General features: G+C 46.6%; 3 protein-coding genes across 7 annotated transcripts; 1 reads left to right on the forward strand and 2 right to left on the reverse strand.

Annotated features, from left to right (window-relative positions):
• Window positions 1-900: 900 nt before the first annotated feature.
• On the reverse strand, window positions 901-10,374 carry CDK3 (cyclin dependent kinase 3). The gene is made up of 7 exons (XM_044983425.1): window positions 10,246-10,374; window positions 9,183-9,260; window positions 6,712-6,832; window positions 5,594-5,764; window positions 4,901-5,002; window positions 3,428-3,631; window positions 901-2,059 (listed from the first exon to the last, which is right to left on the reverse strand). Exons 1-7 carry the CDS (start codon window positions 10,371-10,373, stop codon window positions 1,934-1,936), a joined length of 930 nt encoding a protein of 309 aa, XP_044839360.1. The 5' UTR covers window position 10,374; the 3' UTR covers window positions 901-1,933.
• Window positions 10,375-13,581: 3,207 nt separating this feature from the next.
• On the reverse strand, window positions 13,582-20,834 carry TEN1 (TEN1 subunit of CST complex). Of its 3 annotated transcripts, XM_044983430.1 has the most exons (5): window positions 18,910-19,118; window positions 16,853-17,017; window positions 16,561-16,718; window positions 14,456-14,628; window positions 13,582-13,751 (listed from the first exon to the last, which is right to left on the reverse strand). In XM_044983430.1, the coding sequence occupies exons 2-4, from the start codon at window positions 16,939-16,941 to the stop codon at window positions 14,492-14,494; spliced, it is 384 nt and encodes a 127-aa protein (XP_044839365.1). In that variant the 5' UTR covers window positions 16,942-17,017; window positions 18,910-19,118; the 3' UTR covers window positions 13,582-13,751; window positions 14,456-14,491. The 3 variants fall into 3 exon arrangements, with proteins under 3 accessions (XP_044839365.1, XP_044839364.1, XP_044839363.1); XM_044983429.1 differs by lacking the exon at window positions 18,910-19,118 and adding an exon at window positions 20,739-20,834 and having other exon boundaries at window positions 13,582-14,628; XM_044983428.1 differs by having other exon boundaries at window positions 13,582-14,628; window positions 18,910-19,116.
• On the forward strand, window positions 20,743-60,268 carry ACOX1 (acyl-CoA oxidase 1). Of its 3 annotated transcripts, none has more exons than XM_044983422.1 (14): window positions 20,743-20,977; window positions 22,039-22,198; window positions 34,425-34,585; window positions 40,682-40,789; window positions 41,370-41,489; window positions 42,681-42,796; window positions 44,882-45,051; window positions 52,609-52,771; window positions 53,580-53,770; window positions 54,065-54,244; window positions 55,002-55,107; window positions 55,218-55,361; window positions 56,251-56,457; window positions 57,213-60,268. In XM_044983422.1, exons 1-14 carry the CDS (start codon window positions 20,869-20,871, stop codon window positions 57,261-57,263), a joined length of 1,986 nt encoding a protein of 661 aa, XP_044839357.1. In that variant the 5' UTR covers window positions 20,743-20,868; the 3' UTR covers window positions 57,264-60,268. The 3 variants fall into 3 exon arrangements, with proteins under 3 accessions (XP_044839357.1, XP_044839359.1, XP_044839358.1); XM_044983424.1 differs by lacking the exon at window positions 34,425-34,585 and adding an exon at window positions 38,606-38,766; XM_044983423.1 differs by lacking the exons at window positions 20,743-20,977; window positions 34,425-34,585 and adding exons at window positions 31,399-31,490; window positions 38,606-38,766 and having other exon boundaries at window positions 22,062-22,198.
• Window positions 60,269-60,948: the final 680 nt, after the last annotated feature.

Below are 60,948 nucleotides of genomic sequence, written 5' to 3' on the forward strand. Positions count from 1 at the left end.
CTGTATATGATGGAAACTACTTCAAGCCAAGGGGTGCTAGTTCCAACCCCTATGAATGAGGATTCAGCAGTGTGCTCATTCCTAAGGAATGAGCAAATCTGAAAGTAACCCTTGAGTGTGGCCAGCCTCTCTAAGGCAGCTGTTCCATGAGGTCTTTTGACAATGCGTCATTTTATCTGCAGTGTTGTAGCGATGTTGGTCCCAGGACATTACAGAGAGACAGTGGGTGAGGCAGTATTTTTTATTGCACCAACTTCTGTTAGGCTAATAAAATATATTACCTTACTACCTGGTCTCTCTGGGATTTTTTAAATCCAGTGATAGGAATGAGAGGGTTTAGATATCCCTGCTAGCCTCCAAATCTGCACTGTAGGTACAAGATGGATTGGAACGGGGAAAGAAAGGGCCAATGGCTTAGTGTTACATGGCTATGTGACTGCAGTTACCTTCAACAGCTGGAGAAAGACAACATGGTCCCCCTCCTAGAGTAATGCTGAAAGAGGCGTAGGGATATCCGTTATGAATCAAATACTGCAAGAGAGAGCACAACATTGTACCCAGCTGGAATGCTGAGCCGCTGGTTCAGTGTTACATGGCTGTGTGACCGCAGTTCCCTTCAACAGCTGGAGACAGATGAGAGAGATCCCCACAGAGTAATGCCGTTTAATTCATTTATCAGAGTCTCTGCAGCCCCCTTTTTAAGGCAGGTGGGAAAACAAAATATGGAACAAAGTAACTCCTCTGTCTTCAGAGTATTTCAGAAAATAAAACTTAAAGTCAAACAAAGCTTTTGTTTGAAAGAAACTTTCTCCCTGCAGCAGCGATATCTTTATGTTCTCTGCCCATTCTTCTACCTCAGCATCTGACAGTTCTGACCTGAAGAAGGTGACAAAGGGAAAAGAGAAGGCCTGTAATAAAGAAATGGACCAGCTGGATAGGCCGGTGCTGTGGACACAGGTCGAGGTTCTGGCGTACATGAGAGATTGTCAGATTCCATCACTACCCCGGTCCAGGGGGTGGCTAAACAATTGAGCAGCCTATAACATAAACAACCGAGACTAAGGAACAAATTCTATGTATTTTCTTTACTGGAGGAGAGAGTTCCCACAACTGCATCAAAACCTGGTGCTAAATCACTCAAAAGATAAACAGTAAAATATTGTCAAAGCCAACCTAAGTGACTGAACTTTTTCCATTTGGACAACACAAGGGCGTGTTCTCCAGAACTGTGACTTCACACGTTGCCATAGCGGGAGCCTTCGGCTTCTCTTTCTTGCACGATGAAGATCATTCTTAAGATATTTTCACTTGCTGTTTAACTAGGAATTAAAACTCTAAAATGCTTAAACAGTTGAAGACAAAGTCTTATCTAATACTAACAGCCCCTCTTCTTTTTAATAGCAATAAACAGCGTCGCTCCTGGCTGGAGGCAGCAGACTCTCCCCGCTGCTTTAGGTCAAGCACTGCCTGATGCTGGGAGGGAAGCTGACAAATCTCTTTGCAATGGGCTATCTGAACCACAGCCAGGACTGGGTGTTGAAAGGACAAACAAGCTACACTGCTCCAACCCTCACTTTCGCTACACTCCCAGGCAAGGGGACGAGGATTCGGAAGTTGCTCTCCCGTGTGCGAATTCAGTGTCCCCCAGTCAGTATTATAGGCTGATGGATGGTGCCATCAGGCCTGTCCCTATCACATATAACAACTACCTCAAGAAGTCTCTAACGGCCCTAACAGATACCCCCAGCAATGGGCTGAGAGCATCCAAACACCTCTGTCTAAATGAGAACTAACACTTCCCTCCAAGTTCCTTTGTAATATGGAGGCATTTCAACCCCAGCCAGCCTCCCTGCTCAGCCACCAGCGAGGGTAAATGCACTGATGCACAGAGCTCAGCATCAGGAATACAGGCGGCCAGAGGCGCTGCGTCCTTTCATCTGCAGTGTTTCTGCAGCATGTGCTGGTCTTCAGGGTCCCGGGGGCTTTGCCAGAAGAAGTACTGGTGGTTGAGGGCTGCCTTGGCTGAAATGCGCCTGTCGGGGTCATACAGTAACAATTGCTGCAAAAGAAAACCAAGAGGATTTGGGTTTTTGTTTTTAAAACCGGATGTTTAATTGAACCAAATGCAAAAGCTTTCAAATAGCTCAAGCCAGTGCCGCTTCCCCTCTGCTAGACTCTGGCCTCCAAAGAGAACCAATTATTACATGGGGCCTTTATTTGATAGCCCAAGAGGGCTTTACTGATTTTAATCAGGTGTGGCAATATCCAAGTTGAGTAGCTAGAGACTGATATCCCCATTTTCCAGATGTGGAAACTGAGGTCCACAGATATTGTGATTCACCTAATGACACAGAGTAGCAGGCTTGGTACAGAACCCAGATCTGCCAGGCCCCAGGCTGGTGGCCAACCACCAAGCCACATGGTTTCCCAATTATTTAGAAAAAGGAGGGCCCCCCAAAAAGTCCTCTGTGGGCTGCAGTCATAGACCTTGCCTGAGTTGGATCAGAGCCAGCACATTGTGCCCTGAGCATGTGCAGGGTAGGAGTCTGTTCCAGACAAGCACGCTGGCCACGCTGCTGCAGTTGTACTTCACAGTACAACAATTCCTCCGCCCCCTTTCTCCACCCCCACCCCCGGTAAATCACTGCCCAATAACCCCTCTTGGATCAAAAAATCACAGGCAAAGGAACACTGTAAAAGGTGAAATCCCTTCCACCAGCCTGTGTTTCCTAGAGGATTCCACTAAATGTAGTTTTAACAGCTGTTCCACGACTTTAGGATTTTCTTACTCTATTTACTAAGGGGGAAAAAAAACTCTACAGCATGAATGTGTATTGAGATTTATCAATATACACCCATCCTGCACCACAGCTACTATGTAGCACTTAGCAACCTACATTACTAGCTCTGAGGCTCAATGGGGCTGGGAATCTGTTGTTAAGAACAAGATTCCAGGTGCAGTCGTCCCACATGCAGCTAAAGTTTGTATGTTTTTCAGTGTGGAAGACACTGGAGGGACGTTAAGAGAAAAACAGCAATCACCCCAATACTCCGGCCCCCTGAATCTTTTTAGGTGCTCAGATACCACAGAGCTGCATGTGCTACAGGAACTTGAACAGAAAAGATTCATAGCGTTTATGGCCGAAAGAGACAGTTACGATCATAGTGTAACTGCCTACATAGCACAGTATTTTAGCCAGAGAATTTCATCCAGCCATTTGTACATGGAGCCCAGTAGAACTAATCCCTACTCCCACGCAGGAACCTGTGTGTGTCCAACACATCCAACATACAAGAGCACGGGTCAGGGGTGAGGCAAAACACAACCACCACCTGATCTGCGCTTTGTCGTTTCAGCTGAACACGTGCTTCCCCCGTTGCCCTACTGGAAAGGGCTGAGCGCCCCCAACACCTGCTCAGAACTCACCGCCAGCAAGTCTCGCCCATCCCGATCCAAGTTCGGAACGAGCTCCTTCATCTCTTTTCTCGCCCACCTGGGAAAGTTTCCTTTATAGTCAGGAAGCTGGGTCACCCCCGGCCACGCTGCCTCGGTGGGTGTGCCCAGGGTGCGGAAAATCCGGAAGAGCTGGTCAATTTCAGAATCCCCCGGAAACAGGGCTTTTCTCGTCACCTGGGAGCAACAAAAGCACCAGATCCAGGCCATTAAGTTTCCTTCACATTATTCCCTAATAAGAATAACGTTCATCTCCGATGTAGGGCAACCCCTTCCATGGCAACATAACGCTAGGGAAGTGTTTAGTGACTGTCTAGAATACAGTAAGTGTTTGGGCAAATTAAATAACATTGCATCTGCTGGTCCTCTTCATTCCACTACCCCCACCCTGGGCTCTGTACATATATCAGCGAGAGGAACAAACACCTGGGAGTTCCTCTCAGCGTATTTCTCTCCCACCTGCTCCCCTTGCAGATTTTGCCCAGCTGCACAAGCTCCCTCCCCACTGATGGCTCTGATCCCTGAGGGCATCCTCTGCTTCTGCCCCTCTAATGTGGCAGCAGGCCCTAGTGGTGGCAGCTAGGTCCGTCTTCTCCTTGTTTCGAGCTGCTTTTAAAGGAATCCAGACTTTCTGGCACTTGAGGTGAAATGCCAGTTCTCTGCAGACCACAGCGTGAGAGCCTCAGGTGCAGGGGGACACGAGTTCTGTAATGGATCTTCTTGCTACACCCAGCTCTTAGCAGCAGTTATCCAAGCACTGAGGTTAAAATAGAGTGACCATATTTCGCCAAAGGGAAAACGGGACACTGCACAGGGCCGGCCTGAGGCCCTCCTCTCCCCCGCACCATGCATGGGGCTGGCCTGAGCACATCCTGCCACCAGTCCAGGACCAGCCTGAGCCCATCTGCGTGGGGCCGGCCCAAAGCCCCCCTCTACCCTCGTGCAGGGCCAGCCCAAGATCCCCTGCTGCCCACCCACAGGGGGCTGACTCAGTCCAAGCTGATCTCCCAAGCCCACCGTCCCAAGCAGGGCTGGCGTTGCGCTCTCCCCCCTCATGTTCCTCTGCACCCCGCTGGGGTCGCACCCCACTTTTTTGGCAAAACTGGGCATTTGTCCCCTTTGCTCTTGCCGTCCCGTTTTGGCCAGCCCAGGTTAAATTTCACCCTGATGCAGAGGGCAGTTTTTGGACGATTTAAGTGCGCATATAGAGAGAAATAGGCTGTAAGTGGTGGCTAGTTCTTGTGCTGGGCCCTGCCTGTGGGGAGTGAATTTTACCCTGAATGCACAATTAAGAAGCTGCTAACTTCCTAGCTGCTTTTTCCGTGGTGCATTCCCAGTGCCATCCAGGACCATGGTAAAAAATGGATAAGCGTGAGCCTGAATAGCATGAAGGTGATGTTAAAAAGAAGGGACCATTCGCTTAGAAAAAGGTTAAACCTATTCTACCATTTCTGCAAAGATACAGCCAATGCTCCAGACATCCACTGCAGTCGAGTAGTATTTACATCCCAGCAAGATTTCGGGGGCCCGGTACCATAAGGTTACCACCTACATGAAACCAAAACAAAAGCATTAGTCCAGGGGTAGACAATTTTTTTGTCACGGTCCAGACTCCAGAGAAGAAAATTAAATAAAATTTCAGGGTCTGTTCAAAAGCAACTGGGGGTCCAGATCTGGGCCCCAGTCCACCTATTGGCTACCCCTTCTTCAGTCTAGTTTCACATGGCAGGTACACACAGGTCTCTGCTCTTAGCAAGGGACAGTTCCTGCTGTGTTCAGCTTGGAAAGATTATTTATGTACAACATCCATCTATGCCCCCTCCAACCACACAGGAAGTGGCATCTAATCAACAGTGCAGGCCACTGTAGTGCCCGATACACAGATTTTACAGTGACGGGCATATTAGAAATTCATAGATTACATTATTTTCCATAAAAACAAGGAGTCCTTGTAGCACTTTAGAGACTAACCCACAAGGAGTCCTTGTTGTTTTTGCTGACACAGACTAACATGGCTACCCCTCTGAAATCATTATTTTCACAGGAGTCAAATAATTCAGACGAGAGAAACCAGAGAGCGAGACTGGCACTAAGATACCCAGGTGAAGGCCCTTAGATCAGATGGGACACAGCCATTACCTCGTGAGTGTAAGTGCGCAGTGGAACCCCGAAGGCTCTAGCCAGACCAAAATCTGCCAGTTTGATGGCTCCCACTTCGTTGATAAGCAAATTCTGAGGCTTTAAGTCTCTATGAATGACTCTGTGCGAGTGACAGAAGTTCACACCCTGCAGCAGCTGGAACAGATAGCTCTAAAAGGAGAGATTCAGACATCCATGCAATGAGACAATGTGGAAAACAGGGCTGGTTTAAATGACAACCTTTGAAATATGGTAGATCTTCATTAAGGAAGTGTCCAACATCTGTATGGAAAATATTTCACGGTTGCAATATAACTTCAAAAAAGAACTAGATACATTCATGGAGGGTAGGTCCATCAATGGCTATTAGCCAGGATGGGCAGGGATGGTGGCCCTCGCCTCTGTTTGCCAGAAGCTGGGAATGAGCGACAGGGGATGGATCACTGGATGATTCCCTGTTCTGTTCATTCCCTCTGGGGCACCTGGCACTGGCCACTGTCAGAAGCCAGGATACTGGGCTGGATGGACTGATGGTCTGACCCAGTAGGGCCGTTCTTATGTTCTTAACTTCTCCCCCACAGCCCAGATGCCCAAGCTCCATCCAAACCCAAGGCAGAGCTTCTGATCACAACCCAGCAATACACTGACACGTTCCTGCTGCCTTGGGGAGGGAAGGAGTCAAATCCACGCTGTGCTGTCACTGACACTGCCAGTGCCAGTGCCAGCAGCGTGTTGCTCAATATCAAAAGAATTAGCGGTAGCTCCCTGGACTGTCTCCCCCAACTTCACTTGTTTTGTTGCTGGTCAAACAAGCTGAGAAATCTGGAAATGGCTGGGAAATTAACGAACCAGACAATACGGTCTAGAATCTTTCAGCTCAAACAGCACCTTGGGCCTGACTTGCAGAGGTGCTCATCACTCACTGCTCCCACTGCCTTCTGTGGGAGTCAGGTATTTACCGTGGGAGCTTACCAACAATTTCTGCTAGCAGTATAAAGTCTAACACACAGCTGAGCAGTTCTGGGTCCATCCAGCAGAGGGCAGTAGGTATAAACACAGCCTTAACCGCCTGTAGGTATTCTGCCAAGGCGGCACGCTTACTTCTCTAAACTTCGTACCTTTACCAAACTTAAAGGGAGCTCCCCTGTCCGGGACGAGTCCATGTACTTTTTCAAGTCCTGATTCAGATACTCAAACACCAGATACAGCTTCTTCTGACTGTGCACAACATCTAGAAGCCTAAGAACAAAACATGACCATACCCAGTCTTATTAAAAACAGTCCTGACCAGCTTTATACAGCAGTGCTCCAAACCAATACTGATTTCGGTAATGAAACAGCGGTAGAACAGGCGAGTGGGTAACACAGATAGGTTCTCCTCTAGCAGGCCCACAATCCCTCTGCTAGCGTCTTTTCTTCAGCAGCTGAATGGAACAGGATTTATTTGAAATGCCTCGTGCTTACTAGCTATTATCTAACTTCTCTACATTATATTAGCAGCAGCTAGTTTGTAAATGGGATAATAGGGCCAGGTGACCAATGTGTGTAACTTGGCAGAGCTCCACTGGAAGGCAGAGCTATGCCAGTTGAGGAGCTGGCCTGTTGTATCTGGTCAGACTGGAGGGAAGAGTTTAGTGCAGGTGGCAAACCATCCTGCACATGAATGGGCATTTCTGAAAAGAACCAGGACAGCCTGATGAAAGCAAAAATGTAGCCAATATGCATTAGTTGGGTGGATTCTCCATCACTGACCATTTTTAAATCCAGATGGGAGCTCTGCTCTTGGAATTACTGTGGGGAAGTTCTCCAGCCTGTGCTATATAGGAGGACAGACTAGATGATCACAGTGGTCTCTTCTGGTCTTGGAATCTATCAGTATGTCTACACGACAGCACTGAGTCATAGGCGCTGACTCCATGGGTGCTCTGGGGCTGGAGCACCCACGGGGAAAAAGTAGTAGATGCTCTGCACCCACTGGCACCCAAGCACCCCGCCCTGCCTCACCTCCACCTCCTCCACCGAGCGCACCGCGTCCCCGCTCCTCTGCCTACCTCCCAGCGCTTGCCACCACCAAACAGCTGTAGCAAGCTCCGGGAGGGAAGGAGGAGCGGGAACCTGGTGCACTCAGGGGAGGAGGCGGGGGCTGGGATTTGGGGAAGGAGTTGAACAGGGGCAGGAGGGGGCAGAGTTGGGGCAGGCACTTTGGGGAAGGGGTTGGAATGGGGGCAGGGCAGGGGTGGAGTTGGGGCGGGGCTGGGGGCCAATGGAGGGGTCAAGCACCCACTGGTGCCAGAATAAGTCAGTGCCTATGCACCGAGTCTTGGAACCTGGGTCAGCTGACCTGGGCTTCCAGGGCTCAGGCTGCAGCTCTGTAAAACTGCAGTGTAGATGTGCAGCCTCGGCCTGGAGCCTGGGGTCTGAGACCCCCGCACACGTTCTCAGAGCCTGGGCTCCAGCTTGAGCCCGAACATCTACACTGCAATTTTATAGCCCCGTGAGCCCGAGTCTGCTGAGCCGGGCCGGACGTGGCTCTTACAGCTACACTTCAGCGAATTACAAATCTAGTTGGAAGGGTAACTGTAATCGGCAGCATTCTGCTGCTGCTCTCCAAAATAGCCACTCCAGAGCTGCAGCTCTGGCCTGGATTTTAAGGAGGGGAGAGGAAATCTTGCTTGGGAAGGTCTTTCAGAAAGGAGTGAGCCTTGACTAGGAAAGCTTGCTTGTAGCCCAGCAGCTCTGGCTAATGCTAAGAAAAGGGGTGAAGATAACCGACCCCACAAGAGTTGGAGCCCTGCTGTAAGACACCCTGTTGTTTTTCACAGCCAAAGCATGGCATTCGGTGTCCTTGGCCACCTATCTCCATTTCTGTTTATTTGGTGTCTGACTGTCAACACCCAGACACATTTTTACATCATGTTTCCTGCATTTGAATTTCTCCACAAAAGTCTCGCAGCCACGGTCATCTTCTCCATTAGCTCAGCAAGGTGACCAAGTTTAAAAACCAAAAACACACTAAGGACATTGCCAGGGGAAAAACAAAGTTTAAGATGCCCAATGGAGAAAAAGGCCATTATGTTCTCTATACCACTAATGCAACCGCAGAAGGAAAAAGAAACATGTGAAGACTGTGAAATTGTAAATCTGCTCCACTTTGAATGCTAATTCACTCTGTTAAAAGAGATGGTTCATCTGATTTTTAAGTTCCAGACACTTCTTAATGTGTGTCTGTCTAAAAACATAATCCATCAACTGGAACTGTGGCCTTTTCCATTGCTCTGTGTCAGGGTAATGACTCTGAATAACACTCAGGGACTTCGATAGGCACTTACTGTTTGAAAAATAGCTAAGTGAGTGGTTATGGCAGAGAGCGAGCAGAAAACGATTTTTTTTATACTTGACTGACTGAGAAATGCCTTGTCCGTTTCCTTTTTATCAACAACCCTCTTCCTTGGCACACACAACGCTGGGAGACGTTTAACATCCTTGTGCTCCTCAGCTTGACACAACTGCACTTGATCAGGAGTGAGTGAGTCGTATTGCAACGACCCGACCGCCCCCATTCCATGGCCAGACTGAGTGCGTCTCTTACCTCACTATATTTGGGTGCTTAAGTTCTTTGAGCAGAGAGATTTCTCGGATTGCTGTACTCGGAACCCCTTCTGTCTCCCTATGGGGGAAAACAGACTCATTATTTCCTGGGGTGATACTAGCAGGTAAATGCCAGTTCAGCTGGTCATGTGGCTCACGGACGACCTCCTTTCTTTTTGGTGGATACTCACAGGGGCTTAGGACAGAAAATATAAGGTGTCTCGATCTAGGACCCTCCCCATATGTATTCAGACAACTTAGGCCTAGATTTTCAGGAGAGCTCAGGATCCGATTTTCAAGTGCTCAGCACACATAACTGGGGCCAGAGCTCAGTCATACATGGCATTGTGGGTGAGGTGTCCTCCTGAAAATCTGGCCCTTCTTTATACGGCCCAGCAAAAGCCCTAAGCCAGCCTGGTTGTCCCACTGGCATGCGCAGAGGCAGCCTAGCCAACTTCCAACAAGTGTTGGCCCTGGTTTGAGGCTGTCCATGCTAGGGAGAGAAGTGCTTTAAGACCGGCTTGAGGAGGAGCATGCAGAGGGGGATGTTATGACAAGGAGTGTACAGGCCAGTTTCTGGGGCACAGGTGATCTTAGAATACTTGTTCTCAGACTGATCGTGCTTCCCATTCCTGTCGGGGAGCTCTTAGCTTGTCATGCTGATCAGAAAGTTTGAATGAGGGGTGAGGATTGTGTGCCATTAGGAAGGTTAGGCCTTGTCTACAGTGCAACACAAAGTGGCCTGGCTAGATGATGGTTCTCGAGTATGGTTTGGGCACAGCTGTGCTTGATAACCATTTCAAGCTTGACTGGAGATGGCATGGTTTGCTGCTCCCTTCCGGGCTGGGTTTTGATCCTAAGAGGTCTAGACTATGCTACAGACAGGCCCAGCAGGGCACTATCATGGCTTCTTAATGCTGTGATGTGGGTTGCCTAACCACAGTAGCTGTGTTGGGAAAACGTTTCAGACACGGTTTCAAACCCTAGCGTTGGCATGACCCTAGAGTTCTGGCTTCAGGGTGGAATGTGTGACCTGGACCGTGGTTGGGAGCATGGACACTCACGAATCCAGACGGATCTTCTTCAGAGCCACCAGCTGGCCTGTCCGCTTGTTCCTCGCCTTGTACACCACTCCATAGGTGCCTTCCCCAATCTTCTCCACCTTCTGGAACACATCCTGGAACGTGTCCATGGTCCGTCAGCAGGCTTGTCACTGAAACATTCCTCCACTCATTAGTCAGATTCCCACTTTGCCATTTCAGTCCCGCACATTTTAACATTGCCCTCTGCTGCGGAGTACCCGCCTTTCAATGAACATCCCAGGAACTGAAGGTATTGTTGGATGGAAAAAGGTAGAGCAATTGCATTAAACCCTTTCCATAGCAATATCCCATCCGTTCCCTAACCCCTGCAAAGAAAACTCCCCTTAATACCCCACAGCACAGCCTAGAGGCGGTGCTTATGTTTATTCACATCCAAACAAGAGCCTCGAGGCATGTCGCATGGCAGTGCTACTATAAACAACCGTGCACATCCCAAGTTGTCCTACGTACTATACATAGGCAGGGAAGATCCTTGCCCTTCAGTGCAAAACCTCCAAGCTGTTTCAGTCCAGTGCCTCAAGCAATTCACAAATACCCTGGGTTCAATTTCTAGTGCACACATCAGTAACTAAACACCCCTCCTGAATTAAATAATACTTATTAGGCGAATACATTGGAGAAAATGACTAGTAGTTGAGGACTGGACACTGATCCTGACCACATAAGATCACTCTCTCTCTCTCAAAGATGCCTGTCTCCTCCTGTGACTTTGAACAAGCCACTTACTCACCCTGCCTCACCTTCCCCTTCTGTTAAATGGGCTTGGGGGCTGTGAGAATGAGTTACTAATTAGAAGCCCTATTAGCGCTAAGTATTACTGCTATTTACATCTTATCAGTTCAATACCATCTGCTCTATTTTCAACCAACAGTCTCCTAATTAGGTGTAAAACCATTTGTCCTTTCTCAGCCTGAGTAGCCCCAGGCCTCCGTGTATTAAACTTCCTAACGCCGACTCTGATGGCCTCTAGAAAATGATCCAGCGGCAACGGTGTCCCTTGTGCTGGGCCATAATTACTGTATTGCTCTCCCCCCCTGTATTTCTATGGCTCGCATTTCTGCATGAAACCTGGCCCCTGCAGCCTGTGGGAAACGAGATCTAATACTTTAAAGATGGATTTGCCATAATATACCAGCTTTCCTTCACTATTTAACTTAAATACTGTGAGGCTGGAAGGTCGGTTTTAAGGCAGGCATGCAGCCCCTCCTATGCAGGCTGGGCACTTTCTGCACTCTGTTTCCTGCGTCCAGTGTGAAATGGCTGTCTCCTCTCCATGCCCACTGCATGCTCCTGCCCACATGCTCACCTCACCTTCTCAATGGATTCTTCCTGCTGAGCTACTGGGTTGCCAAAGGGTCAAAATTCATTCCACTCTGGTGCCCAGGTCATTTGACCACTAGGGGGAGACATACTTTAAAATGTTATAGTGTCTAAGTTACAATCAAATGCACTCGCTGGTGCTGGCCAATGCTGGGGTAAGAGGAGGAAAGACTTTTGTTCTGCTAAGTGGCATTCACACCCTTCCAGCTGTTAGCTGGCTGAGGAGGATGACGACCCAGACAAGGGACACAAGCAGAATTGCAGTGGAAGAAATGTAACATGATGGGGGATCAATTTAGTTACCCTGTTTTCCACCATCTTAAGTATAATTGCTTACAAAATCAGTAAGATAATAAAAGTGGGAGATCGACAGCGACTGTCCAGGAAACAAGTCACTTAGGGGCTCATCCTCCATGCTGACGGACAGCTGAGAACTGAACAGAGCTACGCTCCTTGGGGCAGGGAGTGTCTTTTTGTTCTGTGTTTATACTGCACTTAGCACAACGGAGTCCTAGTCCATGACCGGAGCGCCTTGGCGCAACCGTAATACAAATAACTTTAATAAATGCCTTTATGCCTTGCAAAATGGTCAACAAACATCTACCAGCCCAAGCAGATTCTGTCTGCCCTTAGTAAGATGATGGGTGGGGGGGGGGATTTTTTACTAATCGGTCCAAAAAAAAATTTTGGTTTTGGCTTGCAGTATTGTGTAAGGCTCCCTCAAGAGGCTCTCAATTCCAATGTACAGCAAAGGGAGGAGCCCTCTTTATGCCACATTTACTGTATGTGTTACGGTTCTCTTCCTTGGCGACTCTCTCCTATGCCCTCCGATGTGGAATGGCAAGGCATACAGGGGTGGTACACTCCACTGACTCCACAGATCTTTGGCATGGAGGGCAAGGCTGTAAGAATAATGACCTAAAATGTCCTCAGTTGTTCCACAGCTGAGCTAGTAGCTTAAAAACTAATAGTCCAAGTTTAAGATGGTTCAGGCCACCCGCAAAATAATTGTATCTGAACGTTACTAGTCAATTGTAATGTCTGCATGCTCTAGTCCAGGCCTCTGGGAGAACCAAACCACTTCTCGAGACTCCATCGCAGGTTTTACAGTGAGCCCAGAGCACATGAAGACGAGGCTTAATAACTGTGTGAATAAACATACAGTGCAACATAATCAAACAAGATAGTGAGCTGCATAAATTATAGGTAAGTCTCGGGTCTTGGTTTCGGGCACCAGGTAATGTGGAACCTAATATACACCTAGCTCCCTCTGGCTTCCGTATTGGGAATTCTCTAGCTAGAGTCTCTTTTATTGTATGGGCTGGTCTACTGGGGGGTGGGGGGGAAAACGATCTAAGATACACAACTTCAGCTACGCGTCAAAGTATCTTAGTTCGACTTACCTGGCTGTCCTCACGGCAGCAAGTCGACCGCCGCGGCTCCCCCATCGACTCTGCTTACTCCTCTTGCTGAGGTGGAGTACGGGCGTGATTCGGGGATCGATTTATCACATCTAGATGAGATGCAATAAATCGATCCCCGATAGATCGATTACTACCCGCCAATCCGGCGGGTAGTGTAGACATGGCCTATGTCACCACAGAATCTACAAGCCAAACAAGTAACTGAAGTGCAAAGTGTTGTCCAGTTGGATGTCTGTGAATGCTGCTCCCCACCTCTCCTTGGGAGGTTTTCTAGAGCAGCTGAGTGAGTTTTTTTTTTTTTATTCCCCTCCCACAGACATTCTCTTTCCCCGCCCCATGTTAATGTTTGTCTGTCTTCATTTACAGCAGTATGGCTTTGGTAAACAGATGGGTCTTGTACTGTGTTCTGAAGGTGTAGACAGGCCTTGATGTCCTCCTCCTGTAGCTCTTCCAAAGCCAGGGACCCTTGAAGAAACCCATTATTAAAGAACAACACCCGGACTCAGTTCCCAGTGTCTTCAGCAGAGTTGCAGCAGAGATGAATTCAGGCCCCTTAACATGAATGCAGTTTTTAATCACTAACAGAAGCAGGCTGCATGCTCTTTTCATCTCCTTGATTTATGAACATTTCACTCAAAGAACACATTCAATACAATAAAACAGACAATTTAGATTTTCTTAAGGGAAAGCACCTCCAGGATCAGACTCTCTCCTACTCTTGTCCTGTAAAGGAGGGAAACAAATGACTAACCTCCGTCTGCAGGGCACCACAATTTTATATTTCAGAATTCATTGGGCCAAATTCCTTCCTCAAACACAACTCCCACTGACGTCAACAGACACTGTCCACGCTCGTCTGTCTGAGATATTGACTTTAACTGCAAAGATGCACCAACTAGTGCAATTAATTGGTGCATCATTTTCTTGTTTCTAGATACCTGGGTTCAAATCCTGACTCAGCTCTTGCGTGATGAGGATTTGGTCTTGTCCTCTATTCAATTCAGCATGCTTCCCAGTCTCTTTTCCAGACAGGCTTGAGCACTGGAAGCGTGGGAGTTTGTAAGGGTCAGGACTGAGGTAAACTGGCAGAGCTGCATGGGGCCCATGACTGGAATAGTGGAGGGTATTTCAGATTAGGTCTGAGGCTTATTGACAGAAGTGTGAGGGTGAACCAGCTTAAACCCCGGTATCCGCAACTTTCACAGGCACTCAGTTCATCCCATCGATGTGACAGGACAGAAAAGAGTGATTTAAAAATGAGCCCCTGAAAACACCTAAGGCAAATGCACATTCAGAGGATATCCAAAACCTGAAACACGGTAGAAAGGGACAGCAACCTCAGAACCAGACTGGGGCTCATGGTGCCAAAACAGCAGAATATCAGCAGGGTGCAGAGAAGGACGGAAGGCAAGTGATGCATTTGAGACCTGGACTCAGTCCAACACCACCTTCCTCCAGCAAGGCTAGGAGGCACTGCTCTCCACCTGCCCCTGTCTCTCTTGGAAATATCGCCGCTGCTCCTGTATTGCCTGCTCCAGCAAGGGCAGATTCATCCCTTCCACGCACATCAGCACCCGAGCCTTCAGCACAGGCCTCTCGCCTGCAAATATAAAATAATGAATGCAGCTTCTTGAGAGGAGAACTGTTACGTAGCATCTTTTGCACAGACTGAACCCCCACTGTTACATGCTAGGACTTGAAAGAGAAATTGAGAGAGAGGCAGGAGAAAATAAGGGGTAGAGCTGAACTTTAGAAGTAGGTGGAGAACGACTGAAGCAGAGAGTTATGGGGAGATTGTTCCATAGAGCAGGAGCTGTGGCAGGCCAGGAGTCCTGGGTTCTGAAGCTAGCCCTGTCACTGACTATCTGTGGGACTTTCTGGTCTTAGTCCTGTTTCACTGCCTCGCCTGCAAAATGGGAACAATTCCCTTTGAGACTGAAATCATTCATGTTTAGACTGTGCTTGGAGACAGTCAGCTGGAAGGCAATCCAGAAAGGCACGCTGTTACAAATCAGGTATGTAATAAGTCTCAAACTAATTAAGAAGAATTCCAGTCACGGATAATTATTATTACAAGGTGTTGCCTGGGACAAAGCCACTCAGCTTCACTTGGCAGTCATACAGCCAAGCCAAGATTTGCTTTATACATCTTATAATGTAAATAAAATGATCCGCAGGCCACCATAGCAAATTGGATCTGGCGCCCTTCGTCACCGAGCTTGTCGGATTGCTTTAACGCCTCCCATTCCATGCCATGTATTTGTGATGCTCTGAGGGAAGGAGAAGAGACGCAAAGATTTCTAAGTTGTGGCTCAAGGTAAACAGCATGTTACAATGCAGTGAGTTAAATGTGTTTGCAAATTACAAAATACAGACACAAAGGCAATTACAGGCTGGAGAGTTATTGAAAATTCAGGGTTGGGATAGAAAGGTTTGGGGAGGGGTGTGTGTGGGGGAATTCTCCTTAATTTCCCAGGGTACATGTGCAGACACACATCCCTGCTGCTTTAGCTGTGTAGAAATTGCACCTCGCTCACTGTGTCGGCGCTCAATGCACAAGCATCGGGTCCTGTTTGTGGAGCTATGTGAATCCCAAATGATAAGGATAGAAAATATTTGTCTCTGTGGCACCTTCCCTCCGAGGATCTCCAAGCACTTTATAGGCTAATCAGTCCTCACAGCAACACTGTTAGCCTAATAATTATCCTCCTCATTTTACAGGTGGGGAAACTGAGGCACGGGAGAGAGGCGTGACTTTCCCAAGGTCCCACAGTGACTCAATGGCAGAGTTAGAAATAGAACCCAGATCTCCTGACCCTCAGTCCTGTACTTTAAAACCACCTGATCAATTGCACACAGTGATATCAAATATCAGAGGGGTAGCCGTGTTAGTCTGGTTCTGTAGAAGCAGCAAAGAATCCTGTGGCACCTTATAGACTAACAGACGTTTTGCAGCATGAGCTTTCGTGGGTGAATACCCACTTCTTCAGATGCAAGACTGCATCTGAAGAAGTGGGTATTCACCCACGAAAGCTCATGCTGCAAAACGTCTGTTAGTCTATAAGGTGCCACAGGATTCTTTGCTGCTTCTACAGTGATATCAAAGAGCAGCGATCACAGGGTTCCGAGATAAGGCATCTTTTAGAGAGGAAAGGTCCTTTATCATAGCCACAAAAGTAGTAATATTTGGCATTTCTATAGCACCTTTCATGTGCCAATCTCAAAGTACTTTATGAAGGTGGATAAGGCTATTATACTTGGGGAAACAGAGGCACAGAGCGGAGGAGTGATTTGCCCAAGGTCACACAGGAAATCAGTGGCAGAGTTGGGAATAGCACCTGCTCTAACCATAAGACATGCTGTGTCTCAGAGCGAGTTTGAATGATTTTCTTCACCTAATAGAACAGTTGCTTGGGGTGGAGAGGTAGAGCATAGGAGGCCAGAGGCCTAACTGGTGCATGGTTTTTTCCTTTTCCCCAGACAGACAGACAGCTCCTTCTTTCACATAAGGAGAAAACAAAGAAGCACTTACCATCCCTCTGCTCAATCTCTCCCAGAGCCACATACAGGGATCCAAGCTGGGCTTGGAACGGTTCCACAAATTTGGTGCAAACACAGACCTGGTGCTGGACTGAACTGTGCAGGGCTGTCAGGATGGCTTCAGACTGGACCATGTCATAACAGTGTAACCTGAAACACAATCGATTCAGTGAACTCAGCAGCAGGGACCCTAAAAAGTGAGGACGCAAGGAAGAAAAAAGGAAATACAGACATGACAGAGACACTACTGAAAGTAGCACTGGTCTGAAAAAAGCTGCTCTCACCTGCCAAATGTTCGCAGTGTCTCCCCATCGGCGACTGATCCAGAGTTAATCTCCCAAGGAAAATAATAAACACCAGGACTGGGCAGCATCTTGCACAGCACAGACAAAATTCTGGGCAGGTATTTAACGGGATGTTACTCAACCTTCATAGGCCCCAAAATGTACCTACAAAAAAACCCAATGGATGCATTAAGCCTGTGTGGTATCTTATAACTGTAGCCATTACACCTGTTAAATGTCTTTGAAGAGAACCCAAGCAGGCCTGTTTAAGCAGACTGGCTTTGCTGAGAATACCACTGTGAAGGCAGGGAACTGTTCAGCTTGGACGTACCCTGTTCAGAAGGCAGTGAGACATGGGTCTCCACCCATCGGAGGTGATGGCCAGGGGAACCGAAAGCCTGAGTGAGTGAGTGAAAACAGGTGCATCTGCCCTGCACTCTGACAAGTAACACACAGACTTTCTGTTGGGTGATGACCCAAATCAGTCAGTTGACCGCATCCTGAAGCTAAGTACCTATTAGTAAGAAAGCGTGTGTGCTTGTGCATGTGTTTTAAAGACTATCACAGATGTGTGGGTGTTGTAACAGGTTCCATTCACAATTGTTGCAGAATAGTTTTAAAACTGAACAAGTTACTTTTGTTAACTGGGATTATAGAACACGGTGCATATATCTACCATAGCTAATGGTTTCACCCGGCCTTTCAAGTTCTAGGTGTATGCAGACATAAGACAAAGTGTGCAAGCTTTTTGAACTGTCACAAACATAGGCGATTAGCTTAGGTTGTTAGGATGTGACTAACCCTCCTACAACTAAAATAATTCATTGGGAAATAGGCTAAGAAGGTTGACTAATGTAGATCTACTGGGAAGAAGACCTTGGTGATTTGGCATGTAAATAACTTACCAAATTTGTTTTGTGATCTAGCAACGGATGGTTTTTCCTCTGAGTTAGCAGCACTAGAGTTGATAACCAATTGGCATGAGTGAGGCCCTATCCTTAGGGGACTCCGTCAAAAATCTAAACAAAGTCACCTTTCCAAATTAGTAATGATCAATGTTTTCTACTGCAGCTGTGTAACTTGAGTCCGAAATCTGAAGGGCTATACTGACTTTCTAATTTAGTAATAACAGAAAGTAAATGGAGTTAGACCTATCTACATGCAGTCTGCATTTGACATATAGGTTCTACAAATGAAGGAGTCCTGGTCAAGACAAGATTGTTCCCTGTCATACATTTATTACTGTATTGAACCACCTACTTTCAAATAGGGTTTCATGCACTTCCCACTGTCATGTTAAAGAAAACTTGCTTCAGAAGTAGCAGACAGGGTAGTCTCACTTTACTACTCTCATCTCTGGCATGTTGGGATCAGGCTATTTAGGGTTTACTATTGGTATTAAAGTTTCAGGAACCATTGGGGAGGGGGGCTGGAGTGGCGGGGAGGCAGGGCCTCAGAGGGGGCAGGGGGTGGGGCCAGGGTGTTCAGTTTTGTGCAATTAGACAGTTGGCAACCCACAGCAGCAGCAATTGACTGGGGGAGGAGGGAAGCAAAAGAGTGAGCGACGAGGAGACTGCGAAGGGGGGAAGAAGGGAGAACAAGGAGGGGGAACTGGAGGGTTTGGGGGCAGTCTGTGAGGAAAGGAGAGCTGGCAAGAGTTCAGGGGACCCGAAGGTGTATAATGGGGTCAAGGGGTTTGTGCTCCAACATTCTGCAGGAACTGTGTCTCTTCTCCCAAAATCTGGGGGTCACCTCATGCTCAGTGCTATAGCACATTAGCCATTTACCTCCTGCGGCTTAGTTGGGAACCTCAGTCATTCATGCTAAGGGGAGCCTAACTCACCACACAACCTGGCAGGGCTGCTCCCCCCACATTTTGTGTCACGTGTCTGTTTCCTTAGCTCACCCCATTCCCCACCCTTTTGCCTCTGATTTCTCTTTCAGGATCTTTAGGGCCTGCTCTGTGGTTTTCTCACCCTCCGTTAGGGTCTCTGTGACCCTCCCTCATTCTCTTGGGACCCTTGGGGGAAGAGGTCATACAATGCGCTGCCCCTTACCTCTCTCCCTGGGACGTTTGCTTACACACACACACCAGGAACTTGGAAGCTAGAAAGAGCTCTGCAATAAATCTCCTCCCTCTGCCTTCCCACGTGGCCAGGCGGCTGGCCACATGATTAGAAGAAATTGCTCAGCCCAGTCTTCCCTTGCAGGTGGCAGCTGCAAAGCCCTGCAGAGGAGCTTATGCCACTGAATGTGCATAGTCGGGTTCTCCCAGCTATTTAAAGAATGTCTGCCTCCCTTAATCACTCCCTCTGCTTTGTGCCAATGATGTGTTGCAACCCGTGGCTTTAATAGTTATTGGCTGCTTCCCACATATTTCTGAAAAATGTATTACACAGGTGCATTGGACAGGGGGCAGTCACAGTTTCCAAAGGTAGGAGGCTAGATATGCATCTAAAATAGAGAAATCCAGGCCAGTAACTTATGTTTAGTACCTATACAATGTTATGAAGCTAATGGGCTACACTTTATCCGTTTCACCAGTTATATTTATTTGTGTTGATTTTAAAATTAAATTGTGAAATAATCTTCCTGGAGAGGTACCACGTTGGTGGATAGCGGAGGGGACTGGGAATGCTACCTGGATTCTATTTCCAGCTCTGATGCTACTGGCAGTGGACTAGTTTATGCTCAGTTTGAATGCCCATTTATCTAATTTAGTTTGAAAACTGATTTAGTTAAATCAATGCCGTTTTTGTTATGAACACTTAACTCAGCTTAAGAAGGCTTTATATCAAATTAGTTTATTTTGTTTTGTAACTGCATTGCAGTGCTTAGCATAATAGCACCCAGACTTGTTTGTAATATGTTAAATAACAAATGTGCACTTAATAATAGAATGATGTAGCTGTAACCCATAAAGCCCTGCACATTTATGTTTCTGTTTTGATTTACTGCTGTGTCTCTCAAGGTGTGTGTGGGATCTCCAGTACTATAGCTGTGCTGTGGTTGCAGGAATGCACTGCTAGAGCCCTAAAATGTCACTGTTCTTTGCAATTAATTCATTGGACTGCATTAATTGCATCACAGAGCCCTGAAATAGTTACTTGTTGCAATGCATTTAGTTCCACCCATTGTATATGCAGGGTGGGACTGACTGTGATTTCAACAACAACAAAAACTTGCCTGGCATATTATGCAACTGATACCAAAGTTCAAAAACACAAGAACCTCAGGGGCCTTTTGGAGGTATATGCAGCATCTGCTCAGGATGTAGCACGTCACTTGTGTCTGTTTGTCAGTGCTATCCATTCCTGCTATGGCAGCTAGTTCCTTCAAAGTGTAGATGATCAGATCTAGGGGCTGTTTTTTCCCCCTTGTTGTGTTTTAAGACACAGCCTTTTAACGTCTTAACCCATTGATCGTCCCCCTCCTGAGCACAATAACTCCTGCCTCAACCTTTCCTGGATATGCGGTGTTCCCCTCAAGGGTTGTCACCTACTAGGCTGTGGGCCATGGCTCCAGTGTTTAATTTGTAATGAAAGAGGTGCTGGAGCTCAAGCAATTTTTTTTCTTTCATAACCGATACAGCAAACCCAGAGCCAGGGCTCAGCCCTGGCACAAATTCAGCGCTGCCTGACCTGCTACTTGGCCCGAGCCCCACTCCCCCTTTGCACCTTGGGCTGGGGTGAAGGAACCGCTGGGGCAGAGGTTCGCTCGCCCTGAGCACACCGGTGAATGAACCCTGGCCCCGCCCCCTGCAAAGAGCTAGTTTAGCACTAGGCTACAACGCAGTCACCCAGCAGGCCCTTGCGCATGCGCGCGTGGTGAGTGACGGAGCCGCGCGCCAATCGCTTTCTCTTCGGGTCACTGCCCTCCCACGTACCACGCAAGGGGCGGGGCTGGGAGTGCGGCTTGCTGCTCCCCGGTTTCTGCTGCTGCTGCCGCCGTTGCCGCTCAGTCAGGCTGTGCGAGCCGGGAGGGGGTCACGGAGTCGGGGAGTTGCCGCCATCGCAATGAACAAGGACCTGCGCAGGGAGCGTGACTCGGCCTCCTTCAACCCCGAGCTCCTCACCCACCTCCTGGATGGGGGCGCCGAGCGGACCCGGCGCCGCAGGGAGATCGGTGAGCGCCTGAGCCCCCACGGGCTGTGAGGGGACCCCCCTCCTCAGGGGGCGGAGCCGCTCCCGGCGCCCCTCCCCCACGGGCTCTGAGGGGACCCCCCTCCTCAGGGGGCGGAGCCGCTCCCGGCGCCCCTCCCCCACGGGCTCTGAGGGGACCCCCCTCCTCAGGGGGCGGAGCCGCTCCCGGCGCCCCTCCCCCACGGGCTCTGAGGGGACCCCCCTCCTCAGGGGGCGGAGCCTCCCCCGGCGCCCCTCCCCCACGGGCTCTGAGGGGACCCCCCCTCCTCAGGGGGCGGAGCCGCCCCCGGCGCCCCTCCCCCACGGGCTCTGAGGGGACCCCCCTCCCACGGTGGGGTACTCCCCTACCCCTCTCTGTGCCCAGTTTAAGACCCCCCCACTGGATCCTGGGGCGCTCCCATTCCTGTGTGTGTACCACCCCCGGGAGCTCCATTGGGGGGGTTGTAGTATTGCCCTTCTCCCCGCCAGGTAAGTTGGACACCACATTTGGGGAAATCTTCCATCTTCTGTCCCTAGATAAGGCAAGGTGCTCATAGGTAGGTGCTTGATACTGCGTCCTGCCCCCTGCCTTATACCCAGGGGCCCCATATGGGAAAGGATGGTCCAGAGGTTAGGGCACTAGCCTAGGACCGGGTTCGTTTCCTTGTTCTGCCACAGACTTCCTGTGTGACCTTGAGCAAGACATTTAGTGTCTCTGTGCCTCAGTTCCCCACTTGTAAAATGTGGCTAATGTAGCACTTCTCTACCTAACAGGGGTGCTACAAGGCTAGATACACTACAATAACGGGAACCATATGAGTACCTTAGTGCCCTGTGGTGCCATACCAGTGAATTACTGACTAAAAGGTGTTTGAACATGCACTTAATGTGAAAATGATCCACCGCAAGAAGTAATTCGACTAGCAAATGCACCTGAACTTGCTTCAGATTTTAGGATCTTAGGGCTGGGCATAACAATCCTTATAGTTTTACCCTTCCTCATGGGATGACTGTTTTCATCTCTTGACCATTAATTCCTTTTCTGTGCTTCCCTTGTGCCCTCAGAAGCCTTAGTTCTGAATGATCCAGACTTCCAGCATGAGGATTTGAATTTCCTCTCCCGCAGCCAGCGCTATGAAGAGGCCATCAGGAAGAGCGCCCGGATGGTGGTGAAGCTAAGAGAGTATGGGATTGCAGATCCTGATGAAATCTACTGGTTTAAAAGGTACCTGACTCTGATGCAAAGCAGATGCTGGAATAAAATTCTTCTGCATCATCGATGAAATCAGAGCTTTTTTTTTTTCTTTTTTCAATTTTTGAAAGCAAACTAGGAACCTGAGCCATAGCCTCCATGTCTTGACTTCAGTGGTCTTTGACACAAGCCCTAATTCCCTAGGGATCAAATCTATTGACTACAGTGTCGATCCATTTCCTCAGACTCCTTTATTATAAACCTAGCAATGATCAAATCTTCTGTAATGCCAAAGATAGTAAAAATTTCCCTTAAGATGAAAATCTGGTTCTTAGTCATTCTAAATTAACCATAATGAATTAAATATTTTGACTGTTTTAATTAATGGGGTAAATGAGTTCACTGTCTTTAACGTACGTCTATGAAGCTGATTACTTCACTTTGTAAATAGAGCTATTGTATTATTGTTGAAGAGGTCCTAAGACAGTTTTCAGACAAAACAATGCTTTTGGGTTTGAAATGTTTCTTTTAGCCCAAAGAATTAAAGTCTGACCTTTCATTTAGCTGATCTCTTATATTTTTTTGTATTATCCAAAGTTGGGGGAAAAAAGTCTTTGACAGCTGAATTAGAGTCTAACTTGCCATGAATTTAGCTCTGAATATGGTTAAGCACCTTTGACACAGTTTAAGAAACTTAGTTGAGAAATCAATGTCTGACGTAGCTTTCAGTTAACACCTTCAAAGAGTGACTGCAAAGTTAAATACCTAGGCGCAAAGGCATGAGTGTACTTGGAGATGTATTCATTTAAATAAATATGCATCTGATTGTACCTACTAAGGGCTCAGTCCAACTCCTATTGAAATCCATGGAAACACTGGATTGGACAGATAGACCAAATTCATTAAGATTCACTGTCCCATCAAAAATGGTTGTAGTTCCCAAGATAAATCAGGGGTTCTAAATCTCTTGGCATAGTTGTTCTGGAAAGTGATTCTTTTGGAAGTGCTCTTTCAACACGGAATATATCTTTTTTTAAAATGTATATTCAAATTCATTGTTGATTAGAAAACTTAGATACTTATGGTAAACTCTAATTCACTTGTCCTGGGTGAGGCTTTTTTATTTTTTTTAATGGAGTAAAATATCACTTCTCAATTATTCTTATGGAAAAAGAGTAGGCAAGTAGATCTTGTGGCCTTGGGAGCAAATTTTCATGATTTTTTTGCAATGTACCGTAAATACTGTACATTGGGAACAGCTGATAAAACTATTTTTACAGAAATTGGAGTGTTCTCAGCTACATGTGTAACAGGATACATTTGGTCTTTGATGTACAGACTTGGATTTATAGATGTATTTCGGGTCCAGTGAATTATTCTAACTTAAATGAATAAGACTATTTAGTATTTTATATATGGAATATAATTCAGTTATATTTATATATACATAGCAGTTCCCATTTTCTCTCTTGTAAGGTAGCCCTTTTTGTATATTTTTCTGAATTGTACAAAACATTATAATTCTTCCAATGAGGAAATTCAAAGTGGAGGTGGTGTTTGCACTAACAATCCTATGTTGTTGCAGTGTTATGGATGACAATATAGGACTTGATCTAAATTCCACTGCAGTCAGTAGACCATAAATTCAAATGGGTGTGGCTCAGGCTCTAACTGCAAAATTCAGGAAGTCCAAAGTTATCGTTCTGGCAACAGCCTTAGCTCCTTCATATGTCACACATAATTAATGCAGAAAACTTAGCATATGCAGTAATAAAGTACAGTACTATATGTATGTGTATTGAAGTAGGGATTTATGTGGAAACTGTAACTGAGTTTCCTTCTACTCTGTGTTTAAATTGTTTAACATAATATACTAATATACAGGAGGATTTTGGTATTGAGTTAATATGCAGAAGAAATTTAAGGGGACGATTTCACTTGCTTTACAACTGACAAAATGGGAGCAGATGTTGAAATTTGTGCTGAGCAAAAGTTTTTTTTCTTAATCAAAGATAATATGTAACTATACTTGAGGCAAAATGTAACAAAGTCCAGTAATTGCTCAGTTGATTTCTGGCTAGAGGTCAGTGTTTGTATTTGAGTATCCTCCATTTGTCATGTACCTAAGTTATGTACAAGGGCTAGTAGCATAAGACTCCATTACTGAATTGCTACATAATTTTGGGCAACTTTTCACTTTTTGCTTCATTTTCCTTATCTGTCAGATGGGAATAATACTTCACCAGGGGTATGGTGAGGCTTCACTAACATTCTGGAAATAATTTGTGGTCCTTTATTTAAGGGCTTATCTATACAGGGAGTTAGAGTGAAATAGCTGTTGTGCTTTCAGTTCACACCTTAACTTATTTTGTAATAGCTTTTGTCTATGTGAGAAAGCTAAGTGCAAAGTGTTTTTATGGTTGCCAGTCAGACTCTCAGTTATGGAAGTTGAAATATTTTTGTAACAAACCTTGTTTTCACACACTAAATGTTCAAAAAAAATTCAGCTTCTGGGTTGAAATGTTCTGTCCACATGGGAATTGTTTTTGAAAATTTGAGCAAATTCCTTCAGTAGCTTATGTAGCCTACAGGAACTTTTTAAAAAACAAAAAAAATGACAGAACTTTGAACTTGGGACTTTGGTATGTGACTACCTTTTGTTGAACGACCTTCAACATCACGCTGGGAAGGTGGGAAGAACTGATTGGCTAACAAGCAATTGGAAAATACTTTTAAATATGCTTAATGAACATCTGTTAAGTCTTAGAGAGTATTAAACCCCTTTGGGGAATCAGAGAATGGAGAGGGTGCATTTCCAGACCTGCATAGTGTCTCTGGATATTCTGGGACAACATGGCTACAACTACACTGCATACATTCAGTATGGAGAGTGAAACCCGGCTCAATCATCAAACTTGAATGCCCAGGATTTGGAGGACTGAGTCAGCTGCCCTATGTTAGGGAATCCTGGACTTGAGTATTTACATTGTATTTTAACCCTATGTTAAGACTTTCCTAACTCATGCTTGAACCTAGGGCTCTGGCATCCACACTGCAGTGTGCAGACCCAAGTCAGAATAAACATATCCCAGCATCCCTAGCTTCTCCCACCCCCCAGAAATGTGGCTGCTCTAGCTCTAGGGCTGTGGTGCACTGTGGGAAAACTTTACTCCCCTCCCTGCATGTTACCAGGAAGCAGCAGACTTTGCAAAAGGTTTGATGGTTCTCTCTCCATTGCAAACCCAGGAGGCTTGCTGATACTGTGCTTGCAGATCCGTGATCAGAAGAGAATGGGTTAACGTGACCTGAGCCATTTACAGAGGGGAGTGTCTTCCATTTTCAATCTGGATTCCAGATTGTTGAGCTAGAGAGAGGATTAAGGAAGTTGTTTCATGGAATTGTGGGATACTTCCAGCTGACTCCCAGGACCCGAGTCAAGCAGTGGGAGGGGGGCAATTGTGGCTTAGCATCCTGAAAATGTGGCATCATGTATTAACCTGGGTATTTTTCCAGGGGTGGCCCCCTGCCGAGAGCCTCAGGTCCCCCAGCCTTGCGTGTCCCTCTCCACCTGGATCCCAGACAGGATCAATCCAGAAGGGCCCCGTACGTCCTCAGGCAACACCCCATGGGACAACAGTACGTCCTATTGCCACCTAAACCCACCTCCCAAAAAGTTTGCATACACGTGGGAACAATGGCCCCTGTCTCTGAAGGAGGAAAACCTCCATCCATACTGCCAGTGTTTACAGTTCCACTGGGAGGGAAAGAGTTTAACATGCCATCTGAGTCACTGCTTCACATTGACAGCTGGCATTGGGATGTGGTTGCAGTGTTAGTCCCCGGATGGTGTAAAGTTCAACCTAATCCCCACAGTCCCAAATGGTGGTATGTCACGCATGTTACTCACTCATCCACACACACGACCCGCCAGCATGGGGAGATAAATATTACCTGCCCCGAACAATTTGCAGCACCCTTTCTAAATTGTAGCCGCCTCCGCTTAGCTCCTAATCTTCAGGAAACAGTTCTTGGAAAACACCTCCACATCTCCCTCCACCAGCGGTGGGGGCAGATGTTACTCACCACTAAATGAGAGGCAGCCACACAACACAGGATCCTCCTGAATGCCACCTTGGAAGTTTTAGACATTTACCTGCCCTTGACATGCTTTCAGGTCCCAGCCTTCCTTCCCAATTGTACTGGGAGGGAGCCACCCTCCAACTCGCCCTCCTCAGGCATACGTTGTCCTTGTCCCCCCTGGAAAAGGCAGACCATAGTGGCTCCTTGTGCAGGGGGCCATGAGAAACAAGAGTTTGGAACAATTGGAAAAGGCCATGGACTGGTCATAAGTGTGGATCTCACCCACCTGACAGTGGCCACCTGCCGCCCTCAGGCATACTGCCGAATTGGCCCTCCACACGCAGGATACCTTACAGGGACTGATTAAGACCATAATTGAGGCCGGGAACCAGCTAACATGGGATTCAGTGTGCTCCCAGCTCCAATAATATTTAACCCAAGAAATCTGTAGCATGTTCGTGCTATATTGCTGTTTATGTAGAAGGCCAACAGTAACCCTAGCCACCGTATCAGAGGGCGGGTGGAAACTGAAATGGTGACCCCCTCACAACAAAATGTTGATTCGGGGTCAAGGCGGGGAGACTGTCACAGGCCCAAGGACTCAATCCCTCAGGGGGTCCCATGGGGAGGCAAAGCAGCATTGTATGTTGCTAACGTGGTCACAAGCATCGCAAGGCATTTCAGGGGAGGGTCAAAGGTGTGAGTGTGGATTGGAGGAATCCTTTGCAGGTTGTGAGAGGCCAAAAGGGGGAGGGAGGAAGAGAGCAGAGAACGGGGTAACTCAAAACCTCAGCTAGCTCTGTCTGAAGATAAAACGCTGGCCCCTGTCCAAGGTTATGGGCTCGAGAAAAGGTCGGCAGCTGCCCAGCCATGAGAAGAGGAGAACTAAGTGGAGCAGTGCTGCAGAGATTGCAGTAAAGACGGTGAGATCAAATGAGACGGCGAAGGCCAACGGGGGAGGGCGGGGGCAAAGTCTCTGGAGCCGGTGTGTTTTGGGAATGCCGAGGAGGCCACAGCAAGCCAGTTTGGACTGGTACAAAGAGCACCAGGAACAGAGTGCCCTAAAACGAAAACATTCCCAAAAGAACCCAGGACTTAAAAACCCTCCCAAGAGCCAAAGCAAGTTGGAGATCACAGCGGATGTTGGGCGACCCGTGCACGGGACAAGAACTCCCGTCCACCCCTCCCCCTCTTCTTAGGTTACACCCAGGCTTGGCCAGCCTCATGTCATGTGTGTGTGAGTATGAAAGTGGGTTAGGGCTGGGGTACTAACGCTTTCTTGCTTCCTTTGAGTGACATGGGAGCAGTCCAAACACTCACTGCTGTTTTATTATTTTATTAATAAAGCTTTAAAACTTAGACACTTGGTGTGCTCCGTCATCTCCCCTAAAGATCCTGCGGCCTCAGCCTAATCACCTGATGCCCTGGGCAGATTGGGTAACAGAAATCTGTCACAGCGTCTATGCTGCAAAGCAATAGGGCTCATACCATGGGTTCCAGTTTAACTCGAGCTCGTGCCCTGCAAGGTCCTGGGACCCTGGTTCTGAGCCCTGGGTTAGCACAATTGTAGTGTAGATGCAAGCGGAGGAGGGGCTTAGGCTTAAACTCAGGCTCAAGCACAGGCTTACACTGCAGTGTAGACATACCCATAGAGCCAGGTGCATTGATTGGAATAAAAATAACTTAACATCGCCCAGTTTATTCATGATTTAGATCAGCAAGCAGGAAACCTTGATTTAAATTGGTTTTTTTGCACTTACACATTTTAGTTATTTTCCTAGAGAAAGGTTGACTTTTATTGTTTGGTAACCACTGACAGGTAACAAGCCTTGTTACTGAGGGGAGGAAGTGGCAGCTGTGGCATTATCTTGACTTTAGTAAGGCTTTTGATACTGTCTCTCATGACCTTCTCATAAACAAACTAGGGAAAACTAGCCTACATGGAGCTACTATAAGGTGGGTGCATAACTGGCTGGAAAACCATTCTCAAAGAGTAATCATCAGTGGTTCACATTCAAGCTGGAAGAGCGTATTTTGAGTGGGGTCTGGTTCTGTTCAACATCTTCTTAAATGATTTAGATAATGGCATAGAGAGTACACTTACAAAGTTTGTGGATGATCCCAAGCTTGGAGGGAATGCAACTGCTTTGGAGGATAGGATTGAAATTCAAAATGATCTGGACAAACTGGATAAATGGTGTGATGAAAATAGAATGAAATTCAATAAGGACAAATACAAAGTACTCCATTTAGGAAGGAACAATCCGTTGCACACATACAAAAAGGGAAATGACTGCCTAGGAAGGAGTACTGCAGAAAAGGATCTGGAGGGGTTGTAGTACCTTAATAGCTAAATATGAGTAAACAGTGCAACACTGTTGCAAAAAAAGCAAACATCATTAAGGGATGTATCAGCAGGAGTGTGTTGTAAGTGACACAGGAGAAGTAATTCTTCCACTCTACTCTGTGCTGATAAGGCCCCAGCTGGAGTATTGTGTCCAGTTCTGGACACCACATTTCAGAAAATATTTGATTTTCTCCAATTTGTCCATAAGGAAAGGAACAAAAATGATTAAAGGTCTAGAAAACATGACTTATGAGCGTGAAAAATTGTTCTAATTAACATCTGAGAATAGGACAAGAAGCAATGAGTTTAAATTGCAGCAAGGGAGGTGTGAGTTAGACATTCAGAAAAACTTCCGAAGTGTCAGGGTAGTTAAGCACTGGAACAAATTGCCTAGGGAGATTGTGGAATCTCTGTCATTGGCAGTTTTTAAGAACAGGTTAGACAACCACCTGTCAAGTTATAGTCTAGTTATTGGTGCTGCCTTGAGTGCAGGGGACTAGACTAGATGACCTCTCAAAGTCCCTTCCAGTCCTACTCTTCTGTTTTGATGTTGACTTGCAAATAAATAGTCTTTGCACTAAATTTGGTGGGTGCGGGGTTTGGGGTTTGTTTTGTTTTTTTTAAACTAACCAGGAAGGTACACTATATCTATAGACATTTATTTAAGCAGTTGTATAAGTTATCTTACATTTATTCAGAGTCCTAATTTGTATAGTTTTATTATTTTAAATAAGGAATGAATGATTTACCATTTTCTACTAGATGATTAATTTTTGCTTATTTGTATCAGGCTCTTTTTGGATGGACATTCAAATTCACTTAAATATATAAAAAACATTTTAAAGTTTGTTTTCTTTAACTAATAAAGCTTTCTGATAAGGATAAAAAAATTATCAAAGCATATTTTTTGCATTTAAAACTAACTAACTTTAATAAATCAGTATTATCTGTAGTTGGTGAAATGAACTTATTGTTTCTAATCACTGTGTCCTTTGAGATTTTCAAACTAGTAGATCTCTTCTTCCCACCTAGTTTTTTGTTAATACATTGGAAGAGGAAAACAAACTTTCCTGCTTTTTCAACTCTCTCATTCAAAATTAAGGAATCAACTAGTCATTGAACCAAACTAGTTGAATAACCTAAATGAAGAAAATATTCTCTCTGCATCTGCAGATGAGACTACTGCTTTCAAAAGCAAGTTTAGTGCTTCAACAAACTCTTGATTCCGGTTACTTAGCCAGTGACTTCCACCAATTCAGAGGTTTGACTTTCTTTATAACAGCAACAAATATGCACTGCTTAGTATTTTTCAAATTAATTAAAATTATTTTAATAGATTGAGTAAGTTTAGGCCTTAACATAGGTTGTCATAATTATAATTTAAATTGTTTTCTAAATCTGTATTTAATTTAAATTTAAAAAATGATTTTTATTGTTTTTAATCTACCCTGCATAGAGAAATCTATAAGTATTGAACATATTTTAAAACTCTCTAGAATTTCCATTCAGATGTACAGAATGTCTTGTTTAAGAGTTTACTGAACTCAATTCTTTCTCTTTCCATTATTAACATTGCACTATTTTACATAATCCCATCTGTAGCTAATCCTGTACAATGAGTAATGCATGTCTAACAATGAATAGGGCATGTCTAACAAATTATTTGTTGTCCTGAAGCACTTACACCGAAGGGACAAGTCTTTACTACACAGAGGAGATGTGTTCAATGCTAAACAGAACAAATGAATACTGGAGAGCTTTTAGAAAAGAAGGTGTCTTGCAGACCCAAATCAGAGGCCATTTAATCTTGATGATATGCAGGAAACTGGGAGTGTGTGAATGGAGACAACAAGAACAGATGGGAGAAACTTATCCAGAGTGGAAAAGGAGGGTGGGGGGGAAGGGAAGAGATAGAAGACCGTGTGTGTGTGTGTGTGTGTTCTCTCTCTCTCTGGTTTCTGCATGCATCATGCTTACCATTAAGATTCAGAACATTTTGCAACATACGGAACCTCAATACTATGGCAAGGCCCCCGATTACCATGCATAGTAGTGTCCCAGTGTCCACCACTATATTCAGCAATGGTGGATAGGTACATCACTTGGATTTTTTCTGTTAGTATTCTTCGCAAAACAGTTCATTGCACTGACCTTTTAAATTTCAGAATTATCATCATACTGAGATCAATGGAAGCAGGTCAAACCTCAGTCCTATTACTTCAAGCTGTTTGTAGGCTGAGGAAGTCACTAAACTAAGTCATTCAGAAGGTTATCTCAACAATCTGAAGGGCTAGAAAAGTTGGGGAATTTTTTTAAGTAAAAGCTAAAAGCCTGTAACTGAGTTCTGCAGTGAGGGTGAGAGGAAGGATTTCACTGGCTGTGGAATCTCAGGAAACACAGTGCCTTGCTTATAACATACTTTGTTCCCAGATATGGAGGTTAATAAGTTGTGGTAAGATACCACAATCATGCTGTGTGGGTTGTCACTGGTTGCTTTGAAATTTGAAAAGATCTACATTACCAAACAGCGAGAGAGAAATAATCTTACTTCTCTTCCTCCCACCCTGCCTTCTTGGGCTCTAGCAAAGAGTCTTGTCTTCATTTGCAGCCTGTGATGTTCAAGCAAAAAGCCCGAGTGTATATCAGTGTTCTCACTTCTGTCGGTAGAACTTAAGATGTTTTCTATATACAGTAAAATTTTTCTTTGTGAAAGGAGTTGGAGGTGGCATTCACTTCCAGCAAGAAAACAAGTCCTGTCATCTAAGCAGTGTCCATGTTGCTCATTTTGGTTACTCTTTCCTTTCAGGCCCATGAAATCACGGGTTCAGGTCCCACAGCTGGACTTCAGCTTGTACACAATGAGCCATCACACAGATCAGTACTGTACTAGAAGTTGAGGTGGGCGTTAAACTAAAGTTTGACTACTTTGCTTGTGATAGATCCATCTATTTTGTTATGATTTTCATCATAAATTGTCATCAGAGTAGGCTAGTTCTTAATAAATAGTTCAGCTACTGAATTCCATCATACATCCTAGGGGAGAATTAGTTTGGATCCTCCTGCTCTCTTCAGTGAAGCTGAAGCAAGGTGGTTATTATGGAATTATTTTGCAATTTCTGTAACATTTTCCTTTATTCCTGGAGTTATGCTTAAGTCTTTGGCTAAAAGATGCATCAAATGAGCACTGCATCCATATGTTGCAAGTTTTCAGGTTCCCTTCCTTATCTCTGTGTATCGTCTCATCTTTGCTGCACTTGCAGCGTTGTTGGTGACAAAGATATCTACTTGACTCTTGAATATTCGTTCACAGTTTGTTATAGCTTTTACTGCTGCTACTTTAAGTATCCTGCTGTATCAGTTGTTTTTGTAAGCTAGACAACGCCATCTCCTATTGTGACACAAGCACATATTACAGGAGCACTGCCACCCATCACGACTCAGATTAATGAATTTCCCATCAGTGTTTTTCGGCACACTGTTCAGTTTCCCTCTCAGACACTTTCTCCAGCATCCTTCCGGCAATGTCTGCTGTGCAGGGTGTAGTGTAGCCTGGTGGTAATGATTGAACTATGTCAATGAAATGTTTGTTCTGAACAAGACAAAAGGGAGAACTTGTTGCACAAATGAAAGAATCAATATTTTCATCTATGGAATCTTGCTGGTCCTGACTACAAACTAATTTGTGGTTTTACTGAGTGATAAAGACTGTTTTTATATATACAGGTAATTTACTGTCTGACATATGTTTAGTTGTAGCACTAGTGGTGGTACCAGCAGATGACTGTAAGGCTGTAGACATTGCAGATGGTGGACATTCATAACTCCGTATGTCTGAGCTGGAGCCTGAAACAAAATGGCTTTTAATTATGAAACAATTATGAAGCTTCCTGGGTTGGATGGCATGTAGGTATGTAAAATCCTGTCCAGCTCCTCAAAAAATACAGGTTGCATGTCACCGGCCAGATTTCTTTTTTCTGTTGTCCCTCATTTTAATAAAGTACAAACAGCTCAGGAGCACCTATATCTGGCAGTGTTAGGCATTCTGGTTATGGCCCCTTACAGGCATCTGCCTAACAATGTCCATAAAAAGGTCTTTATTCCAGTGGTTGGCCGCAAGAGTTTCCCACATCAATGCTTCTCCCCAGATGACAATAAGATCCAGTGTGTCAGCGTGGCTCCAAGCAGCTGCTCAAGGCATGTTGTAGGATTTCTGGAGTATTATCACAGCTGTTCTTATAAACTGGAATCCAGAAGTGTATGGATAATATCTGGCTATGTGCCAGCTTATAAACAGGGGAGGGAACATCCAGTCAACTTGACCGTAGAGCAGAGGAGGGCACACAGGTAAACAGGTCAGTAACGGTTGCCCACAAAGCTGTTTGGGATAACCATTTGGAAGACTGTCCAAATAGTTTGCAGCAGCATTGCATGCACATGAACAGCAGACCAGACGAACTCACTTTGTAACAAAGTTAGTTCACTTTGAAAGAGAACTTCAGAGTTCCCAAAACATGTGGAGTCAGTGCACTACAATGAATTGCATTGCGTGTATGCAAACGTTTTCGAAGCAGATTAACTCAAATCTATGGATTAAACCCCTGTATAGACAAGCCCTAATTGAGAAAGAAATGTTTACTTTGCTGATATGAAACTAACATCAAAATGAAATCTGTCAGGATCCAAGTAGTTTTTCCCATTCCAGGTGTGTGTGTGCGTGTCTGTGTGTGTGAGTGCGCTGGGAGAATGGCCTGGTTCTATCACTGTGCATCTTTTTATTCTGGTCACTGGTTGGGACAAATGAGAGCACTCTGTGTTTCTGCTTATCCTGGACGTTCCAGTCTTAGAGGATCAACTGATCAGATACTGGTATGATCAAGAAATGAAAAGAGCACTTAATAAACGTAAGTTCTACAAAATGTCGAAGGGAAAGTAGCCACCTTACTATCCATATAACTTGTGGACTAAAACTTTTCAGCATGTTTTGTCCTGCCTCAATTAATTCTGCATGTTAGTATGTAATGTACTCTTGCCTCTCTTTCATAGTAATGTGTCTACATTGCCTTCCCTCCAGACCAGTTATCTCTCAATTACTGTTCTGTTCAGTTTAGTGAAATAATACCTTGCATTTTGCATAAAGATGTCCAGCTATAGCATTCCCTCAAACTCCTCATAATTGGAATGGTGTGATTGAAACTGAAGAATAGCTACCATGATAAAAGTTCATGATCTTGTTACTGGTACAAGCAGACAAAGGTAACGCAGAGCACTTGTACTGAAAGAAGCATGGACCATTCCTTAAGAAGCTTCTTCCTTCCTAATCCCTGAATGCTCCTAATTGATAGTGGCCTGTTCAGAATGACTGCACTTCCTTAAAGCAAACTCCATGCTGGAACAGGACACCCATGCCTCACCACTGTTCCAGTTACCAGCTCTATTGGGCTCTGAGTCAGGAAAGCTAAATGTTTTCAGTCAAAGCCAGATATCTGAAATTCAGCTGAATTTATTAAAACTAATGGTATGCCCCTCATTTTAAGGGTCCTCAGTTCCAGGCTTCCACTGAGTCCAAGAGTAGAGCAAGATTTTTGTGATTAATATAATAGGAACCAAAAATTGCAGGAAGAAGGAACTGTTCAGGAGGTATTGGTTCATTCCCCATTAGCACTGCTTATGATTTCTACATGTCTAAGGTTTACTATTGAGATTTTTAAGTCCATGAACACCAGAAGCATAAGTGAGTCTACTGTGTACAGCTGTTGGAGATGGAGGAAAGCTCTTTCAGGAGCACACTTAAAGTAAGGCTGAGATGCTGATCCTTCTTTTTCTCTCCTGCAGAACTTGCCTGGGCTCTTTTGTTGAACCTTTAGGTCTCCACTTCAGCATGTTTACAAACACCTTACAAAACCAATGCACTGTTGCTCAGCAAGACAAATGGCTACCTCTGACCTATGGACTCCAGATAATTGGAACCTATGCCCAGACTGAGATGGGCCACGGTTAGTTCCTTTTAGAGACCAATGGGTATCCTCTGTGCTGTGACTCCAGCTAATAAATTGGTGGTGATGCTCTGTAGTTAAAATCTAAAGGGTGAAGGACACAATAAATATAAATTAAAAAATTAACAAAACCAAGAAAACCCCATGCCCCAAAGGCTAGTTGACCATTAAGGCCACAGTGGAGTTCTTCTACCGGTTGACAACACAGTCTCTCACTCGGAATTATGACTTTTTTTTAAAAATGCACTTCTTGTTTGCTCACTAACTTAATAGTTATTAAAACAAAGATTAAAAGATGAGTTTTTTGCCCAAAGGAGCTTGAACATTCTATTGATTATGGTACCAAGGACTGACAGGAGTCAGCTGTAGTTCTATTTGTGCCTGAATTTAAGGTACGTAAGTTGCAAAGTTAGGCTAATGCATTGATGAGCAGCCTAAATAACTCAGCCATATGTCTTTAGGTATAATGTAGCTTGGTGAAGTGTTGCATCACATGTTTGTAAAAGACTGGTTATAGGTATGCTTGTTTATTCTAGGTGTAGCTGCATTTAGCTATATATTTTCATGGAAAGTTCCTGTTTTATAGGGAAAAACCCTGTTCCTACTTTCTGAATTAATCAAAACACAAAAACTGATCGTGGACCCAGGGAATCCTATTCCCTAAGCAGCACAGTGCCCAAGACTGCAAAATATACAAGTCCCAGCAAGCGAAGTTTCAGTGGCTGAGAAAATGAAATGGTTCTCTTTTTACACCTCCTGAATTCAAACCTGGAATGTGCCCAACATATTGTAATTTCACGGGCCAGATAGCAAAATCCATGGCTTCGATCTCAGTTACTTTAGTTACTACTACCTATGCCAGCTGAAAATGCAAAGAAGAGTCACTTGATGGAATTCTTCACATCACTATGATAAATCTACAGGCTCCAGCTCTAAACCAAACAAGCTAAAGACCAGAAGTTGTGAAACAAGTGGATGATATACTGTGAATAAACAATTGCCTACTGATCTTATTTCCTTCCCCCTACAAGTTTTAAATCAAATCTGTCCTACAAAAGTGATTTGATTTTGCATGCTGTGTCATTGATCTATCCCTGGGTGAGGATCAGTTTGCTTGTAATGTTCACCATGTTCTGTGACTGACTAGCGTATTGATTGATTGATAAACCTAACACAACTAGTGAGAGTGATGGTATATTGGAGCAACTCACACTTTCCATATCAAAAACTGTTAACATGTCTGTTAAGAATGTCTGCTGTGAATGTTGGGTAATTATTATAATATTGCACAGGCTACATTGATGATATCTGACTTCTAGTTAATATTTTTTTTTAGCCTGATATTTATAGTGGCTTCAGAGGTTCATGATAGGTAATGGGATAGGAGTTTTTATCCAGTCCAGAATGGCAGTGATTAATAGGTGTTGGTATCAGGTTCAGTAGCCTACGTGAAATGAGTTGGCTTTCAGTCCATTTCATAGTGAATGGGTGTTCATTTAAAACACCATATTTGAGAGTAATTGTCAATCTGGAATGGTGTATGGAAGCCTTTTCTCCCCTCCCAAGAGGTCCTCTCTAGCACATGGTTGAGGCTCATTGATGAAGTGGAGTTGTGGGACTATTGTATTGTTACCACCTGTACTGTATCTGTTGTGGTGTTAAGCAAGGATTTCAGTCTTCATGACAAGGGCCCTACCAAATTAATGGTCCGTTTGGTCAATTTCACGGTCATAGGATTTAAAAAATCATAAATTTCATGATTTCAGCTATTTAAATCTGAAATTTCACAGTGTTGTAATTGTAGGTTCCTGACCCAAAAAGGAGTTGTGGGGGGGCCCACAAAGTTATTGTAGTGGAGGCGGGGTTATGGTACTGCTACTCTTACTACTTCGCTGCTGCTGGCAGCAGCTCTGCCTTCAAAGCTGGGTCACTGAAAAGTAGTGGCTGCTGTCTGGGAGCCCAGCTCTGATGGCAGAGCCACCACCACCAGCAGCACAGAAGTAAGGGTGGCATGGCATAGTATGGCTACCCTTACTTCTGCACTGCCGCTGGCAGGGCACTGACACCCAGCTCTGAAGACAGCACAGAAGTAAGGGTGGCAATACTATGACTCCCCCGCCCCCCCAATCTTAAAATAACCTTGTGACCACCACCACCACCACCACCCCCCGCAACTTCCTTTTGGATCAGGACCCCTAATTTGAGAAATGCTAGTCTCCCCCATTACATCTGTATAGTATAAGATAAAAGCACACAAAAGACCAGATTTCAGGGAGGGAGACCAGATTTCATGATCCATGATGCATTTTTCATGGCTGTGAATTTGGTAGGGCCCTATTCATGACTGTCAGCTGGACATCTTTCACCAGCACTAAACTCACTTTAAAAGCTTGATGTTTCCAATGTTAGTGACCATTAAGTCTAACCCAGCTGGGTTACTATATGAGGCATGGGGAGTTGCACAATATTGCTGTCTAACAATTTCTTTTGGATCGTCATTATAACAAGCCCAGAAATTAGGATCGCCAACCCTCTGGGATTGGCCTGGAGTCTCTAGGAATTAAAGATTAATCTTTAATTCCTAAAGATTAAGTCGTGATGAAATCTCCAGGAATACATCCAACCAAAATTGGCAACCCTACCAGAAATGCCAAAGTAGAAAGAATTGCTGTTACCAGGAAGCTCTGTGTAAAAGAACATGCCAGTGTATAGTAAAGTGCATCTAGATCTAGTCCAGAGAATAGTCCATTCTGTCAGGTATTCTGGCCCTTTAAGCCTCTAAATTGAGGCCAGTGCTCTTTCAGGAACTTGAATTTGTCACCTGAAAACTACGTTCATTCTATGAATGACTTGGGAAAAAACTACATATTTGTACAGTGTAAAATATAGGTACTGGACATGTCTTTTGAGGATCAACACTTCTGCAGTACGTGCATCCCAGCCACTCTAGTGTTTTTCCTTCTTCACTATGTGCTGGTGTCAGCAATTGAGAAATAATCCTACCCTCTCACTAGTACTTTCCAACAGATGAGGAAATGTGCTTTTCACCAAAGTATCCAAAATGTCCTTATGTGAAACCTCTCAGAAGAAGTTCCAATTGGATGAATTATCTTGAGACTTCAGAACAAAGAAACAAGCTTAGGTTACCACAGTTGGGAGGTTTGGGTGTCAAACTGAAACAGTTCTCTAACTAGTTGAAGGTATCAAAACTAGTAAGGGTTGTTAATAATAATACATTACATTTTCTGGTGTCCAAAGACTTCTGGATTCTGGAACTAGAACTAAAAATAACCTGATAACCAGTATCTGATAGAATTTGGAGTGGGCTAGGTGAAATGGAAGGTACACATTATAATGAAGCATGTTTGGTTGCGGGGTGGGGGCTCTTTTCTTGTGATGCCTTGACTGATAAATGTTTTTTCACACGCAGTTGTGGTCACTAGCTTCGACTGATTGCTTATGCAGAGCACTGTCCTTTTTTGTTTGAAGGCTTCTAAAGAGCAGACAGAATTTTAGAAAAAGAGGCTGTGTTGGAGGATGGAGGAGATCATAGTTGGAACTCAAGTCCATATATGCTGCCTATGTCTAATTTGCAAGTCCAAAGCAAAGTCTAAAACATTGACATCTGACTCATGCCAGCCTTTATCCATTTAAAATTCAAATGTGTACTTGCTTCCAGAATCTTCTTTCTCATTGGTTTGTATTAACTCCCTACACTAGCCAATATGCTACATCAGAAATAGATTTTCCTCTTTAAACTGGAGCCAAAGATAGAAAGGGGAGTGTTGCAAATGCTGTCCTGCTTAGCATAGAGGAAAATGCACTGCAGTATGATTGAGTATTCCAGATCTCTTTATAGTACAGACCAGAGAAAAGGACAGTGCTTTAGTTTTCTGAAATATGCATGCTAAATTCTTAACACCATTTTTTTTTCCCCCCATAATCTTCACCTTGAACATCACGCTTGCTTCCTTCCCATAATATTCCCTTCACATTCCACGCCTCGGCATTTCGGCACAGCTGTATTCATCGTGGACGGCCTGAGCCTCTGGACCTCCACCTGGGCATGTTCTTGCCCACCCTCCTCACCCAGGCAACCCTGGAACAGCAGAACCGCTTCTTCATGCCTGCCTGGAACCTGGAGATCATTGGCACTTATGCACAGACCGAGATGGGCCATGGTACAGTACATTCGCTCAAGTATATTCACAAAGGTGGTTTTCTGTACAGAGAATGTCTATCTGCACAGGGAAAATGGCATGCACTTTCCAGAATCTCTGCAGGTGCAGTTCTGGCCATGGGGAAAAAGTACACTTTCTGGAATTTTAAATAGTTCGCATGTACTATGCATAATACCACTCTGTTTAATGTTTGATCTCTAAGAGTTTCTGATGTGCCCATCGTTGTGGTATCTGGGTGTATTTGATGTTCACTTTTCTTGTCATTCAAATGAGGGAGATTGAGACTAATGAAAATACTCTATATGGGTGTGTTGATCTGAGCATATTTCAGCTTCTACATCCGCATGACTTTTCTGCCTCTCTCTGATCAGTTTGGTTGCTCTACTTGGCATTCAGCTGGAAGGCAGGAGTGCAGACTTTTACAGAGCCTGAAAGAGATGATAAAATAGTGAGTCAGTTGTTCTTTCATTTGGAGCTGACCATAGTTTGGAGATCACCTGGGTAACCCCAGTTTCTACACCCACATATCTCTTTTAAATTCCCTCTTTTTCTTCCTACTGTGACATGCCCTTTTCATCATCAAGAATTGAATGTTTTTTCTCCTTTATCCACCCACTTTTCACTCAGTTTCACAGTTGCCTTTCCTCTGCTTACAGGCTTAGGGAGAGGTGGCAAATACTCAATGTTTTCCCATCATTTTTTCCCCCCCCAACCACATTTCAATGACCTAGTTTCCTAGCCCTAGGCACAAGTGAGCATTTGCTGAAGTCTTGCAAGACCAATGGGATCACATGTATGTGTTCCACAACTTCACAAAACATGAGCACGTTCTGCCTGGAGGACACTTATTTTTGAAACTTGTCAGCAGGAAAATGTTTTGAATAATGAGCTTGGATCTATCCTTCACCTACAGTGAGACATCAAGAGACAATGAAGCCTGACTTGCAGATATTTTAGTAGTAAAAGCACGGTTATTTGAAATGAGATGCTTATGTACAGTCAGATTTGAAGCTCATGATGGTGGGGTGGCCTGGCAATTCAGTAAGGGTATATTAAGTTGGCTATGGAGACACCAGAGGTAGAACTACAAACTTTGGAAATTGGTGCATGGATACATCAGGGTAGGGTCAAGCCTCTTGATGAAATGCCCATGTAGTGTCAATGGTTCTATAATGGTCTGCCACTCTGGAGCATCAAGTCAGTCCCTCAGCTGGTCATCTACATCTAGAGTTAAATTGACTGGACATCAGTGCAGGGAATGTCATCTAGTAGATAGAGCTGCCTTCAGTTTGCGTGAAGTGAGGACCTGGGATGAGGGGAGTGGAAGCAGTTAATGGAACTGTTACCTTCAGCCTGTGAATGGCTGAAGTATATTCAGTAATCTAGCATATGTGCGCTTGTGTTCTCATGTGGATTTGGGAGAAACCGCTCTATCAGATGAGTGGGATACAAGCCCATTGGAGAGGGAATAATGATGGTAGCACTTCTTAGAGCATGTTTTGTTAAATGAACGTGACTTTGTTTTGCAACTATTCAGATTCCAGTGTCAGTGTAATCAGGCTAAGCTATGGCATTGTGGGTCATTTCTTGATCATATGCTTCTTGATACAAAACCAGCGAAGTGTCAATGTGGAGGTGCTTGAAAATTAAAGGGCCTAATTTTGGAACAACCTGAATACTGGCACTTATATCATTTTAAATAATTTTATATTTCTGGCTTGGTGCTCAGGCAGTCAAATTAATAACTCCCATAATTCTAAAATTCCATGCTCTAAGTGTACACTGTAGTGTGTCCTCTCTACCTTTTGGGTTATATTGTTTGCTGCATCACTGCTGGAGTTCAGCAATTCATTGTTCAATTTTGTTTGTGTTGTCATCTGTGACTGTTAAAATATAATGTGCTAACTGCCCATAGGAACTCACCTTCGAGGCTTGGAAACCACTGCCACCTATGACCCCGCTACCCAGGAATTCATCCTCAACAGCCCCACTGTGACCTCCATTAAGTGGTGGCCAGGTGGACGTAAGTGAATCACTGTGCATTTGAACTTGGAAGCTAATGGAAGCGCTCTCCTGTCTGTAGGAGGCGGTGATTCATATCCATGTTAGGACTGTTGCATCTGGAAGGTAGTGACTGGAAATTTGTACTGAAGGAAGTGCGTGTAGAGCTAAATCATTCTTCAGCCAAGTAGGAAGTTTATGAAAGTTCAGCTGTAATCTTGCATCATCAGATTTCATTGGGCACTTTTTGTTGTTGTTACACATGAGTTTAGTATGACTTTAATCTCAAGCTTTATCTCCTGTGTATTTGAAGCCTCTCCTTCATTTCTGACTTAGGCAGTGCCCCTTTGACTTCAGTAGGAGTCTTGCCAAGGAATTGTGTAGTACTGAATGTGATCCTTGAGACAGTTATGAAGCTGATTCACACACAACTTAAGTGACTTTAATGAGAGTTCCATTTGTGAGCCAGCTATAGGATCAGGCCCTTAATTAGCATTGAAGAGCGAATATATGGTAGAGCTAGTCAAATCTCAGATGGGGTTTTATCAAAGAGAGAGTTTTTTGCATGTATTAAAATGATATTTTTTTCTCTGCTCTTGCAGTTGGAAAGACCTCAAATCATGCCATAGTTCTGGCTCAGCTCTACACCCAGGGCCAATGCAAAGGGCTGCATGCCTTCATTGTACCCATACGGCAGCGGGGCACCCATGAGCCCTTGCCAGGTAAGAGTCTACACTGGGGTTTAGCACTGTTGGGAAACAAAGGGTTAACACATTGTCAGGCCATATAGCTTTGCAAGCATTGTTAACATAGGTGGCTTATCTTTCAGACTGAACTCAGATAGCAGTGAAGTGCAGCACTATAACACTTCAACACAAGTGCACGGATAGGTCTTGTGTGGCTCTAGAAGCCTGAGGGCTCTTACCTTAAGACTTAGAAACTGGTTCCCAAACTTTTCGGCATCATGCCCCCTTCTTAATTTTTTGAGAAACCCACATGCCCCCCCCCCCCCCCCACTCTTCTTTACCATCATCCAACCCCCCCGATCCTTGTCACCTGACCATCCCCTCCCGGGACCCTGACCCCTATCCACCCCCCTGCTCCCTGTCTCCTGACTGCCCTGACCCCTATCCACACCCCCACCCTCTGACAGGCCCCCTCGGACTCCAATGCCTATCCAACCCCCACTACTCCCTTTCTCCTGTCCACCCCTCCCCCCCCCGAACCTCCACCCCATCCAACCATTCCATGTCCCCTGACTGCCCCACGGGACGACCTGCCCCTTATCCAACTCCTCCGTCCCCTGCCCCCTTACCAGGCCGCTGAGAGCGGCAGGACTGGCTTATTGGAAAGTCTGGGAGGTGGGCGAGCTCAAGCTGCAGGGGACGGGAGGGGAGGGGCTGGGGGCTAGCCTCCCCATCCGGGAGCTCAAGGGCCAAGCAGCCTCGCATCCCCCTTGGAATTTCTTCACGTGCCCCCCAAGTTGGGAACCAATGACTTGAAATGACATGGCCAATCTAGTGGTTTAGTGGTAACCAACAGTGGAGGTTAGTTTAGGGTATGAACGTGTTGCTGTACTACCAAGCTGGGGAGTGCTGTGGAGGCAGCATGCTCCTCTCCCCCAGAGGGAAGGAATTCCTTGCATCCTTCTCTAGCCAGGAGTGGCACTGACAAATTTTGGAGAGCGTTCCCCCAATCCCTGTATTACAAGACTGGATGTGGAATATGAAGATCCTTGTGGGCTTCCATCCACACTCTTGCAATAAAAGGATAGGATAATGTTAAGTCTGCTTATCAGCTGCCATTCATAACAGAATGCCAAGTGCTCCCAGAAATCTAGACTGCCTGCTTATTGATGGATTAGGTCTTTTGCCTATTGTTAATTCTGACTCCTTCCCACTCTTCTATGGCAGGTATTACTGTGGGTGATATTGGGCCAAAATTTGGTTATGATGAAATGGATAATGGCTACTTAAAGATGGACAACTTTCGCATTCCCCGGGAGAACATGCTGATGAAGTATGCCAAGGTAAAGGAGTGAGCTCTGGAGCCAGTCATTAACAGCTCTTTTGTAGTGACCTGGCACAACTCTTCCCTCTCTGGGTTAAATCCATCCCCATTTCTTACCAATGGGTTCTCTGTGGGATCTTCTGACCATGAGGATCCCCTTACTTTTCATTCTCCACCCTGAAAATCCTACATCACAGCTATTGTCTTTGCTGTCTAGAGAAGCAAACTTGCCTCCTTTAGGAGCCTGTCAAATTCAACCCTTAATTGGCCACAGGGATTGCTACTGAGCTATGCGTGTAAGAAATGATACTATTGTATTGGTCCTAGGATCTCCACAGGCCTTCCAGCCCTGTATTATAAAGCCAGGAGCAAGAAGGGTTTGTTTCTTAATCTCCAGAACTTCCTGCAACTCTGACTAAATGGATCTTATTACTAAGGCTACGTTTTAGTCACGGCTATTTTTAGTAAAAGTCATGGACAGGTCACGGGCAGTAAATAAAAATTCACGTGACTTGTCCTTGACTTTTACTATATACCTCTGACTAAAACTTGGGTGGGGGGCTTGAGGGGGTGGGGCTGGAGCAGGCTCCCTAGCTCCACTGCTGCCTCCGCTTTGCCCCAAGCCCCAGTTCTGCAGCTTCTGTTGGCCGGCAACCGCAGCCAATGAGAGCTGCGGGAAGAGGAGCTAGGAGCTGAGGGAGGGGAGTTGTCACCCTTCCAGGGAGCTCCCCTCCAGGTAAGTGCCCCCCCACACACCAAAATCCTGCTGCTGGGGGTAAGGGGGTCCTAAGACTGCCCCAGCAGCAGCCACTGTAGTACTTCCAAGGGCTGCCCGAGCTGCTCAGGTGGCTCCTGGGCCAGCCACACCGGGCTGCCGCAGAAGTCATGGAGGTCCCGGAAAGTCACGGAATCCGTGACCTCCATGACAAACACTGAGCCTTACTTATTACGAATGTGTAACTGACAGTTGGTTCCTGTGCAACTCTGTTTCAAATAACCCCCTTCACTTCACATCCCATGGCTCCAATGAGCAAGTTCAGTATATTTCATTTCTGTAGCTGCTCTTAATCCCAAATCACTCTGTGAACTATACACAGTCACTTTGCACAACAGGGGTGGATGTGGCAGCTTGTTTAACATACACCACTACCAAACAGTAAGCTTGGTTAGGAAGTGAGGAAGAATACTGCATCAATCAGAAACTATAGCAGGAATTTAGAGACAGAATGGAATTATTCAAATTGGAATATGACCAGCCATAGGCATTAACAGCTCTACCCTTAAGAGAAGTGCATGAGATCTTTAATGACCATTTTAGGACTCATCCAAAAGGCAACACCTCAAGCAAGCACCCTGTGACTAATTAATTACTGACTCGCAGGGAAGAGTTTCAGAGGGGTAGCTGTGTTAGTCTGTATCAGCAAAAACAACGAGGAGTCCTTGTGGCACCTTAGAGACAAACAAATTTATTTGGGCATCAGCTTTTGTGAGCTAAAACCCACTTTATCAGAGGGAAGAGTACCATCCACTGAATTATTAGCACTTCCTGTAGAACCCTGGGTTTATCTTTAGGCATTTCTCGTGCAAGTATTGCTAAGGACTAGATGACCTGTTTAGGTCCCTTCAGCCGCACTTTTCTATGATTCTGAGACCTGAGCCTTATTAAATGTGACTTAATGTGGTTAGAGTCCAAGCTGATATAGCTGAAGACCATAAAATTATTGCATGCACAGGACTCTCTAGAATGGTAACTCTGCTCTCCATGATACACCTAGAAAAATGGCAGAACATTTAGAACAGTGGACATAAGTTTGATCACTTTTACAAGAACGTCTATTGGTTTACCTTTTTCTTAATGTGCAAGGAACTTGAGATGACTGTCAAACTGTCTCTGCAGCCCTCATCCTTTTGCTTGCAGCTACTACAGTGAGAGCCACTTCTAAAACTCTTCAAGTGAGGTAGGGGACATTAAACTTGTGACATGGTGTTCTTTGACAGAGGCTTGTGAAGTGTAGATACAGTCTGTTCCACAGTAAGGTGGCAGCTGCTGCTGGACTTTAGAAGCCAGGAAACCTCTTGGCTCATCATCCTGTCTTTCTGTTAGGTTGAACCAGATGGCACGTATGTGAAACCAGTCAGTGACAAGCTGACTTATGGGACTATGGTGTTCATCCGATCCCACATTGTGGGAGATTCTGCTCGCTCGTTGTCCAGGGCTTGTACCATTGCCATCCGCTACAGTTCAGTGAGGCACCAGTCTGAGCTAAAGCCAGGGTAAGTGTAGTGGCTGCAGTGAAATGAAGGGCCTGCCTGTGTCATAGATGAAATGCCAAAAAGTACATGGATGTTAGACAAAAGGCAAGCATTTCGGGGGCGGGGGGAGCAGATTGTGGATGATGCATTTTACCTTGGCAACTGAAAGAGAAGCACAGATGCCTCCTTGCTCCTAGCTGGAGCTGACTGAAATGCAGGATTTCCGGTGTGCAGAAAACTTTGTGGTTTTTAAATATGATTTAATTCCAAATCAGAATGAAATTAAATTTATTTGAAATTTTTGTGAACCTGAAATCCTGGGGGGGGGAATTCTCATACAATGCCTGGTATTTCCAAAAAGAAAACTATTCCAGGGACCTCGACAGCTGCTTAGTGAAATTAATCTTCTTGTCTTTTTCACCACTGTTATTAATGGTTAAACTGGGGGGTGGGGGTGGGATTTAATCTGTAGCTGTCCAGGCCCCACGCCGCGCTTGACTGGCATTGCAGGGAGCCAGCAGGGAGCCCTGAGAGGGTCCCCAGCCTGGGGCAGTCCACGTGGCAGGGCTGCCCCAGAGCTGCAGACCCTGGCTCTGTGCCAGGGAGCTTGGAAGTCCTGACAGTCCCAGTTAAAGGCAGAGTTCTTCTTCGAGTGATTGCTCCTATGCATTCCAGTTAGGTGTGCGCGCCGCGCGTGCACGGCATCTCGGAACTTTTTTTACCCTAGCAACTCCGGCGGGCCGGCTGGGCGCCCCCTGGAGTGGCGCCGCTATGGCGCTGAATATATACCCCAGCCGGCCCGTCCGCTCCTCAGTTCCTTCTTACCGCCCGTGACGGCCAGTTGGAACTGTGGAGTGCTCTTTGTCCTCCACGACCCTAGCTCTCGCTTGTTGTTTGTATATAGTTAGTTTAGTGATTAGTTTTACAGTTAGTTAGTTAGATAGTTAGTGTTAATAGATAAGGTAAAAGGGGGGGGTTTCCCCTTTTGCCTCACCCGGTGCGGGCTCATGCCCAAAGCACCGGGCTTTAAGCCCTGCGCTGAGTGCCAGAGGCCTATGCCCGTCGGAGACCCGCACGACGCCTGCCTCCGTTGCCTGGGTGAAGGGCATAGAACAGATAAGTGTTCGCTCTGTTCTACATTTAAACCGCGGACTCGGAAAGAGCGGGATATCCGCTTGAAGCAGCTCTTGATGGAAGCGTCGCTCCAGCCACCGGCACCGTCCGCGCCGGCACCGCGAGCTTCCTCGGTACAGAGCACACCGGCGGCACCGAGCCGCTCCGGCTCCGCGGCACCGAAGCCTCAGAAAGCGGCTACGAAGTCTCGGCACCGCTCGCTTTCGCCTTCGAAAAAACATAGGCTGGCGAAGGCACTGGCGCAGGCTCGCGCTGAGGACTCGGCAAAAGCGGTTGCGCTACTTGCGGCCCCCGCGGTGACCGTGCACAAGCTGTGCACCGGACCTTTGACTCCGGCGCCGCAAGACCCGTCGAGTCCGGCGCCGCCACGCTCCCCGGTACCGTCCGTGGTTGAGCCCCGGCTGCCTTCGACGCCGGAGACATTCTCTGAGGCGCGTGAGCTGATTCGGCTCATAGAGGCACCGAGCCTCCGGCCCCCGGCACCGCCGGTGCGGGCTGTCGTGTCGGCGGGAAAGCCGGCCAGAATGACCCGGCCACCGTCTCTGGACAGGCGACATGGACGACAAACCCGGTCCCGGTCTCGTTCCCGGTCCTACGGCAGGTCTCCGTCCCGTCGTTCGCAATCTCGGCACCGCTCGCCATCGCGGTACCGATCGCCGTCGAAACGTCGGTCGCAGTCCCGGTACCGCTCGTCATCGCGGTACCGGTCGTACTCCCGGCGCCGCACGAGGTCCAGGTCGCCATTGCGTCGGCACCGCCACAGGTCGCCGTCCCGGCACCATTCCCGGCACTGGAGGTCTCAATCCCGGTCGAGCTCCCGGCACCGGTCGAGCTCCCGGCACCGTGACGGACGTCACTCCCGGTCGCCGTCCCGGTACCGAGCGGACCAGCATCGCTCTTCGCTGCCATCCGGGGACGGACTACCTCACTCCGCAGCGCGTTCCGTCAGCGCTTCGGCACCTCCATGGCCATCCTGTCCCGCGTCGGTCGCTTCTGGGACGGAGGGCTACGGACTCCTGCCACCCACCCCGCAGGGCCATCCTCAAGGGGCACAGTCGTGGGGCTTCTGGGTTCCATGGGCCCAGTATGAGGCGCAGGGGGTGCCCTTCCCCCCAAGACCCCTCGCGTCCGAGCGCAGGGTTCCAGAGGCGACAATCAGCCGACCGGCCCCTTCGCCACCTGCTGCGGATGCTATACCACCTGAACCCCAGGAGCACGCGCAGCCCGACCCCCCCGCCGAGCACGCGGCGGATCCCTCTTCGGAGCCGGTCATCCAGGGCTTGTCCTCCTCGTCCTTGCCTGATGAAGCGGTGGCCAGAGCGTCGACGAAGGAGCCTCCGCCCATAGACTTAAAAGCACACCAAGACCTCCTTTGCCGCGTGGCGACGGCTATGGCTCTGCCGATAGCGGAGGTACAGGAGGACGAGGACCCCATCACAAATGTAGTTGGGGCAGAGGTGCCAGTGCGAGTTGCACTGCCTTTCGTGCGGACAGTGCAAAAGAATGCCACCACTCTCTGGCAGACGCCGACGTCCGTACCTCCTACAGCCCGTGGGGTTGAACGCAAATACTCTGTCCCTCCCACGGGCTATGAATATCTGTACACGCACCCGACCCCGGACTCCCTGGTGGTCCAATCGGTTAATGATAGGGAGCGGCACGGCCAACCGGCCCCTGCACCCAAATCGAGGGACGCGCGGCGTATGGACCTGCTAGGCCGAAAGGTCTATTCCGCTGGCGGTCTGCAAATGCGGATAGCCAATCAGATGGTCCTCCTCGCCAGGTACGTCTTCGATATCATGACGTCCCTGGCGAAATTTACGGAGCTCCTGCCAACAGCCTCCCGACAGGAGTTCGCGGCGATGTTGGAGGAGGGAAGGAGGTCGGCTAGATCCTCCATCACGGCCGCCCTCGACGCTGCGGACTCAGGTGCTAGGACCTTGGCCTCCGGCGTGACGATGCGGCGCATCGCTTGGCTGCAGTCTTCCACCCTGCCGCCGGAGGTCCAATACACGCTACAGGACCTACCCTTTGACACAAAGGGTCTTTTCTCTGAAAAGACGGATTCTCGAATCCAAACTTTGAAGGACGGACGTATTGTGATACGTACTCTCGGCATGCACACACCGGCGACGCAGCGCAGGTCCTTCCGTCAGCAGCCCTCCCGACCCGTCTATCGGTCCCGATATCGGCCATACAATAGCCGGCGACTGGCCCAAAATCGTCGTCGTCCTTCAGGCAACCGCCGTAACCAGGGCAAGGCCTCGTCCAAGGCCCCTCAGGGGGCCAAGCAGGCCTTTTGATGGGACGCTCGAGGACGGCCCATCACTCTCCCTACCGGATCCTTGCCCGTTATTTTACAACCGCCTTTCCCATTTCTTTTCGGCGTGGTCCCGAGTAACATCAGACAACTGGGTGCTTCAAACGGTCCAGTCGGGATACCGCCTGCAATTTGTTTCGCCCCCACCTTCCCACCCACCCTCCCTGTCCCTCTTCAGGGACCCCTCTCACGAGCAAGTCCTCTTACAAGAGGTTCACACTCTGTTGAGCGTGGGTGCCATAGAAGCAGTGCCTCAAGACAGGCGGGGCAGGGGATTCTATTCCCGTTATTTTCTCATCCCCAAAGCGAAAGGGGGGCTACGTCCTATCCTGGACTTTCGCGAGCTGAACAAGTACCTGCTCAAGCCCAAGTTTCGCATGGTCACCTTGGGGACCATCATTCCCTCTCTGGATCCGGGAGATTGGTTTGCCGCCCTCGACATGAAGGACGCCTACTTCCATGTCGCAATCTATCCTCCCCATCGTCGTTACCTCCGGTTTGTGGTGAACAACACCCACTACCAGTTCGCCGTGTTGCCTTTCGGTCTCTCCACCGCCCCGAGGGTATTTACCAAATGCATGGCGGTAGTGGCCGCAGCCCTCCGACGTCTACCCGTATCTCGACGACTGGCTGGTTCGAGGTCAGTCCCGACAACTCGTAATGGGCCAGATGGCAGAAATCCTGCCTCTCTTTCAGCGACTCGGTCTTCTCATCAACGCCGAGAAGTCCACATTGATCCCGGCACAGCGAGTGGAGTTCATTGGAGCAGTCCTCGACTCCACGGTGGCCAGGGCCTGTCTCCCTCGCGCTCGACACCAGACAATGGTCTCCATCATCCGGGACCTCGTCATCTTCCCAACCACGACGGTGCGCTCCTGCCTCCGCCTCCTGGGCCACATGGCTTCGTGCACATATATCACAGCGTACGCGCGGCTCCACCTCCGCCCGTTCCAGTCTTGGCTCGCGTCGGTGTACCGGCCTCATCGAGACCCCATCGACATGGTGGTCACGGTCACCAGGACGACCCTCGAGTCCCTCCGCTGGTGGCTCGACCCGGAGGTCGTGTGTGCGGGAGTCCCGTTCCACCCTCCTCGCCCATCCGCTACTCTGACTACGGATGCCTCAGCGCTCGGTTGGGGAGCTCACCTGGGCGATCTTCACACCCAAGGTCTGTGGTCGCCGCAGGAGCTCGCCCTGCACATCAATGTCCGCGAGCTGCGAGCGATCCGTCTGGCCTGTCGCACCTTCTGCGCTCGCCTGCAAGGCCGCTGTGTGACAGTGTTCACGGACAATACAACAGCAATATTCTACGTGAACAAACAGGGCGGAGCCCGATCCTCCCTCCTCTGCAAGGAGGCGATGCTCCTGTGGGACTTCTGCGTCACCCACTCCATTCACCTGGAAGCGTCCTTTCTTCCGGGAGTGCAGAACACGCTGGCCGACCATCTCAGCAGGTCGTTCTTCTCCCACGAATGGTCCCTCCGTCCAGATGTCGTCCACACAATCTTCCGGAGGTGGGGATTTCCCCAAGTAGACCTATTCGCCTCCAGGGAGAACAGGAAGTGTCACCTGTTTTGCTCATACCAGGGTCGCTCGCCAGGCTCCCTGTCGGACGCCTTCCTTTACCCTTGGACGGCTCGTCTCCTCTACGCCTTCCCTCCGTTCCCGCTCATGCACCGAGTGCTCCTGAAGCTTCGGAGGGACAGAGCCACCATCATACTCGTAGCGCCGGCCTGGCCGAGGCAGCACTGGTTCACCCTGCTGCTCGAGCTCTCCGTTCGGGAACCCATCCCCCTTCCGTTGTGGCCGGACCTTATCACCCAGGACTTCGGCAGACTCCGCCATCCGAACCTGCAGTCCCTCCATCTCACAGCTTGGTACCTGAGTGGTTGACCCACGCGGAGCGGGGCTGTTCTGCAGCAGTCCAGCAGGTCCTACTTGAGAGCCGGAAGCCTTCCACTCGCTCCACTTACCTAGCGAAATGGAAGAGATTCGCACTCTGGTGTGATCAACGAGGTCTCAATCCGTTTGTAGTCCCGGTCCCTACCATCCTGGACTACCTCTGGTACCTTAAGGAGCAAGGTCTTGCGGTCTCCTCCTTGAGAGTTCACCTGGCGGCAGTGTCCGCTTTTCGTCCATCCGTAGAAGGTCGGTCCATCTTCTCGAACCAGATGGTTTCCCGCTTTCTCAAAGGCCTGGACGTCCTACCCCGACCTGGGATTTGAACCTCGTGCTGGCCAAGCTGATGGGTCCCCCCTTCGAGCCCTTGGCCACGTGCTCCTTGCTCTACCTCTCCTGGAAGACGGCCTTCCTCGTCGCCATTACATCAGCAAGACGAGTTTCTGAGCTCCGCGCTCTGACAGTTAGCCCGCCATACACCGTCTTCCATGGGGACAAGGTGCAGCTTCGCCCTCATCCGGCCTTTCTCCCGAAGGTAGTGTCAGCATTCCATCTCAACCAGGAGATCTTCCTCCCGGTGTTCTTCCCGAAGCCACACGCCTCGCCTCGGGAACAACAGCTACATACCCTCGATGTCCGCAGGGCGCTCGCTTTCTACATCGAGCGGACTAAGCCCTTCCGGCGTTCGCCCCAGCTGTTCGTAGCGGTGGCTGACCGCATGAAAGGCGAGCCGATATCCTCCCAGCGGATTTCCTCATGGGTTACAGCATGCATTCGGACCTGCTACGAGCTTGCTCGCGTCCCCCCGTGCCGACTCACCGCCCACTCGACGAGGGCACACGCCTCGTCGGCTGCCTTCCTGGCCCATGTTCCGATCCAGGACATCTGTCGAGCGGCCACCTGGTCTTCGGTCCACACCTTCGCCTCCCACTACGCGTTGGTGCAACAGTCTCGAGACGACGCAGCCTTCGGCTCCGCGGTATTATACTCCGCCACGTCTCACTCCGACCCCACCGCCTAGGTAAGGCTTGGGAATCACCTAACTGGAATGCATAGGAGCAATCACTCGAAGAAGAAAAGACGGTTACTCACCTGTAGTAACTGTTGTTCTTCGAGATGTGTTGCTCCTATCCATTCCAGACTCGCCCTCCTTCCCCACTGTCGGAGTAGCCGGCAAGAAGGAACTGAGGAGCGGACGGGCCGGCTGGGGTATATATTCAGCGCCATAGCGGCGCCACTCCAGGGGGCGCCCAGCCGGCCGTTCCGAGATGCCGTGCACGCGCGGCGCGCACACCTAACTGGAATGGATAGGAGCAACACATCTCGAAGAACAACAGTTACTACAGGTGAGTAACCGTCTTTTCTCGGGACTTCCAGGTTGGTTTCTGCAGAGTCAGGACTCGAGGCTCTATTAGAGCCAGAGCTTTCAGGCTCGTGTTTCCCACAACAAGTAGTCTGGATGCTCTGGAATGGTGCGTTTCTCTGCCTCTCTGGCTCCCAGAGATTGGGAGGCAGTCCTCCAGGAAGGTGGAATTGACACAAGCAGTCCAGGCAAGCAGCCAGAGAACTGTCACATTGATTTTCTGATGAAAAAACTTCAACTAGCTCCACTCTCAGCCTTGCAGTCACCTCCTCCGGCTGCCAGCTCTCCTGCTCTTATACCCTCAAGTATCCTTACCCAAGTTTTGTGGAGATCCAAGACCCACTTGGTGTGGGAGCCTCCCTACCAGACAACCCCCTTATCTCACCCCTGATACACTTTCTAGCTTCCAAACCTGTTTTATCTTCTTTTTTTTCTCCTGTGTCTTTGCGTACATCAGTGAAACCCTACCCTAAACATTCCCACTGGATGCAATAACCTTACTTGATTCTAACAAATCACTTACGGCTTATCTACAAACACCGTGCATTAGTCTGCACCCGAGAGGTACAAATTCTAGTGCACGCTAACATGTTGCGCACTTACTGGCCTGTGTAAACCCTGCTGGCATGCACTAAAAATGACCTAGTGCATGTTAATGAATTGAGACTATATGAACACGCACTTGGGCACTTTTAGTGCGTGCCAGCAAGGTCCATGTGGGCCAATTAGTGTCTGACATGCTAGTGTGCACTAGAATTTACAGCCCTCATTATGGACTCAAGCATCATGTAGGTAAGCTCTTACTGTTGTACAGGATGTCTGCAGACATTTGGCAGCAGTCACCTCTCATGTTTTGCTATAGGGACCCGGAGCCTCAGATCTTGGACTATCAGACCCAACAATACAAACTCTTTCCTCTCCTGGCAACTGCATATGCCTTTCACTTTGTTGGAGCTTACATGAAAACGACCTATCACCGCATCACTGGTGACATCAACCAGGGGGACCTGAGCGAGCTGCCAGAGGTAATTGTCCTGTCTGAAAACTGGATGGTGATTCTAATACTTTATGTAAAAGCTGCTGTGGCCTGTGAGCTAATGGTCCCCAGTCCTTCTGGGCAAACAATAGAGGCTTGAGATTGAAACCCAGAGGTTCTAGAATCAATCCCTGCTGATGACTCACCCAGAGGCATCATTCCATTTGAAGCTATATACTGCACTGCACATTTAAAAAATGTGAGAGGTAGTGACTCACCCAAGATCACCCAGAATGTGGTTTTGCTGAGCTGGGAATGAAACCAGCAGTCTTGACTTCAAGTCCTCTATTGTCGCCACTGGACCATGCTTCCAATGAACCAGGGCAGCACTGCTGTTAATCAAAGATATTGGCAGAACTAAGAACTTTGTGAGAATGGGGTTGCAAGATGCAATAACTTCCAGATAATGGCTAATGGGTGGCTGAAGAAATAAGGTGAAATGATAATATGCAGTGGAAAGCCATCTTTGTCTTGTAGACTAGACAAAGTATTGGAATATACACCATAAAGAATGATATAGGTAGAGAGAAATGGGCTGGATGACCTAATACGTATTTTTCTAGCACTAACTTCTGATGATCTAATTGGGGTCAACAAAAGGTAAAGATTGAATAACAATACAATGCGCAGCAGGTAGATGGTGCTGATTGTACACTATATTTATTCTGTTGGCTGCCACGGAAGCCCACTGTGCTTGTGAGCTAATAGTGGAAATGCAGACTGGGTGGGCACCTGTGGTAAAGCAGCAAGCTAATGCAATAGATGTGGCAGCTACTAGTTCTGCTTTTCTCCCTTAGCTCCATGCGTTGAGTGCAGGACTAAAGGCATTCACTTCATGGACAGCCAACGCTGGCATCGAAGAATGTCGAATGGCATGTGGTGGGCATGGCTACTCTCGTTGCAGTGGCCTTCCTGATATCTATGTCACTTTCACCCCATCCTGCACCTACGAGGGAGAAAACACTGTCATGATGTTGCAGACTGCTAGGTGAGGTGACTTCTTTCAAGAGATCTCCCTACTTAGTCGTTGTCCATGTGCCTGGAGAGATGGTCAGAAGGGCACACAGATCACCTGTCTACTCCATCTAACTTGCCGTCTTCCTTCTCGTGGATCTATATATTTCTGTCCCCTTATCTGGCTTCTGCTATAACTGCAAGTATATGCAACTCCTATGTATTGGCTAGTAGTTCTACAGACTGTACCCTAAAGTTAATCTGTCTACTCTGTATCCAAATGAATGGAGCAATGCAATCTTTTTTTTTTTTTTTTTTTTTAATTCAGGTTCCTGATCAAAAGTTACACCCAGGTTAGTTCCGGTAAGCTGGTTAGTGGCATGGTGGCCTACCTTAATGACCTCTCAGGACAACACATCCAGCCACAGCAGGTGGCTGCTAGGCCTACAACAGTGCACATCAATGATCCAGCCAGCTTGGTGGAGGCGTATAAACTGCGGGCGTCAAGGTGAGTTCACAACTAATGCACAGAACTGTGCATTAATAAAATGCTGTAGAATGCGTATGTTGGTGAGAAATGTGATAGAGCTAAGCTGTTCTGTTAATGCAGCAGCATGCAACATATGGTCTGCAGACCACATCTGTCCAAGTGAAATATCTTTCAGTCTTCAAGAAATGATGCTTTTTGCTAGGTGTAACCCAATCCCAGATACTTAGTTTCAAAAAACTCTTGACCATCTAAATTCAACACAACCTAAGCACTTCAGCTCCCTGGGCAGCTGGTTAGAGGTTTCTTTGGTGTAAATTCAAACTTGCAGATGCAAAAAATAATCAAACTGCAGTTACCTTACTGGAGAGATTAGAATAGTGGTGATTGCAGACCTGGTGGGGAGGAAAGTCATTAATATAAAGCCCTACACCTGGGGAGAGGAAAAATAAATAGCACATGTACTAAATGGGGATATAAGGCTGCTTGAGTATTTCCATCTCATTAAAATTAGTTTATTTTTATCCTGTTTCCTTAAAGCTGTCCTAATACTACTCTGATGTAGCCAGGTCATCCTAGTCACACCAGTGAACATGCGGGTTCTGGAACAGAAAATGTTGGGATGGGGTGAGAATTGAGCTCCTTAGTGCCTAATGCATCAGCAAGACATAAGCCAGTTTCTATGAAATTTCTGTAGTTGGTATTGTTGGTATGAGGCCACTTTGCAGACTCTGTTTCTCTCTTTACCCACCATCCCCACACACCTTGTATGAAACAGGTTTGTTGAAGTGGCAGCAAAGAATTTGCAAGCTGAGCTGAACCGCAGGAAGAGCCAGGAGGATGCCTGGAACCGAACCTCTGTTGACCTGGTGCGAGCATCTGAGGTCAGTAATGTCACTAATAAGCATATTTTGGAAGCATCTCAACTCTATATTCTCCTGTCTTCTGCTTCTGACCTTGAATTCCTTACTGTTTTTATATACCACTTTTGCAGGCACACTGTCACTATGTGGTGGTGAAGCTTTTCACAACACAGCTCTCGGAAATTAATGATGCAGCTGTCCATGCTGTGATGAACAATCTGTGTCTCCTGTATGCGCTCTATGGAATCAGTAAGCACACAGGGGATTTCCTGCAGGTCAGTATCACAGTTTAGTATCTCAGGGGCCACAGTGCTCTGGTCTGAAGTTACCGTGAAATGGAAGACCACTGCAGTTGCCTGGAGTGTTCAGGCTTGTGAGCTCCAGGGTTAAACCTGGCATAAGGCAGAGCTATTTCAGAGGGGGCTCTGGAATTAGCTTCCTCTGGCAGCCCTCCAAAGGCAGAGTTGGTTGGCCATTAGGATATGGTCGACGGTTCATCTCTTTAGACTGGCTTCTTGTTTTCCGGGTCAGTGACTGGTAGGTTACGTAGTATCAAGCAGGGAGATGATAATAGATGGCTATCATGCACATATGGTGATGCCAGTAATTGTATACACACCCCAGTGTGGGCAGTACCCCTTTGTAAATAAGCACAGAAGAAAAGGGCTTGGTCTTCAAAACCTTTCACCTCGATCAGTCTCCTGTCAGAGTATCCAAGTGGTCTGATCCAAGCTACTTCTCTTTACCTTAACTCCAATGGTGCTGGAGCATACTTGTACAAACAGTGGGGTTTTGTAAGTTCATGCTGACATAAGTATGGTCTCTCATTGCTGCCTCTTCCATTTACCAAACAGAGTTATGAAAACAGGAAGGATTTAATATAATGCAAGTGCTAAGAGAACTTCTGATTTTGGGGGTTAAAATACAGGCACTTTCATTCTTTGGAGTCCCCTCGCTAAGAGGAAATAGGCTGAAGGGATAATTGTCTTCCGCCTGTCTAGAAGACCAATGCAATTACTTAGCATTTTACTATCTCTAATATTTTGACATAATGACCTTCCCTATAGGGCATAGTTGACCTCCACTCTAGTCTCTCTCAGAACCATGCGAGTATGTGCGTGTAATTAGATTATGTTCTGATAAGTCTCTTGGCTTTTGTCCCAGGCGGGTATTTTGACAGATGCACAAGTTACTCAGGTGTACCAGCGTGTGAAGGAGCTTCTGGCTGCAATCCGTCCCAATGCTGTAGCACTAGTTGATGCCTTTGATTTTCATGATAATCACCTTGGATCTGTGCTTGGCCGGTATGATGGCAACATCTATGAGAATATGTTTGCATGGGCAAAGAAATCCCCACTAAACAAAACAGAGGTAAGGATGTACCCTTATTTCTCCCTCCTAGTCCCTACTCTACTTGTCATGGAGTCAAATGATTCAGCCCAAAGCAACTGCAGCTACAAAAGCCCTGCTGGAAGATTCTGCAAAAAACAAATGCCATTACGAAGTGTGACTATTTTTAATGAGGAAAGAAACTGACAGTTGCCTTCTAGGTTTTTGAGAATACCTGCTGAATTTCTGAATCCGTTTGTAGCTCCTGTAGTCAAAAACCAGAGACCTATATGGTAATGAGCCATGGACAGTTCTCCATCTTGGAAAACAGGATAGAATACAGTACCTTGCCAATATAGTGAAGCTTTCCACTTGCCTTGTTTAGGTCCATAGGAGATTAGGTATCTCGAACCTGAGACTAAGCCAGACCTCTTGTAAACACTGCTAGGAATCCCAGCAGGGTCAATCAGCCTTTTGTTCTCTCAAGGTCAACTGGGAACATGCAGTTTCCTGTGGGGGTTTAATATTTTTTAAACAGACTTGTCCACTCTCCATAGACATTAAAGATTCCATGGCCCTTCTTGTGTGGAATAGTTAGGGGAGGCAGTTTGTTCCAGTGTTCTGGCCAGATTTCCCCCTTTTTGATTGCTACTCGCATACTGCAGAAGTGGCTGTTTCACTGGTTCTCTATTTGTATAGACATACATACCCTGCAGGATCAAAAGTGTGTGTGTTTAAAAATAAAAACATAACAAGAAATTATTTTGATCTAATTTCCCTTTTTCCCCCCCCTACAGGTTCATGAGGCTTTCCACAAGCATCTGAAGCCAATGCAAGCCAAGCTGTGAAAATGTGTTTTCAAAAACACACTATTGTCCAGCTCTAAAAACTGGATGTCATTGCTTTTCTTCAGGCACCTGAATCAAATCTTTGAAATCCCAGTAACTGTAGGACAGTAAATAATTTGTAGCCTCTTTCCATTTTTATATATTGACAGGGTGGGGGAAATTAGAGAGATTGCATAAGAAGTGGATGTGGTTTTTTAAAGTGCAATTATAATCCTTGAGAAATGATCCTTTTAAGCATTAGGGAAAGTTGTACAGATTCATACAAGCCTTCCATTTGTGAAGCTGCTAACTGCAGAGGTCACTCATCTGGAAAGCATAGCAGGATTTTACTACTAAGTAGTTAACTGCATTCAAGCAATAGCTGCTGACGAACAGCTGCGTCTTGTTAAAAACCACACTTTTAACTCAGCAACACCCTTCTGCCACCATGGTGCACCCCAATATACACACACAGCTGCTGACTGAATCATCCTGCATCTTGCTGTGCACAGTGATGCTTACGTGAACTGGTTAGGATCCAAGGGTTTACGCAGGGAGTTGGGTCTTAATCAAAGCTCTGTGATATTCTCCATTTTAATCCATCTCTCTCCCAGTTAATTACTCCTGTCTCCCTGGGCACAGCACTGTCCTTCAAGCAGGGGTGCCTGAACCACCTCCTCTGCAGCAGGACCTTCCAGATGCACTTAGGAATTATATCCCCTTTTTTTTCCTCTGGAGCTCAATCAAATCAACCAGTGAGCTTTCCCCATGGTATTCCATTCCATCCTTTCTTCGACCCGCAAACACCCCCTTTACACCTCCATATCCCATGTCCATCACTGGCACCCTCCCCTCTTTGAGGCTCTCAACTAATGGCAGCTTTGGAGAGAAAACAGTGGCACTATTCTGTCTCCTCTTCCCCCACCAAGGCACATTTCAGCCAGGAGCAAGTTAATGAGAGTTCTGCCATCTTTTTAATCTTTAGCTTTTCCGTAGTACTTCACATCTGCAAAGCACTTTACAAATACTAATATATAGGTATGCTGGCAAAAGCCACATTTGCTGGTGGGAAATTGCAAACCTGACCAATTGTGCAACTAGTGCTTGCCAGTAATTGATAGCAAAAGTTGGTTGGTTTGGGGTCTTTTAGCCCCATTGGTCTTGCTCTGTGATGTACTGTATCCAAACGTGTGTTGCATGGAAACTCTCAACAGTCTCTCCTGGTGCAACGGTTCTCAAACTTATTTGATCAGGCCCCTCCTTCTTTGTGTCTAGTCATTTGTGCGCTCCGGGGTATAAACCACCACCCAGCTCTGAAGGCAGAGCAGCAGCTGCTGGCTGGCCACCCAGCTCTGAAGGCAGTGCCATGCCAGCAGCAGCACTGAAGTAAGGATCGCAACGCCCCATTACCACCCTTATTCCGTCTGTGCTGCTGATTCCACCCCAGGGCTGACAGCCAGAGCCCTGTCACCTCTAGATGAGGAATTGAGCAAGTGGGGGAAGGAAAGCCCACATGGCTCCAGCTGTCCCCTTTATCCCTGCCTCTTGTGTGTGCACAGCCCTTCTGAATGAGCCCCAGCCACTCAGGGCTAACAGCCAGAGCTCTTTTAAAAATCAAAACCCTCAGCACATTCCTGCGCCTCCCTTGGGAAGCCCGCCCCATAGTTTGAGAACTGCTGTCCTAGTGGAACATCTGCTGTCTTTTCCCCGTTAACTTCCAATGAGCTTTCTCTGAAATGTTTTTAAATGTTCCTTTTAGTACTGAATTGAGACTTACACAATTGCTTTCTGTATTAACAGATTAAAGACTTAGCTTTTAACCAATCCTCTGGGAAATCGTAGTCATGAAAACCAGAAAACGGTTTCTTAAGTTTGTCCTCTTACAGAAATCCTTTTTCCAAAACAAGTGATGTTTAAAGAGCTCCCTTCATGATAAGCTGTAATCTTGTGGTCCAGAGATGAGACTAAACCTCTGGAGCAGCTGGGTCTCTAAGTGTTCTGGCACCCTGTTGTGAAAGCCTCTAGCTTTGGACAACATTTCCACAGAGTCATTTTTGCACTAATCTCTTCAACTAGAAAGGGTAGCCCAGTGTATTAAACCTGGACTGAAATACATTGACCTGGAAGGTTCAGCAGCAAAAAGTTTTGATTTTTTTTTTAAATTATGTATCTTCTGTGCTGTTCAGTATAAGAAGTGTGCCCTTGCCTTCCACTTAATTCAGTGGAACACTGAAGGGGCATTGGAGAATCAGCAGGGGAAGGGTTAAAGACTGATAAAGAGAACATCACTAGCAGAATATATGTACAGACTTAATAAACTACAGAAACTCATTTTCAAACAAAACAGTTGCAAATTCTTTCATTTTCTAACTCTTGTGCATGTGTCTGCATTGATTCTTCTAACACATTGGCTGGAGTAGAATAGTCTATTAATAAACTGATAAGATTGGAGCCAAACTGGGCTCTTCTTGGTGGGGACAGGTTCTAGAGCTGCTACCAATCAGCAGTGCAAAAAATCAGATGGCTTTATCTTTCAGCCCAACTTTATTACTAAACTTCCTAAAACAGTCTATGTCAGATCAATTTGTTTTCAATTAACTTATTTTTAACGTTACCTTCTACTCTGATTCTCAGAGCACTCTAGAACAGTAAACACAATATAGCATAGTACTAATGATAGAGTAAAGGTAGCTAGAAACTTCTTTATTGAGCAGAAGCCTTTTTTTTTTTTAAATTGCCAACACAAATATCAGCTCAAAATAAATAGGGCAAAACTATCAATTGTTAGCAAATGGTGTCTGCTTTGTTTATTTCTAATGAGCTACAACAATTTTAATGATTCACCCAATCTTTTCTGAACTGATTGTTAGTTAATCCTCTTAAAAACTAAATGTTACCACTTGGCAGAAATGATAAATTGTAATATTGATAATGGCTGAAGCATGTCAATTTATAGCTTGTCACGGTGCTCTACCATGTTAACTCATTGCTTTTGCACAACAAAATTAAATCAATTGTTTCCTGAAGTGTAATAGTACCTGTTTAGCTTAAGCAAGTGACTGCTAGGGCCTGGTCTACACTAGAAAATTAGATCTGTTTAACTGTGTTGATCAGGGGTGTGAAAAATCTGCACCCCTGAGCAGAGCTGCTAAGCCGACATCAGTCCCTGTGTAGATAGCACTAGGTTGACAGAAGAATTCTACCGTCAATGTAGCTACCATCTTTCATGGAGGTGGATTTACCTAGGCTGCTGGAAGAATCCCTTCTGTCAGCTAAGGTGGCATCTATGCTGAAGCACTATAGCACACAGCTGTGCCAGTGTAGTATTTTAAATGTAGACAAGCGCTAAGTCAAATAATTACATTGCTTGTCAAAATATATGCTTCTCACAATCATGCGATTTATAGGCTACTGAATTGGGTTTCACTGAACACAAGATCTCCGATATTTTGGTATTTTAATTAGGGGATGCTTCTCGGCAAAGACTGAAAGTCTTCCAAGGAAAGCATCTGCACCACTCTCTCTCCAGACATTTTAAATGACTGGAAAAGGATTAGAAAAACATAGTGAAGGGAACAATTTTGTACTTGCCTCAGGAGCTGGACTAGATAGGAGAGACATTAGCTATCTTTTAATTTTTGTTCAATGCTACTTTGAAGGTAATCCTGTGTTCATGTGAGCTCTGTCATGCTTGTTAAAATGCTGC

The sequence above is a fragment of the Mauremys mutica genome, chromosome 12 (assembly GCF_020497125.1).
Source record: "Mauremys mutica isolate MM-2020 ecotype Southern chromosome 12, ASM2049712v1, whole genome shotgun sequence".
NCBI lineage: Eukaryota > Metazoa > Chordata > Testudines > Geoemydidae > Mauremys > Mauremys mutica.

Coding starts and splice junctions, on each gene's coding strand:
- TEN1 (XM_044983429.1), bottom strand. CDS start 16,941: ATGCTGCCCAGTCCTGGTGTTTATTATTTTCCTTGGGAGATTAACTCT. Junction 16,719..16,852: donor ACACTGCGAACATTTGGCAG/GTGAGAGCAGCT, acceptor ATTGTGTTTCAG/GTTACACTGTTATGACATGG. Junction 14,629..16,560: donor AGAGATTGAGCAGAGGGATG/GTAAGTGCTTCT, acceptor TTATATTTGCAG/GCGAGAGGCCTGTGCTGAAG.
- CDK3 (XM_044983425.1), bottom strand. CDS start 10,373: ATGGACACGTTCCAGGATGTGTTCCAGAAGGTGGAGAAGATTGGGGAA. Junction 6,833..9,182: donor AAGCACCCAAATATAGTGAG/GTAAGAGACGCA, acceptor TTTTGTTCTTAG/GCTTCTAGATGTTGTGCACA. Junction 5,765..6,711: donor TCCCTTTAAGTTTGGTAAAG/GTACGAAGTTTA, acceptor CTCTCCTTTTAG/AGCTATCTGTTCCAGCTGCT.
- ACOX1 (XM_044983422.1), top strand. CDS start 20,869: ATGAACAAGGACCTGCGCAGGGAGCGTGACTCGGCCTCCTTCAACCCC. Junction 41,490..42,680: donor CACCCATGAGCCCTTGCCAG/GTAAGAGTCTAC, acceptor CTTCTATGGCAG/GTATTACTGTGGGTGATATT. Junction 52,772..53,579: donor ACCTGAGCGAGCTGCCAGAG/GTAATTGTCCTG, acceptor TTTCTCCCTTAG/CTCCATGCGTTGAGTGCAGG.